This window comes from Suncus etruscus, chromosome 11, assembly GCF_024139225.1.
Source record: "Suncus etruscus isolate mSunEtr1 chromosome 11, mSunEtr1.pri.cur, whole genome shotgun sequence".
NCBI classification, from domain to species: domain Eukaryota; kingdom Metazoa; phylum Chordata; class Mammalia; order Eulipotyphla; family Soricidae; genus Suncus; species Suncus etruscus.
This window is the reverse complement of record NC_064858.1, coordinates 47,990,128-48,062,216: the sequence shown is the minus strand read 5'-3', so window position 1 is coordinate 48,062,216 and position 72,089 is coordinate 47,990,128. Positions and strand designations below refer to the sequence as shown.

The 72,089-nt window shown below is 42.4% G+C and overlaps 1 protein-coding gene across 3 annotated transcripts; it reads right to left on the bottom strand.

Moving 5' to 3' along the window:
- Nucleotides 1–29,971: 29,971 nt before the first annotated feature.
- MRPL42 (mitochondrial ribosomal protein L42) lies at nucleotides 29,972–70,949 on the bottom strand. Of its 3 annotated transcripts, none has more exons than XM_049782854.1 (6): nucleotides 70,829–70,949; nucleotides 68,173–68,268; nucleotides 54,888–54,954; nucleotides 47,487–47,571; nucleotides 36,625–36,788; nucleotides 29,972–30,139 (listed from the first exon to the last, which is right to left on the bottom strand). In XM_049782854.1, the coding sequence occupies exons 2-6, from the start codon at nucleotides 68,240–68,242 to the stop codon at nucleotides 30,094–30,096; spliced, it is 432 nt and encodes a 143-aa protein (XP_049638811.1). In that variant the 5' UTR covers nucleotides 68,243–68,268; nucleotides 70,829–70,949; the 3' UTR covers nucleotides 29,972–30,093. The 3 variants fall into 3 exon arrangements, with proteins under 3 accessions (XP_049638811.1, XP_049638812.1, XP_049638810.1); XM_049782855.1 differs by having other exon boundaries at nucleotides 68,173–68,271; nucleotides 70,829–70,857; XM_049782853.1 differs by lacking the exon at nucleotides 70,829–70,949 and adding an exon at nucleotides 69,701–69,891.
- Nucleotides 70,950–72,089: the final 1,140 nt, after the last annotated feature.

Sequence of the window (72,089 nt, the reverse complement as noted above, 5' to 3'; positions counted from 1 at the left end):
TTTTTGGTGAGAAAAATAGTGTCATAGCTGACACTTAATAATTAAGAAGAATAAACTACCACGCCAGGGAGATAGCACAGGGTGTGCCAAATACTGCCAGGTGTGGCTCAGAAACCACATAAGCAAAGAATAAACCAACCTCGGTTGATCCCTGGCACCACATCAGAATCTTCTGAGCACCTCCAGGAATGATCCCTGAGCACAGAGCCAAGAGTAAGCCTGGAAACTATATACCTCCAAACTAAAATATCAACAGACACAGGCAACAATATAAATGTACACAAAGTTTAATGTTTATAAAATATGTAATGTTTGTGATCTCCTTGTAGACCACCAAAGTGTCCAAGACACCGCCCCCCACCATTGTCCTTAAGTTACTTCTAGTAACAATATGAATTATCTCAAAAGAAATAGCCTAGGTTTGAAAAAAAAACAGACACAGAAAGTCAACTACTGTAGGATTGAGTCCACAATCATGACATTCTCGGAAGCATTATACTTTGTCAGGTAGTGAGGCTGAAGGAGAGGTTAACTACAGAGGGCCATTGTTACCCATTGTTACCTCTCCGACAAAGCCAAATACTAATCTTACCTAGATGGTGAGACCCTCCCACAGATGGGAGGGGCCTGTGGTTGGTAATTAAGAGTGGCCTAGGAGGAGGGGTTGAGAGGGAGACACAGCAAGGAAGGAGATCAGAGACATAGGTTGGATGCAGAGAGGCTGCTTAGCTTAGAGGTCATATAAAGAATATGTACATGGCAGTTAGGACCTTCGAATAAAGCGGGATGTCTCCTGAAACTTCATCTGACTGCTGTGGATCATTTCTTTGCCATCATCCTGTACCTACAGACCCGCCAGGCCATAGTGGCTGCAGGTCCTGGGCCAGGCTGAGAAAGGCCTCACCATCCATCTATCCATTAACGACTAGGACTCATTATTTAAAAATTAATACAACAGACCATAAAGGCTCTTTTGAGTTCTATCAGAATATCGTAAATCTTTTGCTTTGTTTTATTTTGTTTTGTGGCCATACTTAGCAGAACTCAGAATTTACTCCTGGCAGGCTCAGGGGACCATATGAAATGCTGGGGATCAACCCAGGTCAGCCACATAAAAGACAAAAGCCCTACCCACTATGTAATTGCTTTGGCCTCAGAATATTGTATATCTTGATTGAGGCAATGAGTGACAGTTCACACTTAACAAAATTTAATAAACTATATACTTTTAAGGGGTATCTTATTTCATGTCAACTATTCTCTTCCAATCTAAATCTATAAAACTAGGAAAAACTTCATTGAAGGTGACAAGGAAGAAGCAAAGCTAAGATCTTCCACTATTCATGCTAAGAAATGTCTGAACAAGGGGGACCCCGTCACCTAAGAACCTTCTTTCCTTCCTGGAATGTACCAGACTGCCCCTGAGATCCTGGCTCTATCCCACACACACCACTGCATGTGATGCTCCATAGCACCACCAGGACTGAATTCAGAGCACAGAGTCAGGTATGCTGCAAAAAAGTAAACCAAAACCAATCACTCTATTATGTGGAATAAGAGTGAAGCTAAGACCCTCTGTACCTAAAATTTCCCTGACCATGCTTCTCACACTCTCAAAGTCTTTTATACACACACACACACACACACACACACACACACACACACACACACACACACACACACACACACACCTTGCTGTTCCATCTTGGGGTTTGTCCCAAGCCTTCTCTGAACTGGGCCACTATTTGATGCTCCAGTAGCTTTAGGTTCCTTTAAGGCCAATTCTTGCCCCTGTGGAATTAAGAACAAGTATTTCATACTTTGAAACATGTTCATAATTCGGTAGGGCTATTGGATGATGAACTAATTCTCTAATTCCCATTCTTCATCCCCACCCCAACCCAAAATTTGCCCACAATCTAAAAAAAAAGAAAAATCCCCTTCACCCAAAGCAAAGGTCAAAGAATTTTAAGAAACTGCTCATAGGGCCGAAGAGATAGCATGGAGGTAGGGCATTTGCCTTGCTTGCAGAAGGACGGTGGTTCGAATCCCGGCATCCCATATGGTCCCCCAAGCCTGCCAGGAGCGATTTCTGAGCATAGAGCCAGGAGTAATCCCTGAAAGGGGGTTGTGGAAATAAACCCTGGCTAGAGCCTAGGAAGTCTGTTCACGGCCTCCAGCATTTTTGTTGTTTCCAACTCCTTGATGGGATCAAGTTAAACAAGCTCTAAGAGTAAATAAATATAGCAAATATAAAACAAATATTTTTTTCCAACTGGATTGGCTCATTCCTTGAATGAGTTCACAGGAGAGAGGGCCAGAATATTTTGACCAGATCAGTCATTGCCATTAAATGATTTGCTTGTGTACTGATGGGCTGTCATAGTTCTTGTTATCTACCAAAGTGGGGGTTCGTGGTATTATTGAGAGGACTGTTTTGAGCAGATGAATCTCGGTAACCAATATTCTTACCAGGTCAGAAAGTGTTAAAAACAACAGTGGCCAGCAAGTTTGACCCAACAAAAATCAGTTGCTTTTGTCCAAGAGCAGTACAAATTTAATCCTACGGAATTTGTCAGGGGAGGAGGATTACCACAAAAGCAGAGACTCTTTACTCAGATCCCTTTGAGAAATTTTCTTTAGTCATAGTGGGGCACTGTGTCCACTTTATTTTCCTAAATTTTATGTGGCCTCATGGTTTACTTTCCCAACATGAAGAAAGATCACCCACTCCATGATCACGCGCAAACCAGGGATCCTCCTAATTGCAAAAGGCTTCATGATTGTTCACTCACAACACCACTGAAGCCAGCGTAGTGCATATACATGGTCTGAATCAGAATGACAGTCACGCTGAGGCTGGAGCACAGTGGTAGGGCATTTGCCTAGCACAAATCCAATTCGAGTTCGATCCCTGGTATCCCATAGGATCCCCTGAGCCAGCCTGCAGTAAGCTGCTGAATGTGGCTCAAAAAATAAAAAACAAACAAAATTAACAGTCACCCTATCCTAGAACATGGATGATAGTGGACCCTGATTGGAAGGCTCCAGCCTCATTCAAGAATTTTATTGACACCAATCAACAAATGCCCTGTCACAAACAACCCCCTGACCCCACAATTTATGCATGAGACAACAAGAGCTTTCTGATACCACCTAACTTGCAGAAGCACAGAAGTCCTGAATGACAGGACCTCTTCAATCACACCCTCTGGCTCCAGTCCAAGATAACTAAGCCACACCTCCTCCCCTGAAACGCTTGAGTGGTCAGCAGCTAACTTCTGGTTCCTTATGGCCAGTGTATCAGATCAGCACCCAGACTGCCCATGCTCCAGCCTGGGAAGGCAAGTTTGTGTGGGTCCCAGAAACATGGGTCTTAAAGTCCAGGTCAGCCACCCTGTGGTCACTCACTGCTCCTTGTCCAGCCTCCTCACTGCTGCTTTCCCCCCTCACCTGTGGCTAGCGTCCATTGCGGTTAATGACCAGTTGCTGATCACTGGCTTATGGCATTATTTGTCTTCCTGCGATATCTTCAGCCTCACTTCACACCTTGCTTGCCCACTGCTCAACTGCTGGTGCTCTGCAAACATCGTTCCCGCCATTTTTAAGCATGTTTGAAATTCAGTCAATGTGGCCTACCCAGTGATCTGCCTTTCCAGCCTATGAAGCCCACCCTGAGCCAGTCCTATGCACTGACTGGTGATACCTGTGTAAATGAGAGTTCAATATTCATCCCTAATATCCCCACCTGCTCACTTCCGCCCTACCAAAAATCTTCATTGTGCCAGAGATTGTTTGCTCTTTAATGTTGGATATGAAGACATCCAAGAAAGAATAAGATTAACTAGTGAGTTGATAGTTCGGGGGAGAGAATCAGAAAAAGGTGATCTAAGGGCTTTCTAATTACTGGTAATTTCTAATTACTGGGATGCTGGCATCCTCAGGGAACACCCTGGCAGTAGGGGTCCTGGTATTCACTCTTTTGTCTTGACACCTTTCCCAAAGAAGGCAATTTAGAGAGATTTTACCTTTGCTTCCTATTCCATACACACCCATTTTTGACATGTAAAGACCCACACAGGCTTGATTAGCATTAGATAGATTTTTGCCTGGTATTTGCCCTTCTTCCCATGTTGTTCGGCCCTGTACAATAAATGTTGTATGTAGAGGATAGTCAGGGCTCTCGGTCCATGAGGCTATGAGCCCTCATGACCTCATGCTTTTCTCTCCTATGTCTGTCTTGTTTTCTTATTCTTCATGGCGTTCTAGTTCAACCTGTTCACCTAGGACTGATGATCCCTGGCATTTCTTTTTTTTTTTTTTTTTTTGGTTTTTGGGCCACACCCTGTGACGCTCAGGGGTTACTCCTGGCTATGCGCTCAGAAGTTGCTCCTGGCTTCTTGGGGGACCATATGGGACGCCGGGGGATCGAACCGCGGTCCGTCCTAGGCTAGCGCAGGCAAGGCAGGCACCTTACCTCCAGCGCCACCGCCCGGCCCCAGATCCCTGGCATTTCTAGCTGTGTTCTGCAGTGAACAATTATCTCACTTGCTTGTTTCTCTCTATGCATCTTTCCTTAAGTTTTCCACTATGGAGAAGTCATGCCCAGCAGGCATGTGTTCAGGGTCACTCCTGGTGGGACTATATGGGATGCTGGGGATCGAATCTGGGTTGGCAGCGTACAAAGCAAATGTCTTACCTGCTGTACTAATGCTCTGGCAGGATACTGTAATCGTATTAAACATGTATTTTTCTCTTGTTCTCTCCCCTTAGGTCTTTCTAAGCAAGTTTCACTCAGTTTCTCTTGTATTCTCCCCTTAGGTTTCTCTGAGAGAGAAAGAGAGAGAGAGAGAGACAGAGACAGAGACAGAGAGACAGAGATAGAGGAGAGACAGAGACAGAGGAGAGACAGACAGAGAGGAGAGACAGAGACAGAGAGAGAGGAGAGACAGAGACAGACAGAGACAGAGACAGACTGGGTCTCCGGGTGCCCACCTGCAGGCTCTCCTCCTTGGCCCCTACCTCTAACTGCCCAGCTTCTCCTTTTAAGCTTGGGCAATTGGCCATTATAGGGTGGCATGTCCCAGTCCAATTGCCATTATGGGAGGACATCATCACCCCTTAAGATGCATTAACATGGTCTGGAGTGATAACACAGCAGTAGGGCATTTGCCTTGCAACAGCCAACACAGAATGGACTTCAGTTAGATTCCTAGCATCCCATATGGTCCCCAGAGCCTGCCAGGAGCAATTTCTGAGTATAGAGCCAGGAGTAACCCTTGAAATCACTGGCTGTGATCCACCCCCCTCCAAAAAAAAAGATGTATTAACAGTATTCCCCTTAAACTATATTAACAGGCCAGAGTGATAGCACAGGGTACAGGGCATTTTCCTTGCAGGTGGCCAACCCAGTTTCTACCCCCAACATCCCATAGAGTCCCTAGAACCACATCAGGAGTGATTCATAAGTGCAGAGCCAGAGTAACCCCTAAGCACTACTGGTCATGGCCCAAATACCAGAAATAAATTACTTGGTTTCACACACAAAAAAACAGTAACGCTTAACCTCTATTATGCTAGAACCACCCATCAACACTGATTAGTAGTTGGCTAAATACTATAATATTGTTAATCCTCCTGAAACACCATCAGTTACCACCCTTCATTGCACTGAGAGGTTAAGTAACTAGCTGATGGGCCAAGGCCCTAGGGTTCAAGTATGAGAAATACATCTTCTGGAGTCTTATTATAGTTTTGGGCTTTTCTGCTCTAACTCCCTAGTTCTGCCAGCATTGACCTGAGGGGCCCATGGTACATGTTAAAGAATGTCCTATGCTCCCAGGAAAACCATTCAGGAAGCTAAAAACGAGTGATCCCACAGTCTCTGTTTTCCCCTTCTCATTTGCCTGCCTGGCACTGGCCCCAGACTTTGCTAAGGGTTGAGGAATGTTAGATTATACCTTGTTCTTTTGTTTTGGTTTGGTTTGGTTTGGTTTGGTTTTTGGGCCACACCCAGTGACACTCAGGGGTTACTCCTGTCTATGTGCTCAGAAATCGCTCCTGGCTTGGAGGATCATATGAGACACTGGGGGATGGAAACTTCATAGGTTAGCGCATGCAAGGCAAACCCCTACCGCTTGAGCCACTGCTCCAGCCCTGATTATACCTTGTTTTACCCAAAATAAAGATCATCCCTGGTTTCTTTATATCCTTTTATTTATAACTTGATTTCACCCAAAACAGATAATCTTATATGTAAACCTGGGTGGGACAAGTTCAGGATAGCCTAAGCTATCTGCCCTTACCTGGGATGGTCCCTGTACTCAATAAAATGACTGTTCTGGTAGGAAGCTTGCTCTCCATACAAGTAGAAGATTGCCAGACTATACATGTTTCACCCTCAGCCTGGTTTGCATTATTTCACGTGCAACAAGTCTGATTCAGACTTGTTAAGCCTAGAGTGGAAACACAGCGCGTAGAGTGATTTTACAGGGGAATATGTTCATTTTCTGGCTTTGTGGTACTAAGTCACCTGAACCAGTGACGACAAACATCACACATTTATTATCTTATACTTCCAGAGGCCAGAGGCCAGCACACACCTTCTTGGGCCTGCAGATGCCATCAGCAAGGTTGTTCCTTCAAGGGCAGAATCTGTGCCTTTGCCTTCACAGAAGCTTTTCTGCTTCTGTTCCTTGGCTTGTGGCCTCTTTCACCTTCAGAACTGGCAAGGTCAGGCCAGTTACTGTCAGGCTGCCTATGTTTCATTAGCTCTCCTTTCAAGCACCTTGGGACTCTGTGGATCAGAGTCAGCACTGGTGGGTAGCCAGGATCACAGTTTGGAACAAGGCTGGAGTGTCACTGAGCCTACCCAAGGGATCCTCTTTCCAGTTTTAGATCTGGGCTCTGGTTCTGGTAAGAACTTGTCTGCCTTGCACATGCTAGCCTAGGATGGACCGCGGTTCGATCCCCCGAGTCTCATTTGGCCCCCCAAGCTAGGAGCGATTTCTGAGTGCATAGCCAGGAGTAACCCCTGAGTGTCACTGGGTGTGGCCCAAACACACACACACACACACACACACACACACAAATTTAGCTCTGGCTCAGCGATGGAGTCTAGGCATCTTTTTATATAGGGACCACATTCAACAATGCTCAGGGGTCCCCAGGGGGCACACACAGGCGTACTCAGGGTGGTGACAAAGCCACACAGGAAGTGCTGGCAGGGGGTGGGTGCAGGCATTCTAGGGATTGAATTTGGGACCTTGCACATTTTAGGTGTATGCTCTGCCACTGAAGTCATCTCCCTGGCCCAAGATTGAAACTTTCCCCAAAACTTTTGGGGAAAGGTATAGTCTACTCCCTCCCTGATGGCCCAATCCCAGCCTCCCTGCCTCAGGATGGGTTAGGAATAAGAAGCCTCCTTCCTAAGCAACAGTCAGTCTTCCCTGGGGAGTGGAGCAATAGTACAATGAGTAAGGGACTTGCATTGTATGCAGCTAAACTGGGTTCAATCGTCAGCATTCCATATGGTCCCAGAGCACTGCCTGGGGGGATTCCTGAGAGTAGAGCCAAGAGAACACCTGAGCACCCCTAGATGTGGCCACCAAACAAACCACAAAACAAAACAGAACAAAACCTGGGAAAGTGGGCCAGAGAGCTAGAACAGTAGGGAGAGCACTTGTCTTGCATGCCACCAAATGGATTTGATCTACAGTACCCCCTATGGTTCACAGGAATAATCTTTGAGCCAGGAGCAAGCCCTAAGCACTGCCAGGTGTGGCCCAAAAATTTTAAAAAATCCTTTTCTTGTCTGACCACTACATACCACAAGTAACACAAGTATCCTTTGTCCTTTCCCTGAACAGATGCCCCCAGACCTCCTGAATACCACTAGGGAAGTCAATAAAATTAAATGTTTATAATTTTTTTTCTCAAAAGAAAGTTCAGGATGAAGAGGAAACTCCAAGCACTCCCCAGAACTTTCCTTTCTCTGGACAGTGTAACGGGTGGTAGAGATGACCTGCATCAGGCTGGTACCCTGGCTCCACTTTCTAGCTGTGTGACCTTGGGTGCATTGCTTTACCTCTCTGAGATTCTGTTTCCACAACAGGAAATTGGCAAGCTCATAGTAACTTTATTCATAGGTTAGAGGAGAATTGCTCATATTAAGACAGAGTAGTCTTTATAAATGAAATGAAAGATTGCAAAGGGGTTAGATTTCTCTGCCACACCAGATTTTACTCCAATTTCAATCTCCACACACATTCCTTCTCTTCCTTGACTACAGCAATGATGTGACCAGGGTCCTTTGTTGCATAGATCAAACACTTTATTGCCACTGCTGGTGGCACTTGGCACTTGCTGCACTTGGCAAGTGGGAAAGAAGGGCTGGAGCTGGACTCATGGCTTCATACCTGCTTCACATCTGCCTCACACCTGTTTCACTCCTGCTTCACACCTGCAGTACAGACCACTGTGTTCCCCTCAGCACCCACAACTTCTGTTTTTGTTTATTTTGTTTGGGGTGCCCAGGGCTTACTCCTGGTTCTACACTTAGGAATCACTCCTTGGGGAGACTCAGGGAAACATGGGATGACAGGAATCAAACCTGGGCTGCCTGTAGGCAAGGCAAGCACCATACCTACATGTCCTCCTATCTCTCTTGTCCTCTATGCCACATTAATTATTTCACTAGCAGAAATGCTCTATATTTAAAAAAAGAAAAAAGGGGGGCTTTGGGGGGTCACACCCAGCAGCGCTCAGGGGTTACTCCTGTCTCTATGCTCAGAAATCGCTCCTGGCAAACTCAGGGGACCATATAGGATGCCAGAATTTGAACCACCATCCTTCTGCATGCAAGGCAAATGCCCTATCTCCATGCTATCTCTCCAGCCCCTAAAAAATAAGTTTTGAAAAATGTTATTACTAAACAATATTTTGTAATAATAAGATCCTGGAATTAATTTATCATTCTCTTTTCAACAAATGTGTTTAGACCACCCCCAATATTTCACTCTTGTGATTAAGTAGCAACTATAATTGACCTTCCTAGCAACTGACTCTTGTCATCTATATCTGTGATTCTTCAAGACTTAGGAGCAGAATACTAGTAGAATTCCCAAATCAAGGAGTATGAACACAGACTATTTGTCTATCTAAAATGAACACTAATATCTTAATAGATATTCTAGCAGATTTCCTAGTGTATGTTATTACTTTTAACTGCTAATTCCTCAAGTAAGGAATCATTCCTAGTAAAACAGAAGAGAGAGAATGCATTTTATTTTTCCTACATTTGCTATTAAAATAATTTTATTTCCTAATGATATCAATCTAATGGTGATCAAAGTAATATTGTTTTCCTTGAGTCTTTATAGGCCTTCCTGTACTGTACTCTCCTTAGGATCATGCTTCTCATCGTTGGAGGGCCAAGGGGGTTCTCCAGCAGTGCTCAATCCAGGTGCTTGAGGGATCAACAGGGCCTGAAAAATTCAAGGATGTCATGCAGGCTGAGGATTGAACCAAAGGCCTTGCACATATAATAAGACTGACTTCTGTGCTCTATCATTTGAGCTACATCAGGGACCCAACATTTCTCACAAAAGTAATCACTGAGAGAAGAGTTTCCACACTCTCATCTGCTCATGATTATTACTCCAGGCAGACAAGAAATCAACTAAGAAGGAATCATCTGCCAAGATATGGAAATTATAGCTATCATCCTCAGCTCTGTAATTATGGGGGTGTTCTTGGGAATGGGTAAGGCATGGAGGATGTGTGGCCACATACATGGAAGAGCCTCACTCCCAAGAGCACCCTCGTGAGTGGGAGAGCCTTCCTAGCTCCTCACACCTTAGCTCTGTACAGCAATGGGTAAAAATGCTCCAGGAAGGGGTTTTTCAATATAAAAGCAGATTTCCTTGCAGCCAGGGATGTGGCACTATGGTAAAGTGCCTATCTTGCATGCATAAGATCTGGGTTCAAAAATAAAAAGATCCTTTAAGAGTGAGTTTCACAGTGAAAATTTTTGTTTTTGTTTTTTTGGGGCCACGCCAGTGATGCTCAGGGGTTACTCCTGGCTATGCACTCAGAAATCACTCCTGGCTTGGGGGACCATATGGGACACCGGGAGATCGAACCTCGGTCTATCCTAGGTCAGCTGCATGAAAGGCAAATGCCTTACCACTGCGCCACCGCTCCGGCCTCCACAGTGAAAATGTTTTTAGCTTTTTGGGCCATACCCAGTGATGCTCACTGACTACCCTGGCTATCTGCTCAGAAATCGCTCCTGGCTTGGGGGACCATATGGGACACCACGGGATTGAACCACGGTCTGTCCTAGCTTAGCCACATGCAAGGCAAATGCCCTACCACTTGCACCACCACTCCGGCCTCAACACAGTGAAAATTTTTAAATAAATTCCTATTAAAAAAAGATCTGGAGCCAGACTGATGGCACAGCAGTAGGGCGTTTGCCTTGTACTCTGCCCACCAGGACGGACCTGGGTGTGAATCTCATATGATCCCCCAAGCCTACCAGGAGCAATTTCTGAATGCAGAGCCAGAAATAATCCCTGAGCACCATCGGGTGTGGTCCAAAAATCAAATAAATAAATAAAAATAAAATAAAAAAATATCTGGGTTTAAATTTCAGCACTCAAAAAACAATGAAAAGAACAAATTTGGGGGAGCCAAGAGATAGCATGGAGGTAAGGCGTTTGCCTTTCATGCAGAAGGTCATTGGTTCAAATCCTGGTATCCCATATGGTCCCCTGAGCCTGCCAGAAGCAATTTCTGAGCGTGGAGCCAGGAGTAGCCCTTGAGCACTGCTGGGTGTGACCCCCTCCCCCCAAAAAAAACAAATTTCATCACATGCATTTTATCCTTTATTCCTTTCTTTTTCCCCCTTCATTGCATGATTTTCTCCTAGGAAATCTATCTGGCTTCCTAAGAAAACCTGTGCCTGCTGGACAATTCCCTAGAACACAGTGCCCAGGAAGAAAAATTAGGGGTAACAATCTGGGAGCAAGTTTCCTTAGACCCAATTCAAGGTGAATTCTTTACTGAGTTGCCTGACTCTTGTATTTGAATCAAAAGCACCTTTTGAGGGAATTTGGTCTATATAAAGCTCTGTTTAGGACAAGAGCCATAAAGATCAAAATCTCAGCTTTTCTGTTTCTTAGAAGTCAGACAGCCTGAATCTAAGTGACTGCCTGATATTTTTGGTGGGGCCTTGGAGAAACTTAAGACAAGGGCAAGGAATTTATTTTTTACTGAATCAAATGAATTTTTATCAGAGTTGAAAACAGAATCTGTACCGGGGTAATGGAATAGTGACCGCTTTAGTTCACCCAATAAAGCAATGGATATGCTAGAAATGAAAGTGGCACTGGGTGAATAAAACACATGAGCTCAGTGTGAAGCCAACTGTCAATGAATAATCTCATCCATAAATGTGACAGCAGCCTCAGCCCAGGCAGCCCCATTTCCATCACTATCAACTTCATTTCTCTATCACTGATGAGGAAAATAAATTCCAGCTGAAGAAGCCATTACCTGAGTAATGGCTTGCTTGCATACAGGCTTAATCCCCACTTCTGAGAGGGTTTTCTCTCTGGGGAACCCTGGTTTCAGGGTCAAGACACTTCAGAAGTGTCTTGGTGATTTGGTTCCACTGGCAAAATAAATATTTTAAAATAAATAAAAATTTAAAAAATGGGACTATAGCAAAGTATTCAAATTTCGCATGGCTAACATTAAAAGATGCCCCACTAGATAGAAGAAAATATCTGCACGCCTCACATCAGAAAAAAAAAAAAAAACGCCCAAGGTATATAGCACCCACCTAGCTCTATCACAACTACAAAAATCATTAAAATCATCAAAACAAGACTGGAGCGATAGCACAGCAGTAGGGCGTTTGTCTTGCATGCAGCTGACCCCCAACCCAGGAGGGACTTGGTTTGATTCCCAGCATCCCATATGGTCCCCCAGCCTGCGGGGGTGATTTCTGAGTGCAGATTCAGGAGTAACCCCTGCACACTGCTGAGTGTGGTCCAACAATCAATCAATAGAGTTTAAAAAAAAAAAACAAAAAACAAAAAAAAACAAAACATGGGGAAAGGAGATGAACAGACCAAGGAAATGTTGGGTGCTTTGTAGGCACACAATAATGTTCTCTATCACTTACTATCAGGGAAAGGCAAATCAAATCAAAGTGGGGAACCTCATGGGGGAAAAGACAGGAGAGAGAGAAAGAGAGAATAAAAGAGAAAGGAAGGAAGGGCAGTTGGAAGGAAGGAAAGAAGGAAGGAAGGAAGGAAGGAAGGAAGGAAGGAAGGAAGGAAGGAAGGAAGGAAGGAAGGAAGGAAGGAAGGAAGGAAGGAAGGAAGGAAGGAGGGAGGGAGGGAGGGAGGGAGGGAGGGAGGGAAGGAAGGAAGGAAGGAAGGAAGGAAGGAAGGAAGGAAGGAAGGAAGGAAGGAAGGAAGGAAGGAAGGAAGGAAGGAAGGAAGGAAGGAAGGAAGGAAGGAGGGAAGGAAGGAAGAAATAAGGAAGGAAGGGAAGGAGGGAGAAAGGAAGGAAGGAAGGAAGGAGGGAGGGAGGGAAGGAAGAAAGAAATAAGGAAGGAAGGGAAGGAGGGAGAAAGGAAGGAAGGAAGGAAGGAAGGAAGGAAGGAAGGAAGGAAGGAAGGAAGGAAGGAAGGAAGGAAGGAAGGAAGGAAGGAAGGAAGGAGTAGATAAGAATTCAAGGGATAGAAGAATTGCTGTTTGTTTGGTTTGGTTTGGAAGCTACACCCTGCTTTGTTCAGGGGATCATGAAATGCTGGAGATCAAATCCACCCCAGTCTTAGTTCCTCTATTTTATGTGAATTTCCCAGAAATTAGGGCATCTCTAAGCACCAAAGCAATTCAGTCCTTCACCTAAATTTAATATAGCAGTTTTCAAACCTCCCCTAGAAACTGTGTAAGGATTGCAAGAACGTTTTGCTAGAGGAAAAGTTAGTAGATGGGGAAAGAGACTAAGTAACAACAAAGGAGTCAGACTGAATGAACCCAACTTCTGCTCCACTCTCTCTTCCAGTGCAAGAATAAAGAGTTGTGTTCGTTTTAGATATTTCAAAGCCATCAAATGCTGTCTTTGGTTCTCTTCTTCCATAAAAATCTACAATATTCTTCTGAAATTAAGAAACCTTGTAGACAGGGTCTGATTGACACAACAGGAAGGCAAAAATAAACTTTGACCCATTGCTGGATGGATGATATTGAGTTAAGATGGACCCAGTGCTACATCACTGAAAGAGGAAAAGGATAAACAAAAAAACAGTGAAGAGGCTATTTGCTGGGCTTCTCTGTCCCCAGTACGAAAGGCCCAGCATGGTCAAATCCTCTTCCTTCATAGCGCATCCATCAGCAGAAAGGATGGAAGACTCCTGCTGCATATATTTATATTTTTGGCTAAAATGAACCAAAACCATTCCAGTTTTCCCTTTTTTTCCTTTTCTTTATTTATTTAAAGAAAATGCATCACATAGTTGACATAGTTAATCATAATACATTTGTTTCCAGATAAGTGAAAGCAATTATTAAAAAAAAAAATGAACAGAAAAAAAGATAAGCAGAAAGGCACCAAAAAAAGACCTTGGGGTGTGCAAAAGAGTACGGAGCCTGTAGTTGTTCCCATGGCAGTATGCTTCAAGGGTGGAGAAGCCATGTATCTGTTAGGCCAAGGGAATTCCCGTTCTAATTTCCCCAATGTTTACTGTGCCTATGCAAAAAAAGAAATAAAAAAAAAAGAAAAAAGAAAAAAAAAAGGAAAAGAAACACAACCCCTTTTTAAAAAGTTGCTGGTCTGTTTTATTTTTTTTTTCTGTTTTTGCTTTCATTTTTGTTTTTTGCTTTTGTTTTTTTTATTTTTGTTTGTAGCTGATGGTTTTGGTTTTTGGTTTACTCTTTGTTATTTTCTTAATTCTTTTTGTACTTTTTTTGTTACTCCCTTATTGGTTTTTTGTTTTGTTTCATTTTTGTCTTTCTCGTTTTGTTTTATTACTTTTTTTCTTCTTTCATTCTTTCCCCTCTCTTCTTCCAAAGGGATACTTACAGCACCTAGATGGACTCCTCCCATCTCCCTTCTTATATCTCCAATAGAGCCACATTACTGGAATCACCTTGATCAGCATCATAATTGGAGGGAGAAAAATGGATGGTACCAAGACCAGACAGTCGTATGTCCATTTGGTGGAAATAAAAAAATGATCAGACTTGAACACAAAATCCAAAGTCAACAACAACAGAAATGATACCCAATCTACATTAAGTTGTACATAGGGGTAACAGTTGCACTAGCATTATGAAGCGTAGAAGAGGGGGATTCTGAATTTTCATTTGTTCTCAGCTGTGCTTTAAAAAACAAAAAAGGTTAGATGCATTTATTCAGGCTGTCTTCATATTCAGGTGTACTTCATCAGACCATGATAACATTAATTAAAAGACTTTTAGTGGTAGAATGGAATAGGAGTCATCCAAAATGGGTTTAAGCAAAAATTTACTGTGGGGTTCTAAAGGGCAAAACCAGGGACCAGAGCAGTGGCACAAATGGTAAGGTCTTGCCTGTGCTAGCCTAGGATGAATTGTGGTTCAATTCCCCAGCATCCCATATGGTCCCCCAAGCCAGGAGCAATTTCTGAGGGCATAGCCAGGCGTAACTCCAGAGCATCACCAGTTGCGGCTCCAAAACAACAACAACAACAAGGGCAAAACAGAACTGGGTCTGAAATACAGTCCAGTGAGTAAAGTGCTTACTTTGCATGGGAATAACTCCAGCTTGATTTCTGGCAACACATATGGTCCCCTGAGCACCTCCAGGAGTGACCCCTGACCACCAAATGGGAGTACCCCCCCCAAAAAAAAAGCACAATAGGACTTAATTTTATCTCTTAACATTGTCTTTGGGGTCAGTTCCATCTTCCAACTTATCCCCTCATCATTACCAAGTAAGATCCTCATGGACCTTTCAGTTCAGATCCATTTGGGAAGAGAAAAAAGATCTGCCTAGAGCCCTAGTGTTTTTAAATGCTCTCTTATTTTTCTGATTTAGGGCCCATGTTTGTCCTGGAACACTGTTCCTATAGGCTTGGGTCTGGGTGAGACCCTAATCTTGATGTGGGGATTGAGCAGAATACCACAGAGATCTCAAAGCCAGAGCAGGGAAAGGTAAACCCCAAAGGAAAATGGGCACTCGATTCTACAAGGAATGATTAGGCAAAGAAAAACTATCAGAGACAAGGACTGCCACCACCCTGAGTGTAGTGGAGCAGGACAAACATGGAACCAAACCCAAATTCCTTTAAAACAACAACAACCCCTTAATGGGCCTGGGGATGGAGCTGGGTGTAGAGAGCATGTGTAACACCCTGGGTTCAATATCCAACAACACAAGGCAAAAACAACACTTTGACCACACTTTGATCTGCCTGGAAAGCTGTCCTTGAACTCAAATGTCAGGAGAAGAACAAAGATTGTCATTTTTAACTTCGTCTGAAGAGCCAGAAAAGCTAACATAGTAAACAAGAATGGATAAGACTGTTAAAACAACTATCCATAGGAGTGAGTGTGTGTGCACTCGAGTACTTGGGGAATTGTTTGCAGCAGAAGGAAGGTATAAACAAAGACAGATTCTCTCACAAATGATTTACTTTGTGTTGACTTAAAAAAAAAAAAAAAGAGAAGTGCTTGATAAAGTGCCAAGATCATGCAGTAAGTAGAGTGGTATGATGGGAAGGTGAGGATTGAAAACTAATCAGAATTGAATAGAAGATGAACAAGATTGTTGAGAAAGATCAGGACCAGGACAACTCAACAGGCTGCAGAGCAAGCTTCACTCACAGGAACCCTAGATGTCATCCTGCAATGCCTCAAACTCTGCTGGAAATCCTCTTCAAGCACCCAGTTGAGAGTAACCCTCAGCACTGTCAGTGTGCCCTCCCCCTAGAAGGAAAGAGGTTTTTTAGGGAAGTACCTGAATAGATGTTCTAATGGGCAGCATAAATAGAAATGGTCATTTAGGACAGATGCTTCTAATAAGATAGAAAATGCAAGAACAGTTTATGATCACTTTGTTCTTACTATTTAGAGAGCTCATCAAAACAAATTATCAGATATCATATGGGGGAGAAAGGGACCACACCTAAAAAGTGCTCAGGGATCACTCCTGGCTGGGCTAGGTGGATTGTAGATGGTGCTGGAGAATGAACCCAGGTCATCTGCCTGTAAAGCAAGCACCTTCCCCATTGTACTAGCTCTTCAGTCCTGAAATTAACTTTTGATAACAAATTCATTTGGCAGTCTGAACTTGACCCAGGCTGACTGGGGCAGATAGCACAGGGGGTGAAAGTGCTAGCTTTGCACACAGCCTAGTGGAGTTTGATCTCTTAGAAGCACATATAGTTCCCCTGAGCACTGCCAGGAGTGAGCCCTGAGCACTCTCAAGAGTGAGCCTTGAGCAGAAGCTGTGAGTAAAATTGCTCCTCTTCTGGAGGAAAGTGACTGGGAAACAGGTCGAATCCCCTTAAGATAAAAAGTCTGTTGTAAGGTTCCATGATATGGTTTGGTGCGGGCACCTGTGGATCTCTTCTGCTGTAAAATAAAAATCCACTAGTGAGATCACCTCAGGCACTGTATTTCTAAACCCTATACAGCCAGGATAGTGGCAAAGAAATAATACATCGGGCCAGAAAGATAGCACAGTGGGTGTTTGCCTTGCACATGGCCAACCCAGGATAGATGATGGTTCAATTCCCGGCATCCCATATGGTCCCCCAAGCCTGCCAGGAGTGATTTCTGAGTGCAGAACCAGGAGTAACCCCTGAGCACTGTCGGGTGTGACCCAGAAAACAACAAAACAAACAAAAATGAAATAATTCACCAAGCCAGTCACCAAGGATGACCAATGTCTGTAGACTTTTGCTTCATGCTTTCTGCCAGAACCCCCAAGTCAGAACTCCTCTTTCTTCTTTTAAACCAATTCCCAGTCCCAGGAGGGAGGAAAGTTGAGAGATAAAAGTAAGTATCCAGTGGGCTTTTACATAGCAAAGGAAAAATTTTAAGGAAGGCAGAAGTTGGGGGAACACCTTTGGGGTTGATATCTGGGTGTCATCTTCAATACACTAGAAATCAGAGCTCCCATAACTCCTGCAGCTTTGCCCTTTATCTGTTTCTCTTCCTCTTGCACCTATGCCATAAACAAACCAAATGTTCACTTCCCCCCACCCCGATCTCATGGAGGAAACCCCTTTGCACAGTTCTAGATCTTTACACCCCCAAAGAGGACTTTCACTGGTCTGAGTGCTCTTTTGGGATCCAAAGCACCAGATTTGGACCAACCACACTGACATCCCTAGTTCAGTTGAATGTGACTGGGCACTGGGACTTCTCTGAAATGTCGGAGGTAGAAAAATGGGCATTGTCAGAAGAAAGATGAGTTAACAAAGCCAGAAATTGTGGCATTGAACTCAGAGTTCTCGTCTTAATACAGAAGCTGGGGTGAGAGTGAGCTTGGCAGGTCAGAGCACTGTCTTTGCATGCAGGAAGCTCAGCACCACGTAGTTTCCCAAGCACCAGGAGGGACCCCTGAACACAGAGCCCTTAGGACCAGCCCTTAAATTCTGCTAGGTGTTTGACATAAAGACCTGGCACAGGCCTCAGAAGAATGGGCATTCTCCATTCACCCCTCATCTAGGGAAGACATCTACGAAACATCAAGGTTGTCTATAACATCACCTGGAGGCAATCCTCTACCAGGGAAGACCCTACAGCTGCTCTGATATCGACCTACTCAAAAGAGACTTCCCTTAACACTGAGAAGACTTAACAACCACAATGATCTGCATACTGGACAGGGCTTTCTGTATTGCCCCTTAATTGTGAGGTGAAACTAGAGGATACTCCATACCAGCCTGATTTCAATGTAGGATGTGCAGATTCCAGGATCTTTAATACAGAAACCTGATGCCAACAATAGAGACTGCATGAAAAATAAAACTGTATTGGCACTACAGACAATGACTTAGATTGAATAAACTAGTTTGCCTGGAGCCTAGAGTTGGTCTTATGCCAGGAAACTTCAGGCGTAGGGTCTTTTTGTATTTAGGCCAAGGCTTTTCCTTTCTATGTCCCCCATATTTTGGTGGGCCTATCCAAACAATATTTGCCACTCTAACACCATTTTTACTGTGCTCTTTTGACTAACCCTTTAAAAAAAAAAACCTCTTAAACTTTTGATGTTAACTTAAACTAATATGCATGTGCATGAAAATCTAAAAAAATACTAAGCCTTCAATGTTTAAGAGTCACATGAATCTCATGGCTTTAGGTTGCTTTGTATACTGCTAAGAAATGTTATAACGTACTACAATCTGGGGACTTATGGACAAAGTAATTGTACATGGGTTCTGCCTTACTTTTCTTAATGTTCTTTGACTGTAAGTTCAATATTTAGGCGTCATCAAGGGGATTTCTTCTGAGAACTCTGTTTATGGGCAATTGTCCTTTCACTGTAACTTTACCTTGTCCTCTTTGCATCATTGTTCTCATAATTAAAAATAAAAAATTAATTTAAAAAAATCCTGCTGGGTGTAACCCCAAAACTAGTAATAAAAATAATAATGAGGGTGATGCTGTTGAAGATTCAAGTCAACAGACACTGTTATTGGTTTAATAAACAGCTATAAGACTGGAGCGATAGCACAATTGCCTTGTATTCAGGGAAACCAGGTGCTATCTGGCATCCCATATGGTCCTCTGAGCCTGCCAGAGCCAGGATTAACCTGAGCATCATCAGGTTTGCCCCCAAACCAAACAAATTCTGGGATTAGGGGCCGGGAAGGTGGCGCTAGAGGTAAAGTGTCTGCCTTGCAAGCGCTAGCCAAGGAAGGACCGCGGTTCGATCCCCCTGGTGTCCCATATGGTCCCCCCAAGTTAGAAGCGATTTCTGAGCACATAGCCACGAGTAACCCCTGAGCGTCAAATGGGTGTGCCCCCCCAAAGAAAACAAAAGAAATTCTGGGATTATTATTTTAGCACTGAAACGCTTTGATCAGCCCCACCCCCTCCAGGAATACATCCTTGGTGAGCCTAACTGAGTTTACTGAGCACAACACAGAAACCATGGGGTTCAGAACCTTCTGTGAAGGGCCAGAGCGATAGTACAGCAGGTAGAGCATTTGCGGCTGACCCAGGTCTGTCCCAGGTTTTATCCCCAGCATCCCATGTGGTTCCCTGAGCCTGCCAGGAGCTATTTCTGAGCACAGAGCCAGGTGTAATCCCTGAGCACCGCCAGGTGTGCCCCCACAAAAAAAAAAAAAAGAAAGAAAGAAAGAAAGAAAAGAAAAAGAAAAAAACCCTTCTGTTGTTAAGGGTCTGAGAAAACCCAACGCCTCAAATAAAGATCATGAATCTTCAGAGAATGCAATCAGCAAATCAAATTTACTGATTCCAGCTAGTGGGGGCACGGCTCTGCCATACAGACTGAAACCCGAAACCCTGGGCAATTTAGGGAAGTGTCTTTTATAGGTTTAAGAAACCTTAGGAGGAGGGTCTATATGGAAAGTAGGACTTGTAGCACCAATCCCTAGTCCAGGTTCAAACACAATGTCCAATCAGATGGTGAGCTTGTGCTTTTTTAAATAAGGCAAGAACCTTAGGAGGGATGAGCAGAAGTCCATTCTTATGCCCAAATATGTCGAGTTCTTCTTAGAGAGGCATTGGCTAATGGTTACCAGGGCAGCAGACCATTGATGTCTCAAAGTGAAATTCCAGAGGAAGGGGATCAACAAGTTGGGGGTGGAGAAAGGCTTAACAGGCATCTATATCTGATCATCTATCTAAGCCATTATAATAATATAATATCTATTTTCATAAATGTTCCCTTAACACTGTGAGAGGATGTGATATCTGTGGAGTGACTGGTCAGAGCTAGAAGAAGGCAGGGCCTGGGATCCGAAAGAAGGAGCAGCTAATGGCTAGTACCTCAATATCATTCAATTACAGGAAAAACAATCTAGAGAGGGCCAGATATAGCACAGCAGGGAGGGCACTTGCCTTGCATGTGGTTGACTTGGTTTGATCTCCAGCACCCTATATTGTCCCTCAAATACATCATGTGTGAACCATGAGCACAGAGCCAGGAGTAAGTCTTGAGCACTGCTAGGTACAAAAAGAAAACAATCCAGAAAAGGATAATTCTCTTGGTGTAAGAAAATTGCTGTCCCTGGTCTTAGAATGGGTGGGGAGGGGAGTTGGAATTTCATGAAGGTCACAGTCAGCCTGTCCTTGTCTCTGCCTAGACTAAATTTCAAAAAGGACTTGGTTTCTCTTCCTTTACTAGGATCCTAGAAACTTGCATCAAGTTGGTCTTTTTTGTGGGGGAAGGAGAAAGTCACACCCAGCAGCACTCAGGGGTTACTCCTGGAAGGCTCGGGGGACCATATGGGATGCAGGATTTGAACCACGGTCCATCCCATATTGACTGTGTGCAAGGCAAACACCCTACCACTGTGCTATTGCTCCAGGCACTCAGGTTGGTCTTTGAGACTCTTACACACTACAGGAAATAAGAGATAAGAACCCAGCACTCAAAGTCAGATCAACTTCTGTATGTCAGGAACTGATGTCTGCTCTTTCTCATTCATACTCTCTGTTATTCTATATTATTCAACTACCAAGTCCGAATGATCTTGCTTCCTACTTGCCTCTAGACTCAGTCTCCTTTGCAGCTATTCTCTGTTTCTAATGTAGGCCTGTCTCCTTTGTCACCTGAATTTCTACATCAGTTACCAGTTTTTCAAATATTTCATCTTCCAGTCCATCAACTACCCTCTAGCCAAGAAGTTTCTAAATCTATCAGGCCTGTTTTGATCCTCTTTAGTTAGACATGACCTGACTAAGTTTAAATAGTAAGATTTGAAATTTTTTAGCTAAAAAGTTAGCAAATGACTCATATTTCTTTTTACCCTATAAGGAAATGTAAGAAGAATGTCTTCACCTAAGGTGTAGCTGCATTTGAAGACTAATTCAATATTCTTAGTATCTGCTCAGAAACTCTGACTCACTGCACACCAGCATAGGGGCAGAATTGCTTGAAAACTTCTAATGTGTTGTTAGCCCCCTCAGCAGCAGAACATTGTCCAGAACAAGAAAATGATGTTCGGTTCAGTTCTGGGTAATGCACTTGAAGCAAGACATAATTAAAGGAATAAGTCCACAAGTGGGAAAGCAGACCATGGGTGGTCTGGGAATCATGTCCTATGAATGATGAAAGAAAGCAGAGCTTAAAGAAAACTAAAGAGTGGCTATGATAGGTTTTCACATATTCAAAAACGTAATAAATATAAGAGGAAGTCATTCCTTTTAGAGCATTCCAGAGACAGGACCAAGTGTAAGTACATCAAGTTGCAGAAAGGCGTAATTACTATCTCGCCACTTACTATCAGAAAACACTGTCTAATGGTCAGAAATGCTCACATTGGAGTTTCCTTCCTAAAAAGGTGGTGAACTCATTAGTTATGAGAACAATTCAAGCCAAGCCTTCTGCAAAGTACTCTATGAGCAGAAATTGTCATCTGTAATGAAGCAGGTATTTAATCCACCCTGGCCCAATATTAGCATAAATGATAATAAAATTAAATGAGTAGACATAGAAAGTAAAACCATGTTAAAAAAATAAGTTCGGGGCCCAGAGAGATAGCACAGCGGCGTTTGCCTTGCAAGCAGCCGATCCAGGACCAAAGGTGGTTGGTTCGAATCCCGGTGTCCCATATGGTCCCCCGTGCTTGCCAGGAGCTATTTCTGAGCAGACAGCCAGGAGTAACCCCTGAGCATCGCCGGGTGTGACCCAAAAACCAAAAATAAAAAATAAAAATAAATAAGTTTGGGGGCCAGAGCAACATTACAGTGGGACAGGCATATAAGAAGTAAATTGCCAGTCACAGGTATGAAAAAAATGCTTACAATTACAAAGCACAGCTTAACAATAAAACAAATACCGTATTTTCCGGTGTATAAGACAACTGGCGTATAAGACAACCCCCTAATTTTGCAGTTAAAACATAGGCTTAGGCCTATATTCGCTGTATCAGACAGAATGTTCCTGTGCTGCAACTGTATGTACCACAGTGAGCCAATCACAACAAGCAAAGGTTCAAAGGTTATACTGTAATAGACTTCCTCTCTGACTCTGGCCAATCTGAGCAGGCTTTTTACAGTGTAGATTCGGGTCCAGAACATTGTCTAATTTGCATGCATAAGAAGCCTGCTTGGATTGGCTGAGTTAGAGAGGCAGTCCGAGCAGCCTTGCAGTGATTGGTCCCTTATCATAGGCACCTTTTCTGGCAATTCCCTGGCGGCGTCAGTTAATCTTCCCCACTACATGAACCAAACAACACCCCATCCTCAGACCCTAGCACTGAACCACCAACACAGTTAGCTGGGTTTTGCCAGAAGTACCCCCAGATCGCCTGAGTACTGTTTGGGAACCCCCAAGAAAGAGATTTGAAACTCTGCGGCCTGATTTTTTGTTTGTTTTGGCATATTGAAACATTTTTCGGGATAGGCGTATAAGACGACCCCCGATTTTCGGTATACTTTTTTTTTTGTTTCAAACGTCGTCTTATACGCCGGAAAATACGGTATATCAGGCTAGGGTGATAAACAGTAAGAATCCTGAGTTACAAAGGAGGTTAATTTTAACATCTCAAAAGCAGTTTCTGGCAAGCTAGCTTCAGATGTAAAATAAGGGGTTAGTGAGAAGTAGAATTCTGTAGGAATTCTGTCAAGTTCCTATTTTAAGGGTATAGGTTTCCACTGTTTTAGAGGTCGAAATGATGGAGAGAGCTAAATCAACAAAGATGCAATTCTCAATTTCTGGGAAAAGTCAATAGTCCAAAATCTGCATCCTGGCCAAACCCTTGATTCCCAGAAGCAAGGGCAAGAGCAATTTGAAGAGAGAGAGAGAACAAAATATTGTTTTTAATTTGGTGCTGAAATTTATCCAGGTAAAGGGACTTTAATCAAAGCTATATTTTGCCTGTGAATACACAACAAAAGGGAGAACTAATTTTAGATCAAATAAATGTGAAGAAAATATAATGTCAGTATCACCAACATGAATCTCAAAAATATCTCTATGGAATTTCATCAACTCTCCATGCAGGGGTGAGACTTCCACAGCGGGCCTTTTGGTTAAAATCCCTTGGGGATAATTTGAAGCAGTTATCCATCTTAAGAATATGACATCCGGGGCCGGGAAGGTGGCGCTAGAGGTAAGGTGTCTGCCTTACAAGCACTAGCCAAGGAACGGACCGCGGTTCGATCCCCCGGCGTCCCATATGGTCCCCCCAAGCCAGGGGCAATTTCTGAGCACATAGCCAGGAGTAACCCCTGAGCGTCAAACGGGTGTGGCCCAAAAACCAAAAACCAAAAACCAAAAAAAAAAAAAAGAATATGACATCCGGGCCCAGAGAGATAGCACAGCGGTGTTTGCCTTGCAATCAGCCGATCCAGGACCAAAGGTGGTTGGTTCAAATCCCAATGTCCCATATGGTCCCCCGTGCCTGCAAGGAGCTATTTCTGAGCAGACAGCCAGGAGTAACCCCTGAGCAATGCCGGGTGTGCCCCCCCCCCAAAAAGAATATGACATCCTAGCAGGCTTTCTGTCCATCCCCCCTCATAGAAATATAGAAATTCCTACTGATGGTGCGACAATATTCAAGTTGACTTATTTGTGGAAATTAGAAAAAAATATATATATACATCTAGGATGGGGGTGTGTCTCAGTGCCTGAGCACCTGCAGTGCATGTGTAAAACCCTACACTCTATCCCCATCAACACAAACAGAAAGAGAATGAAAATCATAACATTTAATTGAGATGTAGAGTCATCTGAATTGAAGGCACATGATATTTTCTTGGAAAACTGTTTAAAATCTAATTGAAGTTGTTCCTCAGGACATGTGGAAACCATACTTTTTACTTTGCACATCAATATCATTTTAACTTTACTGTTACCTAAGCCATTGGTCCTCAAACTATGGCCCGCAGGCCACATATTGTATTTGTATCTGTTTTGTTTCTTCATTGCAAAATAAGATATATGCAGTGTGCATAAGAATTCGTTCATAAGTTTTGTTTTTACTATAGTCAGACCCTCCAATGGTCTGAGGGACAGTGAACTGGCCCCCTGTTTAAAAAGTTTAGGACCTGGGCCCGGAGAGATAGCACAGCAGTGTTTGCCTTGCAAGCAGCCAATCCAGGACCAAAGGTGGTTGGTTCGAATCCCGGTGTCCCATATGGTCCCCCGTGCCTGCCAGGAGCTATTTCTGAGCAGACAGCCAGGAGTAACCCCTGAGCACTGCTGGGTGTGACCCAAAAACCAAAAAAAAAAAAAAAAAAAAAAAAAAAAGTTTAGGACCTAAGTTCTGCTACAAACAGGCATGCACTAGGTCATGTGACACACTTTAATAAACTAAGAAAACTAGAGGATTTCTACTCAGAAAAAACATATTGACACAGGCCAAAAATCCTACAAAATCTCAGTAATTTCTTAAATGTCCTCAACCCCAAATCATAAATCCTTATAAAAATCCTCTGTGTGGGAATCAGAAAAATAGCTCAATAGGTTGGACTTGGTTTTTGCATGCAGGAGGCCTTGATTAAATTTCTAACACCTGATGATTTCGAGCATTGCCAGGTGAACGCTAAGCAGAGTCAGGAGTGCTTCCAGGTGTGGTTCCAAGACTTACCCCCTAAAAAAGGTGTAGAGGGAGAGAGTCAGAGAGAGAGGGAGATAGAGAGAATTATATTAACTCCAATTGAAACATAAAGTGAAGAAAGAATAAGTGAAGAAAAGAGAAACATTTTCCTTATTCTTAATTGACATAACAATTTGATCAAAATATAATAATGATAGGGCGAGAGAGAGAGAGAGAGAGAGAGAGAGAGAGAGAGAGAGAGTTCAATGGGCTGAGCACATGCTTTGAATGCAGGGCTCAATGCTTAAGACCCAATGCCAGAAGAAACCCCTCAGCACAAAGTCAGGAATAGCCTCTGATGGTATCTCCAAGTTTGAATCCTGCCCCCCAAAACCAAAACCAAATGATAATAATAAGCAATAAGCAATAATGTACTAGGTTATATAGATTTAAGCTGTATAAGAGAAATGAACAATAGCAATGAACAAAGAAAGGGATTAAGATGCAGTATCGTTTAAAACTAGACCTGGGCCGGAGAGATAGCACAGCAGTAGGGCATCTACCTTGCACGCAGCCGATCCAGGATAGATGGTGGTTCAAATCCTGGCATCCCATATGGTCCTCTGTGCCTGCAGGAGCAATTTCTGAGCACAGAGCCAGGAGTAATCCCTGAGCGCTGCCAAGTGTGACCCAAAAGTCAAATAAATAAATAAATAAATAAATAAAACTAGACTTGGTTTAGTTGCAAATGCGTATAGCAAATTGTAAGAGAAAACAGTTTTAAAAAATGTCTATTTGGGGGCCATACTTGGTAATGCTCCACGGCTACTCTTAGCATTGCTTTTGGCCATGCTCAGGGGACCAGGCAGTGTTAGGGAAAGAACCAGGGCTTCTATACACAGCTTATGCACTTTGCTCTTTAAGCTTTCTCCCCAGCATCTATAGACATGCTAAGAAAAAGAGAATCCTATCGATGATCAACCAAAATCATATAATGACAGAAAAAGAATTGAAGACAAGGGCCAGAGTAATAGCACAGTAGGGAGGGCATTTGCCTTGCATGTTGCCGACCTCAATTTGAACCCCATCAATCTATATTATCCTCTGAGCCTGCCAGGAGTGATTCCTGAGTGCAGAACCAGGAGTATTCCCCGAGTACCATCAGGTATGGTGCAAATTAAAGACAAAATTAGAAACAAAGATCAAGGTAGAATACTAATCAATGTAGTCAGCAGTAATCCAATTGTATCAGTAACTTCAACTGTTGTGGTCCAAACCCCTGTCATTTAACCCATGGTCCATGGACCAGTGCCATGGACATTTCCTGGCAGTCCACTTTAATCAGACATCGGCTTAAACAAGTAGGTGTGAAAAAGGTAAAGAATGCTGATTTAAGTGTACCAATTAAAAAGATATTGTGAGGAGCAAATCTTTTCCCCCCAAAACACAGGGCCAGGGAGGAACAATTCCCACCTATAATACTAGGAAAAGAGGAAAGGACTTGTCTCCTTTTCTGTGAAAATGGTTTGTAAAAAGTTGTTGTTGTTTGCATAGAGCAGATTCTCCAGAAAATGTTTCAGATTTCCACAAAGATTTAATTAAAAAATATCGTGAGAATATTAATAAAAAACACTTTTAAACACAGCAACATATGGTTCAATGCTGATTCTGTGAACAACAGGCTATATCTAGTAGGGCTTCCCAATAGGCACTACCACAATAGCCTAAGTAACACAACAGTTAAGTCTATTATTACACTCGGCCACACTCACAGGCTACATCGATGAAACTATCTAAGGATGCACTTCTCAGAACACACCCCTATAGTTACATTATGCATGATTGCCAATGAATAGACACAAAGAAGAGAACAGAGAGCCTAAGAGACCATGTAAATATAATCAAATGAACGTTGACAAAGGAGTAAAGACAATATGACAGAGTCAAGAGAACCTTTTCAAGGAAAGGTACTGAAACATGAGCAGATTCTCCAACCCCACCCTCCAAAATCTCCATGCAAAGGAGATGAGGGCAGGGAGAACCTGGGTTCAGACAAACCTGGGTTCCACAAAAAAACTCAATCAAAATGGATTCAAGACCTAATTGCAAAGTGAAAAACTAAAACATCTTAGAAGATAACATAAAAGAAAGTCCAGATGACCTCAGGTTTAGTAATGACCTTCCAGAAACAAGTACAATCGGTCAATCCATAAGAAATATCGGTGATAAAATGTTTTCCATTAAAATGAATACTTCCTGCTCCGTGAAAAGGCAAGACATGGGTATGGAGAAATTGTTTGCGAGGGAAATCCTGATATACAAGATATCCAAAGACCTTTTAAAACAACAATAAGAAAACAGAACCTGATTAAAATGTGCTGGGCAGGGCCAGAGAGATAGCGAGATAGCACAGCTGTAGGATGTTTGACTTGCATGCAACCAACCTGTGTTCCATTCTCGGCTTCCCATATGGTCCCCAGAGCCTGCCAGGAGCGATTTCTGAGCACAGAGCCCCCTGAGCGCTGCCGGATGTAGTCCATAAACATAAACATAATAATAAATGTACTGGGTAAATACAGGGGCAGAATATGTCAGGGCAAGGAGTGTGCTTTTCGTGTGGCCAATATGGGTTTGGTGCTCGGAACCCCGTTTCTGGAGCCCCACGAGGGGTGAATTCCTGAGTTCAGAGCTAGGAAAAGCCCTAAGCACAGTCTTGTGTGCCCCCCCACCCCCACCAAACAACAAAACGTTGCAACGAACCACAAAATCAGTACCTCTGGGTGAGCGCTGTAAAGTCAATCCCTATGTGAGAGTGCCCTCTGGTGGTTACAACGAGGATACTTTTTTTTTTTTATCAGCGTTAATTCACCTCTCAGGAAACAGGAATTGAATAGCGAGCGCTTTTTTTGTTTGTTTTGTTTTGTTTTGTTTTGAGGCCACACCCGGTGACGCTCGGGGGTTACTCCGGGCTATGCGCTTAGAAATCGCTCCTGGCGTGGGGGACCAAATGGGACACCGGGGGATCAAACCGTGGCCCATCCTAGGCTAGCGTCAGATACCTTACGCTCAGTGCCACCACTCCGGCCCCTGCTACATGTTTTTTACTCTTACTTTGAACTTAAAAAAAAAAACAACTAATATACTAAAAACTTCAAGGATTTCCTTTTGGTAACAGAGGTAAGCATTATTTTTTTCTTCATTATTCCTAACATTTTACTAGACATCTAAACCTGCAACCAGAGTGTTTCTACTGGAAGATCTGAATTAAGACTTTGAATGTAAAACCACTTTCACATCAATTTTTAAAATATCACTGGGTCAGGAGCTGGTGCAATAGTACAGTAGGGCAGCATGGTAAGGTGTTTGCCTTGCACAACACTAGGGGATTGATCTAGGTTCAATCCCCGAGCTCTGTCAGGAATGATCTCTGAGCAAAGAAGCAGGAGTAAGCCCGGAGCACTGCCAGGTATTGTCCCCCTCCCCAAATAAAAACCAACAAACAAAAACAAAAATTACAGGGTCAGGAAAGATAGCTCAGGAATTATGGTACATGGCTGCATGCAGTCAGCCTAAATTGATCCCCAGCGCCATGTAGCCACTCAAGCATGACCTTGGAAGGCTCCAAGCCCTGTAGGAATAACCCAGGTGGTTCCTACATCCTAGAAGCATTGCAACCCAACAGAGCCTGAAACTGCTAGCACAGTTCTCAGAGACTTGCTAAGAGAGGGCCTCAGGCCTCAGAGCACCTCTGTGGAGGTCAACAAATTCAAAACAAGGGGCTGGAGAGAGAGCATGGAGGTAGGGCATTTGCCTTGCGTGCAGAAGGACGGTGGTTCGCATCCTGGTGGTTCGCATCCCGGCATCCCATATGGTCCCCTGAGCCTGCCAGGAGTGATTTCTGAGCATAGAGTCAGGAGTAACCTCTGAGTACTGCCAGGTGTGACCCAAAAACCAAAAAAAAAAAAAAGAAAAGAAAAGAAAAGAAATTCAAAACAAATAAAGTAACTATATATACTATATTGTTTGCTTTTATATCAATCACAAGTAACTTCCATCTTCTAAGTAGAAACATTAGGCTAAACAGCAGAATCTATTGGTACAATTAATAGCAGAAGACTCTAGTAACATTCTCCTAGCACTAGTAGAGGGAAAATGTTTCAGATCAGAGTTGCATGTGTTCTAAAGTTAGCACATTTCAGGCAGGCAGGGGGATCTTAGAATAAATTACTGTATATGCTACAAAATATTCTCATTGGGTGAAATGAAACATACTTTGATCCTGTGCGGCATAGCCTGATGGTCTGGCTCTTGTTCCACCACTTGGTGGGGTTGAGAAGAATCAGGCCACTTAGTCACATTTGTAAAATGGGATGATGTGCCTTCTCAAAGAATCAGTGTCAATGGGGGCCGGGCGGTGGCGCTAAAGGTAAGGTGCGCCTGCCTTGCCTGCGCTAGCCTTGGACGGACCGCAGTTCGATCCCCCGGTGTCCCATATGGTCCCCCAAGCCAGGAGCAACTTCTGAGCGCATAGCCAGGAGTAACCCCTGAGCCTTACCGGGTGTGGCCCAAAAACCAAAAAAAAAAAAAAAAGAATCAGTGTCAAATTTTGAGATCACATATGTGAGTGAACCCCTGGTTAAAATAGATTAAACTGGTGATAATACAGTGAGTAGGGTATTTGCCTTGTATGTGGATAACCCCTGGCATCCCATATGCTTCCCCCCACCCCTGCACCACAGGATTGATCCTTGTGCACAGAACCAGGAGTAAACCCTGAGCACTGCCAGGTGGGTCCCAAAACAAAAATAAAACAAAACCAGATTAAATATAACAACTGTTTTTATGAAACATATTCAAGGTTAATAAATTACTACTAAAAATATTTGGATAACATAAAAGCAATCATTCTAGACTCGCAAAAACAAACTTTTAATACCAGCCTCCAATGGAAAAGAAGATGGTAAAGCTTTCTCTAAATAAGCATGTTCAAATTCAGAATTAGTTGTTTTTTTTTTTTCCTTTTTTTGTTTTTGGGCCGCACATGGCGATGTTCAGGGGTTACTCTTGGCTCTGTGCTCAGAAATCACTCCTGGCAGACTCAGGAGACCATATGGGATACCGGGGATGGAACCTGGGTCCATACCAGGTCAGCCCCATGCAAGGCAAATACCCTCCCGCTGTGCTATCACTCTGGCTCCCTAAGAATTACTTTCTATAAAGAAACACACATTCTTATATGAAAACACTTTATTATATTTTTAATGTATAACATAGAAGTGATATATCAGATTGTGTTTTCTCAAATGGCCAATTAAACAGTAACATTTCCCTGATTCCCAAGAAACTCAATCTCATCTGTCCTTTGGAGGATCCAGCTTCCTGCGACGTCTATGATACCTTGAAAAAAAGAAAACATCTAAGATTAGTATATTTTTAATTTAGAAAACATTTTATACTATTGCCATTTGTTATATATGGTGGAAAAGCATGGCAAAACAATCATTCATAATAACAATTCATTTTGTGGACTAATTTTGCTTTAAAAGTTTGAAAAGTGAAAATTGGGTTGAAGAAATAGTAGAAGACATAAGCACTTGCCTTGCACACAAACAACCCAGTTCAATCCCTGTTCCAGATGTAATCCCTGAGCACAGAGCCAGCCCTGAGCAACACCAAGTGTAGCCCAAAACCAAAAATAAAATGACTTATTTTTATAATATAACTGCTTTATGTAGAACATGTAACAATATGTTGGTTTTTTAATCCTGAGATTAAAAAAATGAAAACATTAAAAGAAACGAGATATATCAACTATAGATATATTTAAATTTTTTTAATTTTGGGGCAGGGGGTTTGGGCCACACCCGGTGACGCTCAGGGATTACTCCTGGCTATGCGCTCAGAAATCTCTCCTGGCTTGGGGGACCATATGGGAAGCCGGGGATCAAACCACGGTCCATCCTAGGCTAGCAGTTGCAAGGCAGATGCCTTACATTAGCACCACCGCTCTGGCCCCCTAAAATTTTAATTATTTTAAATAATTTTTATTGAGACCAATGTGAATTACAAATCTTTCACAATTGTATTTCAGGTACATAGTAACAGTGAATTAGGGCCATTTCCACCACCAGTTTGACCTCTCTCCACCATAGTTCCCAGCTTGTTGTAGTTTGAGTCTCTTGATTCTATTGTTGTTGACTTTAGTTTAGGTTTTTAGGTCTGACCATTTTAAAAAATTTAATTTTTATGGTCGAATTAATAAGAACAACAACAAAACTCACACACAATCATCAAGAACTCTAATATTGCAAAAATGATATGCTCCAGAAAGAATTATAATGGAAAGAAGGTGCCATTTACTTTTTTTTGGAGGGGGTATTTGGACCACATCTGCAGTACTCAGAACTTACTTCTGGTTCACTTCTGGACAGGTTAAGTGTTCAATATGCGAAGCAAATACCTAGACCTCTGTGCTAACTCTCTGATTCCTACTTCTGACTCTTTAAAGTCCATGAAGAATAATAAAGAAAAAGAAGAGCTTGAATACAGCTGCAAGGAATAAGAGCAATGACCAGTCCTATCTCCCAATGTCTCAGTGCAAAGAGAGCCAGAATCCTTTTTTAAGATTTCTGACTGTGTTTGTCTCTGTGTGGGGGGTGGGAGATGAGGGTGGGGAAGTGTCTGAAATAAATGGATTTACATAAGGGAATCTTTTTGTTTGTTTGTTTTTGTTTTGGGGTCCATAGGGAATCTATTAGAGATAAGAAGGAAGCCTCAAATGTAAAGCCTCTTGGAATGTTTTCTCACAATACTATCATCAAACAGTAAATAACAATTATACATGATGTGTTTTAAAAACAGCCTTTGCATAATTGAATATAAAAGTAATCTCTCAGGCAATGACAGAAGGGTGTCAACTGAAAATTGAATTTAGCCCCAAATCCAACATCTGTGGTTTCTTCATTACCATCTCCCAAGAAGAAATTAAAGCCTTTGGGTTGAAGATATAGTACAAAAAAGGAGATATTTGCCTATTATCTGGCCAACCCCAACACCACAAATGCTCCCCCAAGCATCACCAGGGGTCACTCCTGAGTCAGGGACAGCTCCTGAGCACCATTTGGTATGGCCCAAAGCCCTACATCCCTCCCCTACTCCCCTACACACACACACACATCAAAGCCCTACATCCCCACCACCCCACCACCCCACCACACACACACACACACACACACACACACACACACACACACACACACACACACACACACACACACACCCCTCTCTCTCTCAAATAGTTGTAACTCCCAGACTTGGTATAAAGCCCAAATCTGGTACACACACACACACACACACACACACACACCCCTCTCTCTCTCAAATAGTTGTAACTCCCAGACTTGGTATAAAGCCCAAATCTGGTACTCTGAACTGCATTCCTAAATTAAACAGGAATATTAGGATCAGAAAAAGGCAAAATTCAAATCATAAACTGATATTTTTTTTTGTGAATCTATTTAAATCTTTCTTTGTATTTGTAGTACTGAGGATGGAACCCAAGGCCTATGCTTTACCACTGACCCACACCCACATCCCCTAGCACAGGGGTGGCAAACAAGTTCGACACAAAGAGCCAAAATTTTAAACTGTGAGAGTCAGAGAGCCACACCACGCAGTGACCTGCCAAAACAGACAAACACTCACACAAAAGCATATAATTTTAACAGTAGTATATTAAACACATATTGTATTTTGCCATTTTGAGTGAGGGTAAAAATCCTGTTCGCTACCCCTGCCCTAGCAGTAACATCTTTAACTATGTTTCCAGATAGACAGTCTGCGTTTACTACATAGTTTCCCTGAAAATAAGACCTACTTACAGGTTTCCTTCTGGGTGAATTGTGAATTATAAAGCATCCCTCAAAAATAAGGCCCCCCTAGGCTCTGTCTCTGAGTGAAATTTAATTTACCGTAAACTGGTTGCTAGGGCTGCCCCAACTGGCATCTGTAGGATGCAGTTTTTGACAACTACCGTACTACCGAACCATATACAGGTAATAAATTTCCTTAATTTTCATTTAACAATAAATATGTACAATACTCTTCTTCATGAAAAAAACAAGACATCCCCTGAAAATAAGACCTAAGGCATCTTTGGGAGCAAAAGTTAATATAAGACACTGTCTTATTTTCAGGGAAACAGGACAGCTGATACCTACTTCCAATTTGAGCTCTGTACATTCTATTACTTAAGCTCCCATCCACCCACTGGGGGTGCGGCTGCTCAATTAAGAGGCAGGGAGGGTCACAGCCGAGCAGGTGCGGCTCAATCATAAAAGCCTCAGCTGACCCGATTAAAGAATCTGATAATGGGTACCAAAAAAAAAAAAGAATCTGATAATACAGTACAGGGTATCTGAATTCACCAAGGACCTACTGGAGAAATGAATAAGTGGGGCCAGGAGATAGCAGAGTTAGGGCACATAACTGTGATCAAATCCTGGTACTGCAGAGTCATGTGTAGCCCTTGGCGACTCCTGAGCACCATCAGGATGGCCCTGCTAAAACAGCTGTACCTTGGACCCTACACTGGACCCCCAGGAAAACTGAGAGTTGCTGGAAGGGGACCCCCATGCCCTGATGCACACCTGGGAGCCTCCTACCACCCCCAGAAGAAACCAAGTGAATCTATATAACTTCCTAAGTGAATTCTGGGATGAAAATCTCTCTGGCCCGGGCCGGAGAGATAGCATGGAGGTAAGGCGTTTGCCTTTCATGCAGAAGGTCATCAGTTCGAATCCCGGTGTCCCATATGGTCCCCCGTGCCTGCCAGGAGCAATTTCTGAGCATGGAGCCAGGAATAACCCCTGAGCACTGCCGGGTGTGACCCAAAAACCACAAAAAAAAAAAAAAAAAAAAAAGAAAATCTCTCTGGCCCAACCCCAGGGCTCTGCACAAAGTTGTACTCTTAGAAAAGCTTTACTCGGGGCCGGGAAGGTGTCGCCAGAGGTAAGGTGTCTGCCTTGCAAGCGCTAGCATAGGATGGATCGCGGTTCGATCCCCCGGTGTCCCATATGATCCCCCCAAGCCAGGGACGATTTCTGAGCACATAGCCAGGAGTAACCCCTGAGCGTCAAACGGGTGTGGCCAAAAAAAAAAAAAAAAAGCTTTACTTAAGACTGGAAACTAACACATGGAAATAACTTATATTAACTGAAAATCTAAGTAAATAATTCCATCCAATTAAAATTGCCGAATAGTCCTAATTAAACAAGATACACCAAGATATTAATATTCAGAAAACCAATTCGAACTAATAAAATTAAGTAAGTAAATAAGATTACACCAGAACAGGAGCAACAGTATAGTAGGTAGGTTAGCCATTGCACTAGGCTGAGCTAAGTATGATCCCTGGAGTCGTGTACACACAACAAACCCAACTTCTTTTCCTTGGGGCGGGGGTGGGTGTGGGAGGGGATGCAAACCCAAGGATTCTCAAGGGTTACTCCTGAATCTGCATGCAAAAATTACTCCTGGCGGCTCGGGGGGAATATATGGGGTACCAGGGACTGAACCCGGGTTGGCCGCTGGTAAAGCAAGTGTCCTCCTCGGCCTAGTTCTTTTTTTTTTTTTTTTTTTTTTTTTTTTGGTTTTTGGGTCACACCTGGCAGTGCTCAGGGGTTATTCCTGGCTCCAGGCTCAGAAATTGCTCCTGGCAGGCACAGGGGACCATATGGGGCGCTGGGATTCGAACCGATGACCTCCTGCATGAAAGGCAAACGCCTTACCTCCATGCTATCTCTCCGGCCCCCAAGGCCTAGTTCTTGATCTACATAGCTGCAGTTAGCCCTAGGGCTGTCTCCAGATCTTGGCCAATGTAAACAGCCCCACAATAAAGATATGCACTCATCATTTTCAAATCACTGTTTTTGTACTCTTGAGATAGTTATCTAGGAGTGGAAATGCTGGATAATAGGGGAATTCTATTTTTAATTCTTTGAGAAATATCACAGTCTTCCATAAAAGTTGAGCCAGTTTACATTTCTAAAACAACGAACCAGGGTTTCCTTTTCCCCACCCCAAAACTAGCACTCTTTTCTGGCCTTTCTGATATAAGCCATTCTCACAGATACTAGGCGATATTTCATTGCTGTTTTGATCTTCAACTTCTGGATTACCAGAAATGGTTTTTCATGTGCCGATTGGCCATTTGTATGCCTTCTTTGGAGAAGTGTTCATTCAGATCTTTTTCTTATTTTTTTGGCTTATTTTGGTTTGGGGGCCACATCAGTGGTACTTAGAAGTTAGTACCATCTCAGGAGATCAAACCTGGGCCCCCTTCAAGCAAAACATATGCGATAATCCTTTTTGAGCTATCATTTTCTTTTTGTTTTGGTTTGGTTTTGGTTTTTGGGTCACATCTGGCAGTGCTCAGGGGTTACTCCTGGCTGTGCTCAGAAATCAAAGATGGCAGGCTCCGGGACCATATGGGATGCCAGGTATTGAACCGGGTCTGTCCTGAGTCAGCTGTGTGCAAGGCAAAAGCTCTACTGCTGTGCTATCTATCTCTCAGGCCCAGCCTTTGAGCTATCTTTCTAGCCATCTTCCCCATTTTTTAATGGGGTTCTTTTTATTGCTGAATATTTTGAGCTTCTTCTTTATTTATCTTAGATATCTACTAATCTTATTTTTGAAGTGGGGCGGGTAGTTGTGGCCACATCTGGCTCTATTCTTAGGGGCCACTCCCAGCTTTGTGTTCAGGGGTCACTTCTCAGCTCTCTGATCAGAAGACACTATGTGGTGGCAAGATTAGAACCAGGGTTACGTACACAGCTACATGGTAGGCAAGTGTACCTTCCTTAACTTTTGTACTACCTCTCTGGCCCAAGAGAAGGACCCTTATTTTTGTTGTTGTTGTTGTTGTTGTTGTTGTTGGTTATTTTTTGTGGGGGAGAGCATAGCATATGGTCCCCCAAACCTGACAGGAGCAATTTCTGAGCAGAGCCAGGAATAACTCCTGAGTGCTGCCAGGTGTGGCCCAAAATCAAAACAAAGAAAATAAAAAGAGCTTGATTTTTCACAGATTTTGTTATCTGCAGATATGTACTAAAGCTAATTCCAGAGAATAAGAAATGTCCAGCACAGTGGTAGGGCATTTGCTTTGCATGCGGCTGATCCAGGACGGACCTGGGTTCGATCCCCAGGGTCCCATATTGTCCCCCGAGCCAAGAGCAATTTTTTTTTTTTTTTTGGTTTTGAGGTCACACCCGGCAGCACTCAAGGGCTCCTACTGGCTCTATGCTCAGAAGCTCCTGGCAGGCTCTGGGGACCATATGGGATGGCGGGATTCGAACCACCTTCCTTCTGCATGCAAGGCAAACGCCCTACCTTCATGCTATGTCTCTGGCCCATAGGAGCAATTTCTGAATGCAGCCAGGAGTAACCCCTGAGCATCACTGGGTGTAGGCACCCCCACCCCCATAAAAAAAGGAATGACTTTTTTTTTTAGGAATTGGGGTAGAGAATAGCTCAGTAGGATGAGTGCAATCTCTGCATGCAAGAAATGCTGGTTCTAGGGCCAGAACGATGTTAGTGCAGCAGGGAGGGCACTAGTTTTGCATGCAGTGACCAGGGTTCAATTCCAGCATCCCATGAGCACCCCAGGAGTGATTCCTCAGTGCAGAGCCAGAAGTAACCTAAAGTAACCTGAGCAATGCAGAATGTGGCTCAAAAACAAAGAAAAAGAAAAATACAATTCAGTATTTTCTTATAATGGTGCTAATGTTCCCATGTCAAATGTAACATCAGGAGTTTATCCATGCAGAGAAGTTATGTGTTCCTTTAGAGGGCCTTCTGAGAGAAGAAAAGAAAATTGAACTTACTGTCCACGAGGGTACCAACGGTGCTTGGTAGTAAAGAACATTTTGCTCAGCTGTTCTATCATGGGTCCTTGCTCAGAACATACATTTTTCTCTTGTAATCTGGTCTTTAGCACTTGATCATATGTTTCTTCATTATTCTGCACAGGATCTGGTCGAGGAATAGGCTACAAAATAATTTGCAACAAAGAGCATCAATCTATTTGTAAATATCAAATTTATTTGGTATCAAACTAAAATGTAATAAAAGTTAACCAATATTTGTTTATAATAAAATAAATACCACCTTCAGTAATTCAGTAGAGTGCCCCATGGTAGGCAGTAAATAATCAATACTTCACTTAGTTGTATAAGTCACTAAAGAATTGAGTTTTGTATTTTTTTGATTTTGGATCACACCTAGCGATGTGTAACTTCTGCACTCAGAAGTTGCTCCTGCAGGCTCGGAGGGGACCATATGGGATGCCGGGAATAGAATCAGAGTCTATCTGGGGGGGTTGGCCGCATGCAAGGCAAACACCCTACACCACTGTGTTATCGCTCCAGCTCCAGTTATTAATATACTTAAAGCCTCATAGAAAATATGAATCGTTTTAAGGAAAAAGTGTTGGGGTATTGGTGGAGGTAAAAGGGTGCCTTGGGGGCTGGAACTCATGGAATAGTACCATGAACAGGGTGCTTACCTTCCACATGGCCAACCCTATTTGCATCCCCGGCATCCATATGTTCTCCGGTGCCCACCTGGAGTGTTAAGCCCACCTGAGCTTAATAGGAGTGATCCTCAAACACAGAGCAAGAATAGCCATAAACAGAGCCATGTGTAGCCCAACTGCCAAACAGGGTGTGGTGGTGGTGGTTAGAAATATAAAGGAATGTTAAAAGACCACCTGTTACCACATGTCCCTAAACAGCACTAAGAGTGACCCAAGAGCCACATTCCAGGATTAGCTTCTGAGCACTACCAGGTAAGAAGCAAAAAAAAAAAAAAAAAAAAAAAAACAACCCTGAATAGGGGCTGGGGTGAGAGTAGAACAGGTAAGGCATTTACTTTATTTGCCTAGCACATGGCCAAACCAGGTTTAATTCCTGGTACCTGACATGGCCCCTAAGCCCCACCAGGAATGATCCCTGAGTAGAGTCAAGAGTCAGCCCTGAATATGTATAAACTGAAACTATATATCTGCGGGTTATCACAGACCTTGAAAAGTACTGATAAATATAAAAACATATTTCTTCTCTCCCGTAGGCTACTTATACTAAAGACTAAATTTTTTAGTATTAAAAGTCATGTTCAGGCTGGAGCAATAGGACAGCAGGCAGGATGTTTGACTTGAATGAGGATAAACTGGATTTTACCCTCACCATCCTATATGGTCCCCCAAGCATCAAGAGGAAATCCTCAAGTGCAAAGTGAGGAGTAAGCCCTGAACAGTGCTGAGTGGGGGCCTTCCCACAAAAAAAAAAAAAAAAAGTTTTTAATAAGATAAAAGTGTCATTTTCAAGTGTTACTAAGTATTCACTGTCTCTCTTCCTATCCAAAGTAGGTTCAATTCTAATACTCCTGAAATTTTCTGTTTTACATGATTATAAACATTTTCCCATGTAAACAGATTTTTAAAAATTGGAACTCAGATTCTTTTTATCTACAGCAAAAGACTCTGGAAGACTGAGAATAGTTTTTAGAAAACGATTGAGCTCCTTGATCAAACTTCAAAGAAAGCTTATTTCAGCAAAAATAAAAAAGTAAAGATGAATGTCAACCTTATGAAACAGTCATAAATGTCATCCTGAATTTCAGGAGTGTTTGAGCCACTTTGAAGAATGTCATAGGCATCTTTAGAGGGATTGCATTAAATCTGTAGAATATCTGTAGAATATTGCCATTTTAATGATATTAATCCTGCCAGTCCATGGGCAGGGTATGTGTCTCCATTTCCTTGTGTCCTCTCTTATTTCTTGAAGCAAGATTTTGTAGTTTTCTTTGTATAGGTCCTTTACCTCTTTAGTTGACTCCAAGATATTTGAGTTTATGTGGCACTAATGAGGATGAGATTTTTGAATGTTCATTTCTTCTCGATCATTATTGGTGTATAAGAAGGCCATTGACTTTTGCGTGTTAATTTTGTAGCCTGCCACTTTGCTATATGAATGGATTGTTTCTAGCTTTTTGGCAGTCTTTAGGATTTTCTAAATATAGTATCATGTCATCTACAAACAGTAAGAGCTTGACTTCTTCCTTTACTATCTGGTTGCCCATGACATCTTATTTTTGCCTAACAATAAAGCAAGTACTTCCAGTATTAGTTTGAACGGGAGTGGTTGAGAGAGGGTAGCCTTATCTTGTACCAGATTTTAGAAAAAAGGCTTTTAGTTTATTTCCATTGAGATCTTTGCCATTGGCTTGTGGTAGATGGCCTTGATATATTGAGAAAAGTTCCTTACATTCCCATCTTGATGAGAGTTTTTATCAAGAATGAGTGTGGACCTTATCAAATGCTTTATCTGCATCTATTGATATATGATTTTTTTCTTTTTGTTGATATGGTGTATTATGCTAATTGATTTACGGATGTTAAACCATTCTTGCATTCTTGGGATGAAACCTACTTGGTCATGGTGAATGACCTTCTTAATGAGGTGTTGGATCCTATTTGTCAGAATTTTGTTGAAGACCTCTGTGTTCAGCAAGGATATTGGTCTGTAATTTTCTTTGTTAGCAGCATCTGGCTGTTTTTGGTATCAAGGTGATATTAGCTTCATAAAAACTATTTAGAAGTGTTCCTGTTTCTTCAAATTTATGAAAAAGCCTGAAAAGGATTGGTAGTAGTTCCTCTTGAAAAGTTTGAAAGAACTCAGAAGTGGACCCATCTGGGCCTGGGCCTTTGTTTTTGGGAAGACTTTTGATTACCATTTTAATTTCCTCAATAGTGATGGAGCTGTTTAGATGTGCTACGTCATTCTTATTCAACCATGGAAGGTTATAAGAGTTCAAGATTTTTTTTCTTATTGCTTTATTTAAAAACCATAATACAGGTTGTTCACAATACAGTCAGGAGTATTTTTTTACAGTTGCAAAGTATGCATGATTGAATTTCAGTTATACAATGCACAACACCATTCACCAGTGTATGTTTTCTGCCACCACTTTCCCTAATTTCCTCCTGCCCTGCTGCATCTGAGTGAGATATTTTCTTTTCTCTCTGTATAAGTATATATACACATATATGTGTATGTACATATATTTTTTTTCTTTTCCTTTTTTTTTTATAAGAGTTCAAGATTTTATCCATTTCTTCCAGGTTCTCATGTTTTGTGGCATAGAGTTTCTCAAAGTAGTCTCTGATTACCCTTTGAATCTTTGCAATATCTGTACTGATATCACTCTTTTCATTTCTAATCCAGTTTATCAAGTTTCTCTCTCTCCCTTTCTTTGTGAGTTTTGCCACTGGTTTATCAATCTTGTTTATTTTTTCAAAGACCCAACTTTTGCTTTCGTTGACCTTTTGGACTGTTTTCGGATTTCCACTTCATTGATTTCTGCTCTAAGCTTTATTTCCTTCTGCCTACCTACTTTTGGTTCCTTTGGTTGATCATTTTCTAATTTTATAAGGTGTGCCATTAAGCTACTCATGTAGATCCCTTCTTCTTTCCTGATGTGTGTTCGCAAAGTTATTAATTTTCCTCTCAGTATCGCTTTTGCTGTCCCATAAATTCTGATAATTTGTGTCTTCATTGTCATTTGTTTCCAGGAATGTTTTGATTTCCTCTCTTACCCACTGGTTGTTCAGCAGTAAGCTATTTATTTTCCAGGTGTTAAAAGTTTTCTTCTGAGACTGAAGCGATAGCACAGCAGTAGGGTGTTTGCCTTTCACACAGCTGATCCAGGACAGACTAAGGTTTGATCCCAGCATCCCATATGGTCCCCCAAGCCAGGAGCTATTTTGAGCCCATAGCCTGGTCCCCTGAGCATCGCCAGGTGTGGCCCAAACCCCTCCCCCCCAATTTTTTCTTCTGTGTCCCTTTGTTATTCACGTCTAATTTCAGTACCTGTGATCAGCGAAGGTAGACTACATGACTTCTATCCTTTTGATTTTATGGAGGTACATTTTATGGGCCAGCATGTGGTCTATCCTAGAGAATAAACCATGTGCATTGGAATAGAATATGTATACAAGTTTCTGGGGATGGAGTGCCCTATATATATATATACTAGTCCACTTTCTTCCATTTCTCATTTCAGAGCTAGTATATTTTTGGGTTTCAGTCTGGTTGACCTATCAAGGGCAGTGTTGAGGTCTCCCACAATTATTGTGTTGCTATTGATATCTTCTTTCAGATTTGTCAACATTTGTTTTTTTGTTTTGTTTTGTTTTTTTAGTTTTTGAGTCACACCCAGCAGTGCTCAGGGGTTACTCCTGGCTGTCTGCTCAGAAATAGCTTCTGGCAGGCACGGGGGACCATATGGGACACCGGGATTCGAACCAACTACCTTTGGTCCTGGATCGGCTGCTTGCAAGGCAAACGCCGCTGTGCTATCTTTCCGGGCCCAAGATTTGTCAACATTTGTATTAAATATTTTGCTGAACCCTCATTGGATGCATATGTTTAGGAGTGTTATTTCTTTCTGTTGTACATATCCCTTGATTAGTACAAAATATTCATCTTTGTCCCTTTAAGTTTTCTGTGTTTAAAGTTTGAGTCATCTGATATTAATATGTCCACTACAGCTTTTTTAAGGATGCTGTTTGCTTGGATGATTTTCCTTCAGTCTTTGATTTTGAATCTATGTTTGTTCTGACTATTCAGGTGTGTTTCTTGTAGGCAGCAGAAGGTTGGATTCATATTTTGATCCATTTAGCCACTTTGTGTCTCTTAACTGGTGCATTTAGTTCATTTCCATTGAGAGAGATAATTGTCATAGGATTTAGTGCCATCTTTGTATAGAAGTTTGGTCTGTTGATCATTCTTATCTTGAAGTACACCTTTCAGGGTTTTTTTTATAAGGCTGATTTTGAGTCTGAAAAGTCTCTGAGCTTATTTATCTGTGAAGCTATGTATACTTCCTTCAAGCCTGAAAGTCAGTCTAGCTGGGTGCAGTATTCTAGGCAAAGCATTCATTTCAATGAGTTTTGTCACTATGTTCCACCACTGTCTTCTGGCCTTGAGGATTTCTTGTGACAGGTCTGCTGTAAATCTTAAGGATGTTCCTTTGAATGTAATTTCCCTTTTTGATCTTGCTGCTTTCAGTATTCTATCCCTATCTGTGGGATTTGTCATTATGACTAGAATGTGTCTTGGCATGCTTTTCTTTGGATCTCTTTTAGCTGGTACTCTTCAGGCATGCAGGATTTGATTGCATGCAGTCTTGAACTGGAATTTTCTCTGCAATGATATCCTTGACTGATGATTCTTTTTTTTTTTTTTTTTTTTTTTTTTTTTTGGTTTTTGGGCCACACCCAGTGGTGCTCAGGGGTTACTCCTGGCTGTCTGCTCAGAAATCGCTCTTGGCAGGCTCGGGGGACCATATGGGACACCGGGATTCGAACCAACCTACTTTGGTCCTGGATCGGCTGCTTGCAAGGCAAATGCCGCTGTGCTATATCTCCGGGCCCTGACTGATGATTCTTCCTGGGGATTTTCTTCCTTAGTCTCTGGGACTCCAATGCCAATGATTCTTATGTTGTTTCTTTTTTTTTTTTTATTTGTTTGGGTTTTTTGATTTTGGTTTTCTGGGCTACACCCATTTGATGCTCAGGGATTACTCCTGGCTAAGCACTCAGAAATTGCCCCTGGCTTGGGGGACCATATGGGATGCCGGGGGATCAAACCGCGTTCCTTCCTTGGCTAGCGCTTGCAAGGCAGGCACCTTACCTCTAGAGCCACCTCTCTGGCCCCATGTTGTTTCTGTTGAGTTAACAGACTTCTATTTTCATGTTCACATTCTTTGAGTAATTTTTCCATTGTCTGATCATTTACTTTAAGGCTTTTTTCAATTCTCTTCTGCTGTATGGAATTGTTATGCATCTCATATTCCAGCTCACTGATTCTATCCTCAACTGCTGTTACCCTGTTGGAGAGGCTTTCCATTGAGGGTTTCATTTCGTCTACTGAGTTTTTCAGACCTGTTATTTCAGTTTGAACTTCTCTGATTACTATCTTCATATCCTCTTGATTTTTTTGTTTGTTTTTTTTGGCTCACACCCAGTGGCACTCAGGGGTTACTCCTGGCTCTGCACTCAGAAATCGCTCCTGGCAGGCTTGGTGGACTATATGGGATGCTGTATTCGAACTTCTGCCCGTCCTGGGTCAGCTGTGTGCAAGGCAAACACCATAGCACTGTGCTATTTCTCTGGCCTTTCTCTTGATTCTTATTTGTGTTCTGTTCAACTCGATATATGCTTTCTTTGAGTTCTATGAATATCCTCCATATTTCTTCTCTAAACTCTATATCTGATAGACTAAATAGGTGGTAGGCAGTTTTTGGGTCATCAGAATTGCCATCTTCATTCTCTATGCCTGGTGTTAGTCTACGTTGTTCCCCCCATCATCATGCATGTAGTGTGGTTTTTTTCTAAGTGTTGTGGTGATGTTCATTGGCTAGAAGATGTGCACAGCTGCAAAGGGAAGTGGAACAGCCATGTTCCACTGGTTCCACTCTTTATGGGCAGGACTGCTCACCTCCGAAAAAGAAGAGCCCTCAGCAAACAATGGTGAAGAGGATCAAAATCCCAGGCCATAGAACAGCAGAGAGAAGGCCTAAGACATCTGCCGTGTTTCAGGTCAAACAGCAGAAACCAGCTAACATTGTGTTTTTAAATTCATATATAAACTGCCAAAAACTAAAGCTCTTTGGGGGAAATATAGAGAAGTGTTATATATATATATATTATTTACATATATAATATATATGTAAGCAGATATCATTTTTTTAATCAAAGTCCATTAGAGCTACAGTTCAACATATAGAGAAAAATTAAGTTAAATGTTACTTGACGTCTGAGGATGTTTATTTAGTGTTACTTCATGAGAGAGATAAACCTGGTCACAATAAACAAACAAAAAGAGGAATTTCCTAGACTTGAAAACTATAGGCGCAGAGATTCAAGAAGCTTGAACCAGCCCTACTGAAAACAGAGTCAATTCTGTTTTCAGGTAAACGCCAAGATTTTGTATTTAAAATGACTAACTCCAAAGAGAGAGATAAAATGACAGTAGCAAGATAAAAAAAAAAAATAAAGAACTTACATGAACTTAGATATAAAGGAAATCCTATTATATTCAGAGAAGATCTACTCAAATGAGACTCTACAAGGCAAAAGAAAATGGAGGGATATGGTACAAAAGCTCAATGAAATGAACACCTCATCAAGAACACTCTGTAGCTAGATGATCATTCAGACTTGAAGCAACTGTCAGAGCTCAAGAGACAGGCAACAGCTTAGGGAATTCATAGTCTTGAAGAAATGCTACTGAGGGAAGTTAAAGAAGACAACAGGAAGTCCAGCCACAAGGACACTATTTGAGGAGTGGGTGCTCCCAAGCAGTGCTCAAGAGGCCCAGGGACCCCTCCCAGAGAATCTCATCAGGCTATGGTGCATCTCTGGAGCTACCTCTGACTAATCCTAGCACTGTGAGGTGAGGGTTGGTTGCCCAGGTACCCCCTGCAACTGTGCATTGACTCTGACTTGCTTGGTTGATAAGTCAGAATCTGTCAGGAAAGGGGGACTTGGTATGGATACAGTCATAGGCATCTGCAAGATAACTACCCTGCCTAGAGTCAAAGGCTATGAGAGAGAGAAAAGGTCTGCAGGGGACCCAAAGATGGTGCCTGGGCCCAGGCATGTCAGATCTAGGAGAAGGAACTTTCTAGAAATCACAATTATGAGTGACTAACTGATGACCATGAGTTCCGCCACTCAAAGCAGTGGAAGTTCTGAGCTGGATGGGGTAAGTAAGAATTGGACTCTGGTTGTGAAGAGCCTCATGTGGCTGAATTTGAAAGCTGAGAAATAAACATGCAGCAAGAGAGGTCTGGGTTTAAATACTAAAATCAGAAATCAAACACTGAAAGGAGCTCTTTGGCACAGTTTGGTTTGTTTGGAACCACTGCAAGGGCCAGAGTGATAGCAGAGTGGCAGGGTGTTTGCCTTGCACGCGGCTGACCCGGGACAGACCCGAGTTCTATTCCAGGCATCACATGTGGTCCCCCAAGCCTGCCAGGAGCAATTTCTGAGCGCAGAGCCAGGAGTAACCCCTGAGCACTGTCGGATGTGGCCCAAAACAAAAGAAAAAGAAGAAACCACTGCAAGGACAGCAGAAGTGCCTATGACTCTCCGCTGCTCTCCAGAAAGTGGAGAGTGTTCCCTATGCTTACAATGCAGAAAGCAGTCTTAGCACAGAGCCTCGAGCTAAAGGCTGAGCAGAAGGGGGTGGGGGGATCGGGGTGTCAACAAAGCCCTGACACCTTCATTCACTTACTACCCAAGCCAATCAAGTTTTCACAAATTAATTTCTCCTTCGCCCACACAGCATATCAAACTCCTTTCTTTGGTGAATCTGTGAATCTCATAATTTTATTTATGGGGCTACTGCACACAGAGAATTATATTTGTTCTTCTCTTGTTAGGCTGTCTTATGTCTTCAATTAGTCCAGCCAAAGAATTTCATAAAAGAACTATTTTCTTTTCAGCATGTAACCAGAAATAACTGCAGTTTAACAATGGAAGTAAACACAACAGCTGGAGGGAGGAGATGCCAGAAGACAATGACTTACATCGATTTTCTACACACTGCTCCAAAAAAGGCAATGAGAGGCAAACAGCAATAGCATGTGCTATTAGGGGGCCAGGCTACACACAAAGCAAATGAACAAGGCAAGAAGATGGGGGGGGAGGGGGTTGTGTGTCAAAAAGGAAATAAAAAGCAGCAAATAGCAATAATCTACTGTGTTAATCAGCCAGGTCTCAGGCACAAATAATGATTTTATTATTTTGTTTGGGTGCTATGTCCGTCTGTGCTCAGGGCTTACTCCTGAGCCTGAGGATCACTCCATATGGGCTCAGGGAACTATATGAGGTGCTGCAGATCAAACCTGAGTCAGCTGCAAGCAAGGCAAGCACATTATCTGCTGTACTTGCTCTCTAGACCTTTAATAACAATTTTAAAAATAGGAGTCACTGCATCGTGAGATGAATTGAATAATTAACTATTTTCTCCTCAAAAAGCAAATCAAACATTCCAAATATAGAAGAGCTTAAAGGAGCAGAAAGAACTATTTCAAATATAAAATAATAGAGACTTTATTATATCAAGTTAATTATATCAAGTTTATTAAAACAAAAACGGGTCAGGACGATAGCTCAAGTGTGAGCTCCTGGCTAGCATGTGCAAGGCCATGAATCCAGCCTCTGGCACCATGATAAGCACTGGTGGATATGTCCCTGAGCACCACTGAGCCTATCTGGGCCCTTTGACCTGAAAAGTGGCCCTGGTGTCCTTTGATTGGGTAAATGAGGCATATTTAATAAAAATAGAAAATCAGGGACCAGAGCAATAGTATAGCAGAGGAGTATATGTCTTGCACATGGCCAACCCAGGTTTGATCTCTAGCACCTTAAATGATCCCCACAAGCCCACCAGGACTGATCTTTGAGGGAGGATCAGTAAATAAGAACCACAAGTAAGCCCTCAGCACCAGCAGATATGGCTCTCAAAAAAAGGGGAAAAAGGGGCCGGGCGGTGGCGCTCGAGGTAAGGTGCCTGCCTTACCTGCGCTAGCCTAGGAGACGGACCGCGGTTCGATCCCCCGGCGTCCCATATGGTCCCCCAAGCCAGGAGCGACTTCTGAGCGCATAGCCAGGAGTAACCCCTGAGCGTCACCGGGTGTGGCCCAAAAACCAAAAAAAAAAAAAAAAAAAAAGGGGAAAAAGAAAAATTAAATCATAGAGCCAGAGCAATAACATAGCAGGTAGGGCATTAGATCCCTGAAATCCCATATGGTCACCTGAGCACCACTAGGAATGACCCCTGAGCACGGAGCCAAAAGTAACCCCTGAGCACCACTGGATGTGACCCCCCCCCAAATAAAAACAGGATACTGGGTCTCCAGCATTATGGCCAGGACTATTTCATCCCTGGGGGAACAACACTACAATTAAAAAACAGTGCATGAGTACTGCTGTCAGGACTCTTGCAGGCATGTATGTGCACTGCAGCATGGGCACCACACCAGAATGTACATGGTCACAGCTAAGACTGACACCTTCATCAGACATGTGTGCAAGCACTGCAGCTATACAGGTGTTCGGGGGTCAGAGACATAGTACAAAGATAGTAGAGAGCTTGCCTTGCACATGGCTTACGTGGTTCAAACCCCAGCACCCCGGGTGGCCCCCCTAAACCACTAGAAGTGATCCTTGAGCACAGTCAGGAATAAGAAAGTCCTGAGAACTGCTGAATATGGTTCCAAAACCAGGGAAAAAAAACAACAAAACCCCAAAAATATCCACAAAGATATTAAACACCACGGCCAAATGTGTAATCACACTAGATGTGGGACCACCCCCAGTGAGTGCCACAACCAAGCACATGAGCAACTCCTTGTCATCCCAACACAACAACAGAAGCAAACCTCATCTCACTACCAAAGTGTCCAAAGCCCCCACCTTTCCCCCTTTGTTACCTCCAGTCTACCTAAAAAAATTTGTAAATAAAGTAATTTTTAATTAAAAATAACTTTTAAAAACAGTCAAATAAATAGGCGAAAGAGATAAAAAAGAAAAAGAAACCAAACTCTTTGAATATCATACAGAAGCATGAAAATTCTACCCACAAATGAAAAATTACAAGAAGTTTCTCAAACATACTTTTGTGTGCTCATACGGAATGTCCACAGAAGGGTGGTAGCAAACGATTGTCCTTCCATCAGACGTTAAAGCAAGCTCAACTTTGCTATAAAAAAAAAATTAGAAAAGAATATTTTACATTTAGAATTAGTGTGTGTTCAGAGCAGAACAATTATTCTTTTTTTTTTTGGGGGGGGGGGCCACACCCGGCTGTGCTCAGGGGTTACTCCTGGCTGTCTGCTCAGAAACAGCTCCTGGCAGGCACGGGGGACCATATGGGACGCCGGGATTCGAACCAACCACCTTAGGTCCTGGATCAGCTGCTTGCAAGGCAAACACCGCTGTACTATCTCTCCGGCCCCAGAAAAATTATTCTATTTTTTTTCTTTATTGTGACTGAAGTTCATTATACAGAATTATTTATTATACAGAATTATTATTAGTGGCAAAGAATGAAAGGCATTCCCACCACCAATTTTGTCCTCTCTCCACTCCTGTTCCCAGCATGTTCTCTCACATATCCCGCCTTTACCCCCCAGAATCCTAGTGCAACTGGTCTTACAGCTTGTTATAGGTTGGGTATCTATTCTGTTTGGTGTTCCAGTCTGGTCATTTTTTATATACACTACATGTTCGTATGACTGGTCCTGGTATCATTCTTTTCCCCCCTCAATTTATGAGGCTGAATGATTCAAGTTCTGCTATTCTGTTGGAGATAAAAAGGTTAAGGAAAAGATAAGAAAAAAATTGGTATCAACTACTAAAAAAGAAAAAAAATCACTGAATAATATCCACAAAAGTGAAAAAGAAAGAAAAAAGTGGAAGAAAAAGAGAAGGAAAATAATATCAAGAAACAAATAAAAAATAAAACAAAACAAAACCAGAAAAAGTGCTGCAGTGGCAGGGTTTGGTGTTAGGCACAGTAAGTATTGGGGAAGGAAGGAAATTCCCGTGGCCTAAGAGATTCAGGGTTTCTCCATTCTTGAAGCATATTGTCATGGGAACAACCACTGGCTCCATACCTTCTCATTGCCATATCCCAGGGTTTTTCTTTTGTTTTGTTTTGTTTTTTGTGGTGTCAGGAACCTTTCTTGTGGATGAGAAAATCAGGCCACTGTAGCAAGCAATCTTGGTATTTGTGCAGGTCCTAGGACAAGACCTAGGATATAGTCTTTTTAAGGTTCTAGAGGTACTGTTCCAACATTGTTGGTGTGTTCAGTTTTCTTTCTTTTTTTTTTTTTTTTTTTTTTTTTGGTTTTTGGGCCACACCCGACGGTGCTCAGGGGTTACTCCTGGCTGTCTGCTCAGAAATAGCTCCTGGCAGGCACGGGGGACCATATGGGGCACCGGGATTCGAACCAACCACCTTAGGTCCTGGATCGGCTGATTGCAAGGCAAATGCCGCTGTGCTATCTCTCCGGGCCCCATGTGTTCAGTTTTCTGTATCATGTGCTCCATGTGTTTGCTCGTTCCCTAAGCCAAAGTCTAGGAAATTATGGTTCCAAAGGTTCTGTTCAGTCTCTGTTGTCAGAATTGGGCCTCTGTACTAAGAAATCTTGATTTTTGTAAGAGACCTGGGCTATAGCCTAGGGTAGGGTTTTCCTTAATGGTCTCAAGGTAAGTTCTGCCCAGTCATGGTTGTCAAAGTCAGTTTTCTGTAGTTAGCGCTCTTATTTTTCATAGCCAGAACAATTATTCTTAAGAGTTGAAATTAGAGCTGGAGCAATAGCCTTGCATGAAGTTGACCCAGGTTTAATACCTGAAATCCCATATGGTCCTCCTAACCTGCCAGGTGTGGCCCCAAAACAAAACCAAACAAAACAAGAGTTGAAATTAATCACAAATCCCTGAAAAAAGATAACCTAGAAAATTTACTGATTAAATTATAGAGGAAAACTCAAGAGGACCCCACAAAACAAGCCAGCCAAAGTACAATAGCAATTCCTTAATGTATCACCCCCTCTTTTTCTTTTTCTTTTTTTGTTTTTGGGTCATACCCAGTAGTGCCCAGGGGCTACTCCTGGCTCTACACTCAGAAATCACCCCTGGCAGGCTTGGGTCACCCCCTCTTTCACTGAACTTCTTCAAATCATTTTATTTTAAACTGTCCAAATCTCTGGAAAAATTTTCATGCCTGTTAATCACTATTACTAGAATTTCTTTTCCTTATTTAAAAACTGTCTTCAAGGCTCAAAGAAGGGTTGGAAAGATGGCTAAAGAAGTAGGAGCACTTAAGGGGAGTGTCCAGTCTGTAGCATCACCACTTGGGCTCTTCAGCACCACTGGAGTAATGATGGAAGGGGCCCAAGCACAAGACAGTCAGGCTGTACCAAGTACTGCAGCCCAGGTGTAACTCCTATAAACTTAAGAAAAACATTACTTGGTTGAATCATTAAGCATACAATCTTCAGGATAAAGAATCCCTTGAATAGGGCCAAGGAACTAGCTCAAAGGCTAGAGTAATTTAGTCACAGAGTTCTGTCCCAGAGTAGTGACAACAGTATCCTCAGAGTGCCTCACTGGGAGGTGGCAGTGAGCATTGCCAGGTGTAACCCCAAAACAATTAAACAATTAAACAATTAAACACTTCTATGGATGTCGGAACATTGTATGACTAAAACTCAATCATGAACAACTTTGCAACTGTGTGTGGTGATTCAACTTAAAACATTTTTTTGCTGTTTTTGGCCACACCCAGTGATGCCCAGGGGTTACTCCTGATTTCTGCAGAAATCGCTCCTGGCAGGCTCAGGGGACCATGGCAGAGATCGAATCCGAGTTTGATGCAGGTCCATAGCATGCAAGGCAAACGCCCTACTGCTGTGCTATCACTCCAGTCACATCACTTAAAAAATTATTAATTAAAGGCTGGTCTGAGTGCAGTGGCATTTACAATTAATTACTGATTTATTTGTCCCTTCTCCACTCCCACTGCTTCACTTGACTAGCCTAGAAAATAAATTATTAATTGAAAAAAAAAAACAAAAACAGGCCAGAGCGGTAGTGCAGTGGTAGGGTGTTTACCTTGCATACGGCTGACCTAGGATGGACTACAATTGGATCTCCCCGGATATGGTCCCCCAAGCCAGGAGCAATTTCTGAGCGCAGAACTAGGAGTAACCCCCAAGCGTCACTGGGTGTGGGCTCCCCACAAAAAAACAAAATAAACAAAACCTGGGGCCAGAATGATAGCACAATGGGTAAGGTGTCTGCACACGGCCAACTAGGGTTCAATCTCCAGCATCCTATATGGTCTCTCTGAGCACAGCCAGGTGTGGCCCCAAAACATAACAAAGCTAAATTTCACTAAACTAAATATTTCTTCCAGGCACCAATAATTCAATCTATATTTTCAAAGACCTTAGTAATTGTACTCATATTGAAGGGGGCGGTGCTCAGGGGTTACTCCACGTTCTACACTCAGAAATCACTACTGGCAGGCATGGGGGACTATCAGGGATGCCGGGATTGGAACCACAGTCAGTCCTGGGTTGGGTGCATGCAAGGCAAACGCCCTACTGCTGTTCTATCTCTCTGGCCCCATCATATTTATTCTAAAATCTATGGCTATCTGCTTTTACTGAACTCACAGGCTCTCTAGATGCCTATTAATTGAAGTTCCTAGGAGCTCAATAGCAAGTGGATTTGAATCAAACTAGCAATTAGGACTAGAGAGATAGTACAGCAGTTACAGCGCTTAATTTGCATACAGTTGACCCAGGTTCAAGTCACAGCCAAGATAACCCTTGAACAAGAGTTAAGAGGAAGCCCTAAGCATTGTCATTTGCACCCTCAAAACCTAACAAAAGAGCCAAAGATGGGCCCGGAGAGATAGCACAGCGAGTTTGCCTTGCAAGCAGCCAATCCAGGACCAAAGGTGGTTGGTTCGAATCCCGGTGTCCCACATGGTCGTTGTCCCCCGTTTCTCCTCCCCCCCTCCCCCCTCCCCCCCCCCCCCCCCCCGTGCCTGCCAGGAGCTATTTCTGAGCAGACGGCCAGGAGTAACCCCTGAGCAATGCCGGGTGTGGCCCAAAAACCAAAAAAAAAAAAAAAAAAAGAGCCAAAGCGGGGTAGCACATTTGTCTTGCATGCAGTCAATCCAGATTTGCTCTCCAGCATCTCATATGGTTCCCTGAGCACAGAGCCAGGAGTAACCCCTGAGTACACCTAGATGTGGCCTAAAAAGTAAACAAACAAAAAGGACCCGCAACAAATAAATAATATTTAAAAATAAGAATCAAACTAAAAAGTATAATGAAGCAATCCTAGGATAAGGCTCTTTGACCAAGATTTTGACATTGAAAACCAATTGCATGACAAGATAAATATTTCACTTTTTTGGGGGCCACACCCAGTGACTCTCAGGGGTTACTTCTGGCTATATGCTCAGAAATCCCTCCTGGTTTGGGGGACCACATGGGACACCAGAAAATTGAACCGCAGTCTGTCCTAAGTTAGCACGTGCAAGACAAAAGCCCTACTGCTGCACTACTGCTCCGGCCCCATCTCTTGAATATTTTTAGGAAGGAGCCACACTCAGCAGTTTTCAAGTATGATGCCTGGCCCTGTACTCAACAGTCACTCGTGGTGATGCTTAGATCATGTAGTGTGCTAGGGATGGAACCTAGACCTCTTGAATGAAAGCATGCACCCCAGTCACTAAGCTAGCTCTTTGGTTCCTGGAGTGATAGCCAATGAAGGATGGATTTTCTAGAACAGAGAACAGTTATGAGATAAAATTTTAATAGATTTAACTAGGTTCAAGATGTTATGGATCTGGAGCAAAAGTACAGTGAATAGGGCTTTTGCCTTGCACACAGCTGAGCCAGGTTAATACTTGACATCCCATATGATTTTCTTTCTTTTCTTTTTTTTTGGTTTTTGGGCCACACCCAGTAATGCTCAGAAGTCGTTCCTGGCTTGGGGGACCATGCGGGACGCTGGGGGATAGAACCGGGGTCCGTCCTAGGCTAGTGCTGGCAAGGCAGACACCTTACCTCTAGCACCACCACACTGGTCCCCCCATATGATTTTCTAAGCCTGCTAGGAGAAATTCCTGAGTCAGGAGTTAACTCCTAAGCACTGCCAGTTATAGCCACAATAAATACATAAATAAATAAATAAATAAATAAATAAATAAATAAATAAATAAATAAATAAATAAATAAATAAATAAATAAAAGGGTTACCTGTTTCCTACTCTAGTTTCACTACTATTTTAGTACTTACTAAATGTACAATTCAATCTCAAATTAAGAAGTGTCAAGAGGGAGCCAGAGAGCAATAGTACAGTGGGTAGGGTGTTTGTGTTGCATATAGCCAACGCAGGTTTGATCCCTGGTATCCTATATGGTTCTCTGAGCCCGCCAGGAATGATTCCTGAGTGCAAAGCCAGGAGTTAACCCTGAGCATCACCAGGTATGGCACCAAAATTAAAATAAGAAAATAGTATCAAGAGGGCACAACTCCTCTACTAAGCTCCAAAAAAAAAAAAAAAAAAAAAAATTGAGGCCTACAAGAGGGCACAACTCCTCTACTAAGCTCCAAAAAAAAAAAAAAAAATAGAGGCCTACAACTCTTCTCTGACTTCTCTTCTCAGACTGGTCCAGGCTGAGAACTCTGGGGCCTTTTTGGACTGGAATCGGGCAGATTCCATTTCTGCCTGAAAGCACAGCAGCCCAGTCACACTCGACACCCTCAGACAGAAACGTACAGCTCCACAACTCAACCTTATCAAACTGCCAAGCTGCCAAATTTGTTCCAGATCTATATAACATGGACCACATAGCCATGAGATACCTCAATATTTCACAGTATCAGCTCACTATGATCACAACCAATCTGACTGGAAAGTTGCAAAGAAGACTATCAAGCTCATTTATAACCATGGTGCTTAAATAAAGATATTATTAGGGAAAAAGACTATCAAGCTCAGTGAGACTAAACAGTTAACACAGTTAGCACCAACCACAGCCTGAATCTTAATGATTCAGAATCACTAAAGGGGGCCGGAGAGATAGCATGGAGGTAAGGCGTTTGCCTTTCATGCAGAAGGAAGGTGGTTTGAATCCCAGCATCCCATATGGTCCCCGAGCCTGCCAGGAGTGATTTCTGAGCATAGAGCCAGGAGTAACCCGAGTGCTGCTGGGGGTGACCCAAAAACCAAAAAAAAAAAAAAAAAGAATCACTAAGAACTTAATGATTCTAAGTAACAACAAATTAATCCTCTGTGATCTAAGTTTGATAATTCCATTTGCCTTTGTAATAAAACAATATAAAGCAAATTTGTACCTGTAAGAGGGCAGGCTAGGATGGTGGGTGGGAACTTTGGAACATTGATAAACACTGGTGGTGGGATTGGTGTTAGAACATTTAATGCCTGAAACAACTGTAATATGAACAACTTGGTAAATCATGATGTTATAAAAAATATTTTACAAGAGGATGTCAGTCATGGATCCTTGAATTTCTGAAGCATGAAGCCACATATAAAGTTACATGACCCTCCAAATTTTTTAATACTGACACGCCACTAGAAATGCACCAAATTAATTGTCAAAGTAGACGATACTTCAGCCAACAAACAAAACTAATAACATAGCATGATAAACAAAATTTTACTGCTGAAGCTTTATTTTATTTTAATAATTCCATTAACACTTAACTTTAAACAAGCAATATAAAATAAATTCTTTTGTGCCTGCCAAGGGAGGGAGCTTGGAGGTGGGTAGGTATCCAGGGACAATGGTGAAAGGAATGTTACACTGGTGGTGGGATTAGTATTAAAATGTGGAATGCCAGAAACAAATGTATTATGAGGGGCCAGAGAGATAGCACAGCGGTGTTTGCCTTGCAAGCAGCCAATGCAGGACCTAAGGTGGTTGGTTCGAATTCCGTGTCCCATATGGTCCCCCGTGCCTGCCAGGAGCTATTTCTGAGCAGATAGCCAGGAGTAACCCCTAAGCATGGCTGGGTGTGGCCAAAACCAACCAACCAAACAAACAAACAAACAAAAAATAAATGTATTATGAACAACTATGTAAACAATGGTGTTTAAATAAAGTAATAAAGAATTACTAGTATCAAGAGGAAAGAAAATATCATTTATTAAAAATTTCAATTTAAAACAAGACTTAAGAAAATGTTCATACAGCAGTGAGACTATGATAAAGATAACTTACTCATAATCCTAGTTCTTCAGTGACTAAAATTCAAATTAAATATTCACTAAAACACAATAATAATTTTTATTTAAAACATTTTAAGCTCAGACAGATAATGGGCAAATTAGAGGATTAAAAAATAGTTCTAAAACAAAATTAAATTAGTAAGAAAAAAATGAACAGAGAACACTGAAAAATTAAATCCTTTTAGATGTAGCTAACAAAATATTATTTTTTCCAATTGAATTTTAATACATACCAATTATAGTCATCTGGAAGAGAAGAAAACGTAGATTTGCGAAGACAAACACAATACAAAGCTCCAGCTGAAAAAAAAAATCACTAAATTTAGTTACTAAATCACGAAGAAGTAAACTGTAAAGTAAAAAATCACAAACAAGTAAACTGGATTTAGTTACTTTGATCAAATCTTTTCACATAAATGTTAAGTTTCATTCAACTAGTATTTTCTCTGCTTATTATGTAACAGGGCTGTACTGGGGAAAGAGGGGGGAGCATTCAAATAGGATCCACTTCCTGAGTTCAGAAAAAGTGTAAGGCTGGTCTAGACAAGTAAATGAACGATTTCAACATAAAAGGTACTCTATTACAATGGCAAACACTGGGAGGGAACGGCATACAGATTGACTATGAAAAACACTGTGCAGGGCCAGAGAGATAGCACAGAGGCAGGGTGCTTGCATTGCACACAGCTGACCTGGGACAGACCTGGGTTCAGTTCCTGAGCATCCCATATTTTCCCCAGAGCCTGCCAGGAGCAATTTGAGAGCAGAGTCAGAAGTAACCCCTGAGTGTCGCCGGGTGTGGCCCAAAAAACAAAACAAAACAAAACAAAAACACAGCACAGCAGATTCAAGAATGCCTCGCCCAGGAAGTTGGGTCTAAAATGTATTCTCTGGGGCCACTGTGATTGAACAGGACAGCCAGCCATTACCTTAAATGTCACTGACCTCTGGCCTATTCCTGTTCTTTTTTTTTCATTCGTTTGTTTTTATGTTTTGTTTTGTTTTGTTTTTCATTTGTTTTGGGGCCACACCTGGCTGTGTACTTAGGAATTACTACCAAGGCTCTCACACAAAGCCACACACCAAGCAAACACACTTTCCACTATGCTATTGCTCCAGCCCACTGACCTCTATTCTATTCCCAGCACTCGACATGATCCCCTGAAATGATCCCTGAGCAGAGCCAGGTGCAAGCCATGAGCACCCCAAGGTGTGGTCCAAAAACAATAACAAAATATGTGTCTTGGGCTGGAGGACTAGTATAGCTGGTAAGGCAGGTAGGGAGCTTGCCTTGCAAAAGGACAACCTGGGTTTGTTCCCTAACTCTATATATAGTCCACAAGCTAAGCCCTGAGCTCTGCTGGGTATAGCCCAATCCCCACCCCCCCACCCCCAAAAAAGTGTTCTCTGAAGGCTTAAGGAGGCATTGGTAGAAAATGGATAATATATGTTCCTTGCAGAAGAATTAATAAGGTCCAGTTGATGAGAGAACATGAACTACTTGTCTGTGTAAAAACTGCATCATGGTTGCACTGCACAGTTCATAAAAGGGAGTATTAAGTAATAAAATGCAAAATAATTTTTCCAAGTATTTCTTGATCAAAATGCTCCCATTTAGGGGCCGGAGCAGTGGCACAAGCAGTAAGGTGCTTGCTTTGCACGTGCTAACCTAGGAGGGACCACAGTCGGTGTCCCATATGGTCTCCCAAGCCAGGAGGGATTTCTGAGCGCATAGCCAGGAGTAAGCCCTGAGCATCACCAGGTGTGGCCCCAAAAAGCAAAAGAAAAAAAAAGCTCCCAATTAAAGCAATTTTCTTTTTCAGTGTACCTTCAAATTCAAGCAATAATTCCTTGATTTATATTTTTAAAGGTTTGTGAAAGAACTTCATATGTTCAGAGTATTCTTTAAAAAAGTGCCAATATAAAACAGTAGTTAAAAGCAAGTTCTAGATACATATTGGTCAAAACCAATGGTCAATTTCTCTCAACCGAGTGTCCTACTCCTCAGACCAGAATTCCATTCCCATCTGTTGTGAGAGCACAAGCCTTCAAAGTCAAAGTTACTCTCCCATGAAATCCTTCCACTCTGCCCCACTCCACCACCCAAACCACAGAGAAAAACTGTCTATCTCATAGGTTCCACAACCAACACTTCATCTAACTCTATTCACCTTCTTTGTAGTCCTACTCTTTTTATACATCAGTTTTTAATGTGTAATAAAGATATATCTGCCCACTTTATGTGCATTTCCATTCCCCAAAGATAGCACATACATTTCAGTCCAAAATAAATTCTTGCCACAAAGTATAAAAAGAATTTGGACAAAATTCACTATGATTACAAAAATTTATTCAGCAGTGGTCAGCCCCCCCCCCCCAACTCTACTGATGAAACAAAACAATAACTAAGAGGTAGAAATTTAACCTCATCTCTCAAGAATTTTGCATGTGAGCTAACATTAGAGAAGACAACAAATAAGACAAACCAGAGGATAAGGATAAGGTCAAAACAGGTACACATATTACATTTTATTATCTGCCATTGTTGAGGCCATTTTTGTTATACAAGGATTAACAAGATAAGGAATTTGTATTCTCTGAACATGGGCCAACTGGGTGACAAAGATGTTCACTGCAAAAAAAAAAAAGTTGGGAGCAGAAGCTGGAGAGACATAAAGGTTTGTATTTGGTGCTTCTTGAGGTATCACTGATTTACAACACTGTAAGCACTATAAGAATTTCCCTTAGTACAACTGGTACAACAATTGCATGGCAGATCATAACTAGACCTTTGATGGTGGGGTATGAGGTAGAATTAAGTCTTATCAACCAGAGATTAGCTCAGTGGAAAAGCACCTGATTCCCATATATGAGTCCTTGTATTTAATACCCCCCAGCAACAAAAACAAACAAAAGCAATTAAGGTTTTTTTTGGTTGGTTGGTTTTTGGTTTTTGGGTCACACCCGGCAGCACTCAGGGATTACTCCTGGCTCTGCTCAGAAATCGCTCCTGGCAGGATTGGAGACCATATTGGATGCCAGGATTTGAACCACCGTCCTTCTGCATGCAAGGCAAATGCCTTACCTCCATGCTATCTCTTCAGCCCCACAATTAAGTATTCTTAAATAGGCAGGAAAGAAAATTCAAGGCAATTTTAGTTCAACCAAAAGATTGTATATTTTTACTCTGCTCTTATAAAAATCACATTCTATCTCAAAGTGTAGGTCTGACTTATTTCACATATATTAAATTCCTTCAGGCCAAGAACCAGACCTTGTTCATTTCAGGCCAGGTAGATTAGCATAGTGGGCAAGGTCATACATTGTCTTGCATGAGAACAATCTGGGTTTGAACTCCGGCATCCTATATGCTACTCTGAGCAGCACTGGGAATGATACCTGTATACAGAGTCAGGAGTAAGCCCCGAGCACAGCCTGGTGTTATTACCCATCTCACACACCCCCAAATGAGCCCCCAAATGAAAAGATTCACTGAGGTGACAATTTTCCAAGAAAAATTCTACATGAAATCAGACACACTAAATAGATACATGCAAGCATACCTTACTCTTTTGTGCCTTGTATTTTATTGTACTTCTCAAGAGAAACTGTTTATCACAAACTGAAGATGTGTGGCAATCTGGCCCAAGCACATCCATCTACATATTCACAAGTATGTGTTCATTTTGTGTTTGTTACATTGTGTAATTCTTTTTTTTTTTTTTTTAACTTTTGGGCCACACCCGGTGACACGCAGGGGTTACTCCTGGCTATATGCTCAGCACTCACTTCTGGGTGGGAGGACCATATGGGACACAGGGGGATCAAACCACGGTCCATCCTAGGTCAGCCGCATGCAAGGCAAATGCCCTACCACGGCACCACCGCTCTGGCCCCACATTTTGTAGTTCTCATGAATTGTCAACCTTTTCTTTATTAGTACCTTAATGGTGCTCTGTGATTTGGTGATCATTGTAATTAATTGTGTGGAGACCCACAAACTACAACCATGAAACCTGAGTGATAAATGTGTTCTTGAAGGATCTCTCTCCTTCCTGGGAGCCGGGAGTCTAGCAGCATGGGGTTCGGCAGGCCTCCGCCATGCCGGAGGCCTTCTTAACCAGGCCTAGGGGGGATGCGGGACTTGGGTAACCCCAGCACCCCTCTACCGCCTTGCTCCAGATCTCCAGGGCTTCCCTGGGCCACATGCCTGGGCAAGCCGGTGAGTTGGGCCCCTTGGCGGAGCTTGAAGGTACCCTAGGCTTTCCCCCATTATCCATTCGGCTCCTTAGGGAGGATCTGGGTGGGGCTCTGAACTTCTGGCCTCCCAGCTTCTTGAAGTCACTGGTAATCTCTTTCCAGTCTATATTTTCAATATCCTAGCCCCCGCGCACAAGATACATTAATAGTACTCACTATCATTGAATTATGTTTTTATGTATGCAGAATGTCCATTTTGTACTCTGCCCTTTTGCACACCCCTACAAAAGATCATTTTTCTCTTTAACTTCCTTAATCCCTATCATCATTACTCCTCATTTACCCTTTCTAACTTAAGTACTGTAGAGTCCTAAGTCACAGACCAAAGTGGTGCCCTGGAGTTAACAACCACCCGACTATTCCAAAAGGCATAAAAAGGACACGTATGTCTTTTTAACATTTTATGAGTGTTTTCTTTGACGGCTATAACTTTTGCTGAATATTTTCTTATACAGTGATGATTCCCCCCCCTTTTTATCTTCTCTTTGTGAACTGCTCAATATGGAATTTGGTGTGAAAGAATCCCTCAGTTTAATGCTTATGTTTGAACCAAGTCATGGGTATTTTTGGACGTGTTCTTACGCCCCCATATACTCTGATAATGCCACGTGGCTTTATTCCTTGTTTGCTTAGGCACACTAAAATGGGAAAATACTATACATACCAATTAGTTCTTATCTAATTGTGATGGGAACACACAAATCTTTTTATTTTTAATTTTTTTATTTTGAATTATGAGAACGAAAGATGCAAAGAAAGAGGACAAGGTAAAGTTACAGTGGAAGGACAATCAGCCATAACATAATTCTCAGAAGAAGTTCCCTTGCTGATATCTTGACTTTGAACTTTCAGCCAAAGAACATTAAGATAAATAAAACAGAATCCATGTACAATTACTTTGTCCCTCAAGTCCCCAGATTGTAGCACATTATAATATTTCTTAACAGCACACAAGGCAATATAAAGCCATAAAACTTATGTAACTCCTTAAACATTAGAGGCATAGTATTTTTTACATTTCCATGTACATGAATATTAGCTTAAGTTAACCTCAAATTTTAAGTGGGTGCATTTTAAGGATTAGAGTCAAAGGAGCACAGTAAAAACGGTGTTAGAGTGGCAATTGCTGTTTGCATAGGCCCACCAAAATATGAGAGGCATGGAAAGGAATAACCTTGGCCTAAATACAAAGAGATCCTACCCCTGAAGTTTCCTGGCATAAGACCAACTCTAGGCTTCAAGCAAGTTATCGTCCGATCCAAGACATTGTCTGTAGTGCCAACACACTTTTCACACAGTCTCTGTTGTTGGTATCATGTTACTGTATTAAAGATTCTGGAATCTGCATATCCTAAATTGAAGTCATGATGTGGAGTGTCTTCTCGTTTCACCTCACCATGAAAGGGCAATGCAGGAAGCCCTGTCCTGTAAGCAGGTCGTTGTTAAGTCTTCTCATTGTTAAGGGAAGTCTCTTTTCAGCAGGACGATGTCTGAGCAGTGGTAGGGTCTTTCGTGGTAGAGGATTGCTTCCAGGTGATGTTATAGACAAACCTCACATTTAAGGGGCAATACAGCAAGCCCTGTCCAGTTAGCATGTCATTGTTTTTGTTAAGTCTTTTTAGTGTTAAGGGAGGTGTTTTTTTAGTAGATCGATGTCAGAGCAGCTGTAGGGTCTTCCCTGGTAGAGGAATGCCTCCAGGTGATGGAACACACAAATCTTGTAGTGCAATGGGACCTTACACCCTGAACATTGACATAAAGACCTGGCACAAGCCTCAGAAGAATGGGCATTCTCCATTCACCCCTGATCTAGAGAAGACATCTATAAAACATCCAAGGTTGTCTATAACATCACCTGGAGGCAATCCTCTACCAGGGAAGACCCTACAGCTGCTCTGACATCGATCTACTCAAAAGAGACTTCCCTTAACACTGAGAAGACTTAACAAGAACAATGACCTGCTTACTGGACAGGGCTTTCTGTATTGCCCCTTAATTGTGAGGTGAAACTAGAGAATACTCCACACCAGCCTGACTTCAATGTAGGATGTGCAGATTCCAGGATCTTTAATACAGAAACCTGAAGCCAACAATAGGACTGCGTGAAAAATAAAACTGTATTGGCACTACAGACAATGACTTGGATTGAATAAACTAGTTTGCCTGGAGCCTAGAGTTGGTCTTATGCAAGGAAACTTCAAGGGTAGTGGTCTCCTTGTATTTAGACCAAGTCTATTCCTTTTTATGACCCCCATATTTTGGTGGGCCTATGCAAACAATATTTGCCACTCTAACACCATTTTTACTGTGCCCTTTTGACTAACCCTTAAAAAAACCTCTTAAACTTTTGATGTTAACTTAAACTAATATGTATGTGCATGAATATATAAAAATACTATGCCTTCAAAGTTAAGGAGTCACATAAATCTCATGGCTTTAGGTTGCTTTGTGTACTGCTAAGAAATGTTATAATGTACTACAATCTGGGGACTTGTGGACAAAGTAATTGTACATGGGTTCTGCCTTATTTTTCTTAATGTTTTTTGACTGTAAGTTCAATATTTAGGCGTCAGCAAGGGGATTTCTTCTGAGAACTCTGTTTATGGGCAATTGTTCTTTCACTGTAACTTTACCTTGTCCTCTTTGCATCATTGTTCTCATAATTAAAATAAAAAATTAAAAAAAAAAATGAGTGTGTTCTCACTATTCCACGAGCTCTCTCCTGCTCTTCAGGCCTCCTTAAATACAATACTGAAAAAATAGGACAATTAATAGACTTGAAATGGCCTCTACATGTTCAAGTGAGAAAAGAGTCATTTTAAATCAAAAGCTAAAACTGATTAGGATTAGTGAAGAATTCATGTCAAGACAAAATAGGTCAAAAACAAAGCCCAGGTCAGAAAGTACAGTAGGTAAAGCATTTATTGCCTTGAACACACCCACTGGGTTCCATCTCCAGCACCACATATGGTAACCCCAAGTCATCAGGAGTAATCCTTCAGCACAGAGCAGGGACTAAATCCTGAGCAATGTGGGATGTGGCCTCAAAACCAAAAGAGGCTAAAGTGACAGTACAGAGGGTAGGGTGCTTTCCTTGCACTCAGCCAACCCAGATTCAATCTTTTTCATCCTATATGATCCCCTGAGAAGTGATCCCAAAATAAAAACAAACAAGACATCCTGTACCCAACACTTAGCCAACTTTTGAACACCAAGAAAAGTTTTGGAAGAAAATTAGAAGTTCCAGTAAACACAATAATAATGAAATGAAACAGGGGCCAGAGTGATAATACAGTGGGTAGGGTACTGGCTTGCAAATGGTCAACCTGAGTTCAATCCCCAGCACACCATAAGGTCAGTGCACTGAGCCTAATAGGTTTCCAAGACTTGGATACTGTCAACTGTGGATCAAAAGATAAAACAGGGGGCCGGAGAGACAGCACAGCGGTGTTTGCCTTGCAAGCAGCTGACCTAGAACCTAAGGTGGTTGGTTCAAATCCCTGTGTCCCATATGGTCCCCCGTGCCTGCCAGGAGCTATTTCTGAGAAGATAGCCAGGAATAACCCATGAGCACTGCTGGGTGTGCCCCCCCAAAAAATAAATAAATAAATTAAATAAAATAAAAGATAAAACAGAAACAAAAAAAGTGAATGTTCTTGTTAGGGACTAATGTACCTGATGCCTTTAAGTTGAAACCAATGCTCAATGACCATTCTGAAACTTCAGAGGAAGCACAGAGGATAAAGGCACTTTGGAAGTACAAAGGGTAAAGTATACTGCATATTACCTTAAATCAATTCTATCCAACACCTATGGTCTATCAAGCAGGTTAGGAGTGACCCCTGAGGGGCCGGAGAGATAGCATGGAGGTAAGATATTTGCCTTGCATGCAGGATGGTGGTTCGAATTCCGGCATCCCATATGGTCCCCTGAGCCTGCTAGGAGCAATTTCTGAGCATAGAGCCAGGAGTAACCCCTGAGCACTGCTGGGTGTGACCCAAAAACCAAAAAAAAAAAAAAAAAAAAGGAGTGACCCCTAAGCACAGAGCTAGAAGTAAGTCCTGGATGTGTCCCAAAACAACAAAAAACTCTTTTTTTTTTTTAATGGTTTTTGGGGTCACACCAGCTTTTGCTCAGGGGTTACTCCTGGCTTTTACATCTTATTAAAAATAAAACCTATATTTCATCGAACTATAGCAATTCCTCCAATGGATCTGGGCAAAGTCAACTAAAAAGCCTCTCAGAATTATTCGCCATTCTAGATGTCATTAAGCACACTGGTGCATGAGACGTCAGAGAAGATCAAAGTAACACTGACAGGAGTCTGGAAGAAGTTAATAATAATCCTCATGGATTACTTTCAGGAGTCCAAGACTCCAGTAGAAAAAATAACTGTAAGGTAATAGAAATATTACATTTATTTACCTTGAATGCAGTCACCCCCCAGTTCAATTCCCAGTAGAGCAAGCTTTCCTGAGCACAGAGCCAGGCGTAATCTCAGCACCAATGGATGGGGCAAAAACAAAAACTGCACATGTAGTGAAAATTGTAAAATACTAGAAGCAAACTCCAAAGATGTACCTGGATTGCTGTAACCTCACAATAAAATTTGGGAGCTTTCAGGGTTCAGGCCACACTTAGTGATTTTTAGTGATTCTGTGTTCAGGGGGTCACTCCTGGTAGTACTCTGGAAATCATGTGATGCCAGGGTTGGCCGCCTGCAAGGGAAGTACCCCATACCTTATACTATCTTTCCAGCTACTCACAATGTCACTTTAATAGTTGAGGAATTTCCTTTTTTTTTTTTTTTTTTGGTCGTTTTGTTTGGGGGCCAAACCTTAAACCAGCAATGCTCAGGGGCTACTCTTGGTTCTATGCTAAATCATCACTCCTGGCAGAGCTCAAGAGACCAACCAGGTGCTGGGCATTAAACCTGGATTGGTCTTTTGAATACACAGGATACACTCAGTATGCTGATCCAGCCCCAGAATAGGCAAAGGAAAATGTTTTCTTAATATCTCATCAACCCCTAGAAAAGATGCTGGAAAACATTGCTGAAATGACAAAAAAGGATTTTAAAATTACAGAATTGTGGTTAAAACAGCACTAATGCCTGAGAATATTGGACTGTGATCTTGGAAGTTCCACTGGACAAAGTGCTGACAACATCTACACAGTATAGTCCAGAAAAATCGTGTTGTGATTGTTTTGGGGTCATACCAGTGGTATACCACTGTGCAGGGATCATTCCTTGCAGTAGATGCAGGGTGATGAACCTGAATCAGACAAAGGTCAGGCAAGTGCCTTACTTGATATCCTCTCTTTCCAGTCCCGAGGCATCTTTCTGGAAAGGAGGAGCCCATCAAAATGACAACTTCCCTAATTTTTTTTTTTTTTCATTTTAAAAACTACCACAACTATCCCAGCCATGTGTGGTCGGTGGGTCCCTGATGATCATTAGTATCAACACTTTTATTTATTTATTTATTTATTTATTTATTTATTTATTTATTTATTTATTTATTTATTTATTTTGGTTTTGTAGCCATACCCAGCAGTGCTCAGGGGTTACTCCTGGCTCTGCACTTAGAAATCGCTCCTAGCAGGCTTGAGGGACCTTATGGGATGCTGGGAATTGAACCTGGGTCTGTCCCAGGTTGGCAGCATGCAAGGCAAACAAATGCCCTACCACTGTGCTATCATTCCGGCCCCATCACAATTTTATTTCTTGAAGAAATAATGTACATCTAAAGACTGGTATTATGTAAACATTAATGTTTATGTGCATTAGGCAACAAAAATAAAATTTCATGTGACTTGCTATACTCAAATGGTCTAAAACAAAATCTACAATAGTTCCAAGTATGCTTACAATTAGTATTGACAATAGGGGTCACGTGTAAGGCTAATACCCTCTCCACTGTGCTAGGCTGCATGGAGCTCCATAACCACATAAAGACTATTACTACAGAATAGTTTTTCGGGGCCGGGTGGTGGCGCTAAAGGTAAGGTGCCTGCCTTGCCTGCGCTAGCCTTGGACGGACCGCGGTTCGATCCCCCGGTGTCCCATATGGTCCCCCAAGCCAGGAGCAACTTCTGAGCACATAGCCAGGAGTAACCCCTAAGCGTTACCGGGTGTGGCCCAAAAACCAAAAAAAAAAAAAAAAAGAATAGTTTTTCATTTCATTTTCAAAAACTTGATAGTCACTGAGCAGCAGAAAGTGCAGTGAGTTAAGCAGAACAGGGATCCCAGCTACCAAGTATGTACCCTGGGGCCAGAGTCTGAGGGCAGAGAACTGGAAAAAAATAAGACTGCAATTTCTTTTACATTCTGAATTTTGTTTATGGTTCAAGGCTCTTAGCAATGTCCCTTTCTACATACATACATACATACATACATACATACATATATAATGTGTGTATGTCCCTTTCTACATACTTTTGAGCATCTACTTTCACTCATATGACTGACCTAAAGTATCAAATTCTTTTTCCCATCACTCAAAAGCATTCAATGGATAGTAAACAGGGAACATGAAGGGAAGACTACATTCACGCAAAAACTTAATGTCACAAGTTAGCTGATATGGCCAAAGGAAAAAAAACAGCTATGCATGTCTACTTTACAAATGAGAGCTAGGAGTTGCCAAAGAGGGAAAGAAGAGTGAATCAAGGATGACTGACGTAAACTTTTGCGTGTGTGTGTTTTGTACCACACTGACACTCAGGGGTTACTCCTGGCTATGCGTTCAGAAATCGCTCCTGGCTTGGAGGACCATATGGGATGCCAGGGATCAAATCCAGGTCAGTCCTGGGCAGCCGCATGCAAGGCAAACATCCTACTGCTGTGCTATCACTCTAGCCCTGAAGTAACTTTTTAATAATCTACTTACACCTTATGTTTTAACTATCGATGTTCATTAATAGAACGTGAATAAAACACCATATGGTTTACATTTCTTTGGGGAGGAGGTATCACATGCAACAGTGCACAGGGATCATTTCTGGTGTGGCTCAGGGGAGCAAGATTCAATGCTGAACATGGAAGGCAGCCAGGCAGGCAACATGAAAGGCAAATGTCTCACTCATTGTACTATATCTTTCTTTAGGGAAAAAGGTAGACTTAGGAGTACGGAGAAAGCACAAAGTACTGCGAAGCATGCTCTGCCTGACAGAGGTCTGGATTCATCCCTTGTACCCCTGGAAATGACCCTCAAGCAATAAACCAAAACAAATTAAAATGTATGATTACAGGGGCTAGAGCGATAATGAATAGGATATTTGCCTTGCATGTGGTAGGCCTGGGATTGATGCACAGCATCCCATATGGCTCCCAAGCCTGCTAGGAGAAATCCCTGAGTATCATCACGTGTGGTTCCTAAACAAAGTAAAAAAAAAAAAAAAAAGTATAATTAAAGTTTAATAGGTAGTAGGTGAAGGAAATAGCTCAAAGAGCTAGAACACGTGTTTTGCATGCAAGTCCAGTTTAATCTCCAGCACAGCATGGTCCTCTAAGCATAGAGCTGGGAATATCCCTTTAGTATCACCAGGTGTGACTCATAATTAAAAAATGCAAACAGGAGCCGGAGAGATAGCATGGAGGTAAAGCATTTGCTTTGTATGCAGAAGGTCAGCGGTTTGAATCCCGGCATCCCATATGGTCCCCCGAGCCTGCCAGGAGCAATTTCTGAGCGTAGAGCCAGGAATAACCCCTGAGCACTGCCAGGTGTGACCCAAAAACCAAAACCAAAACCAAAACAAACAAACAAACAAAAAAAAAACCAAAGTAGGTACATGAGAAAAAAAGCACAAAGAGTATATATATAATATTAAAAATATGGGGCTGGGGCCCGGAGAGATAGCACAGCGATGTTTGCCTTGCAAGCAGCCGATCCAAGACCAAAGGTGGTTGGTTTGAATCCCGATGTCCCATATGGTCCCCTGTGCCTGCCAGGAGCTATTTCTGAGCAGACAGCCAGGAGTAACCCCTGAGCAACGCCGGGTGTGGCCCAAAAACTAAAAAAAAAAAAAAATATGGGGCTGGAGCGATAGGACTGTGAATAGGGTATTTGCCTTTGTCTATAATATAAGAGGCTGGAGCAATGTGGTAGCACATATGCCTTGTACATGGCCAACCTGGGTTTGATCCCCAGCATCCCATTGGTCCCTCAAGCACTACTAGGAGTAAACCCCTGAATACTGCAAGATATGGCTCAAAAAAAGTCTGTAAGATAAAGTTCTAGATTTTCTCTTTACTTACAAATTTTATGTAATTACTGGGCCAAACAGATGGTTTGTGTGTAAGGCTAACAGTTTAACGGGGCTAAATTTCCACCAACACATATTGTCCCCCACTATCTCTAGAAGAGCCTGCCAGGAATGACTCTTGAACACAGAGCCAGGAGCAAACCCTTAGCACAGCCAGGTTTGGCCCCAAAACAAAACAAAACAAAAATATTAATAAAAAAAATGGGCCCGGAGAGATAGCACAGCGGTGTTTGCCTTGCAAGCAGCCGATCCAGGACCAAAGGTGGTTGGTTCGAATCTCGGTGTCCCATATGGTCCCCCATGCCTGCCAGGAGCTATTTCTGAGCAGACAGCCAGGAGTAACCCCTGAGCAATGCTGGGTGTGGCCCAAAAAAACAAAAAAATAATAAAAAAATTAAAAATTAAAAAAAATAAAAAGTAGCATGTGAAAATATAATATACAAAATTCAAACTAGTAAAAGTTTCTTTTAATTCTTCATTCCTTGCCCAGTTTAATCTCACTTGTGGCTTACACAACCTTTTAGGTGCATTTACACATGTATGCAGACATACAAATATAATTATGTTTTGGGCTTTTTTTGGGGAGGGGGTATTGGGTCTCACTTGGCTCTGTGCTCAGAAATAGCTCCTGGCAGGCTTGGGGGACCATATGGGATGCCGGGATTCGAACCACTCTCTGTCTTGGGTGGCCTGCGTGCAAGGCAAAAGCCCTACTACTGTGCTATATCTCTGGCCCCCAGTCATGTTTTAAATACATAAGTGGAATCAGTATGTTTTATTATGTGTATTTTATTTATGTGTATTATTCTGTGACATACATTACACCCTTCAACATGCAGAGCTTTGCATGTATGATAGTCATATTAATGACGTATCATGATTAACCCAATTCCTTTTTGACAGACACTTAAGCTTTCTCCCCTTTCCATTACTTCAGACACTCTAGCTATTACTAGAAAATAGTAATAAACTTTTATTTCAAAAACTTACTTTGAATTGGAAGTAAATGTCTCAAGACAGTTCTGCCTGATGTTGCCCATTTTACTGCTGCTAGAGCCATGGTGAATCCAGAAACAACTTTTATCCCTGCTTAAGAGAGAAAAAAAAAAATCAGTGGCATATTTGGTACACTGAAATAACCATATATACAAACACATAACTCTGAAAAAAAAGAAAGATAAGAATCACCATCTAGGAGGCAGGAGTAATAATACAGTGGATAGGACATCTGCCCTGCACACAGCCCACTCAAGTTTGATCCCTGGCATCCCACATGGTCCCCGAAGCCTCCCAGGAGTGATTTCTGAGCACAGTGCCAGCAGTAACCCCAGGGCACTGCCTAATGTGGTCCCAAAACAAACAAACAAACAAAAAACAAACAAGAATCGCCATCTAAGGGGCCAGAAAGATAGCATGGAGGTAAGGCATTTGCTTTCCATGCAGAAGGACAGTGGTTCGAATCCCAGCATCCCATATGGTTCCCCGAGCCTGCCAGGAGCGATTTCTGAGCGTAAAGCCAGGAGTAACCCCTGAGCACTGCCGGGTGTACCCAAAAATACAAAAAAAAAAAAAAAAAAAATCGCAATCTAAAACTAGTCACTTAGTGCAAAACTACCAACTCTCCAATTCTGTGCAACATAAAACGAAAAAACATCACCACCAGCATCAGGTTCATAGTTCTCTTAGCAGCTTCTTTGTTTTTTGAAGTACCACCCAGGTACAAATTTACAGACACACACACACACTTTTTTTTTTTAACATACATTATTGAATTCTCACAAATGTGTATTCCCCTTAGGAAGATAGAGGCATTTACATACAGAATACAAAGCAACCCCTCCTCATGACACTACTGGGTCCATGTAAAACCTCCTAGGTAACTTACATAAGATGTTATTATAGTAATTCAGACCAGATACCCATAAGACGCTATTTTTATAATTAAGGCCAGATAAATAACCAGAGATATAGATAGGACCTCAGTTGGAATCCCATATCAAAAATAGTACCCCTGGGGCCGGAGAGATAGCATGGAGGTAAGGCGTTTACCTTTCATGCAGAAGGTCATCGGTTTGAATCCTGGCGTCCCATATGGTCTCCTGTGCCTGCCAGGAGCGATTTCTGAGCACGGAACCAGGAAAAACCCCTGAGCACTGCCGGGTGTGACCCAAAAACCACACACACATAAAAAATAGTACCCCCAAGCATGCGAGAAATAATTGCTGGCCAAACCCCACTTTCCCACCCACACTCCCAAGAAAACAACTATTATATTTTGATGAACTGTTTCTGGTTAGATGAAATATTAAAGAAGCCCCTATCTCTGGCATGTGAAATATGAGTTCTGAGAACACAAATGCTGTAAAATTCCAAATTACTGGAAAGGAGGGGTGATGGGGTGCATGGGAGAATGAAAAGATAAAACTGGTGATGGAATTATGTTAATGAGAAACCATTATTGATAGCATTGTACACTGAAAAAAATTAATAAAGAAAACGGACAGAAACTTCACTATACCTTTTATTTTCCAACGTACTTTCACTACCATTTCATTTTATTCTGAGAACGATTTTGTGAGGCATTTTTAGTTTGATTCATGAGACTAAAGTACGCAATTTAAAATTAAATTTCTGGGTCCAGAATAGACAGGGTGTGGCAGAGGGAGCTTGCCTTGCACAGGGCCAACCCGGATTCCATCTCAGGCAGCCAGACAGAGAGGATCCCCCATTTCCACCAGGTGTGATCCCTGAGCACAAAACAAAGATTAAGCCCTGAGCACCAGGTATGCCTCCCACCCCGCGCGCCCCAAAGGCTTGCTTCCAGTTCCTTTCTAGGAAACTTGGATCAAGTTTTGCAATAAGTGGCCCTCTGTGTCTTCCAATGGTAAAATAAGTAAACCATAGTTAAGTGTCCACGTCTGCTGGGAATGACCTTCAAGCAACTGTTGCAACCCCGATTTTTCACTGGATGCGAATTTATTTATTACTTTACTCCCAGGCCAAACGCCCACCCCTCTACCCCATCATTGTGATAGTGTATTTGGAACTCAAGCTGCGTGGTCTGGCTAGCTCAAGCAAGCAGCGGACTAGCCCCAACTGTGCTTTCTGCACTCTTAGCTGTGCTTTCCTGCGCGAAGGGAGGCGTTGCACGCGAAGAACCGACGCTCCTCAAGGTCGTAAGCAGCTACCAGGGCGCGCCGCAGCCCCGCTTGCTCACTACGAGCCTAGGAGTAAATACGGCTGAGCTTGGAGTGGAGGTGTGGGGGGACAGGCATGGGGCCTTCCATGAGCTGTATCAACAAAGCACGCCGCCTGGGGAGAAGCGTCTGCACACGAAGGCGGCCGAGAGGGAGCTCGAGCCCTGAGATAGGGGGCCGATCTATAAATCCAGCATCCATAGATGGTCCAGAAGCCACAAGCTCTGACAGCTAAAGGGACCAAGTGCCCGGGCGGGACCGGCCTTAGAAACACCCTCCACCCCGGCCCCACTGGAAGGGCACAGTCACCTGCTAGCCACATGCAAGCCCGGCCGAGTCTGGAACTACCAGAGGCTGGTGGGGGTGCCCTGACACCAGTCATATGAGACTTCGGGGCCTCGCCTACTTCTAGGAAGTGGCGGGCCAGAGGAAGAAATCGAAGCGGTTACCTTGACAGCTGCTCACAGCAAATCCGCCATCTTGCCTCCATCCGGGTCTACGAAACCCCGCCGACGCGCTTTTCTGGTTCGCAGGGACCTCTGGGAAATGTAGTCCTGGCAGGAAGGCGCCCAAGGCCTCCTGCGCCAGCTCTCCAAGACAAATTTGATCCGAGTTACTAAAGGAATAAAATGACTACCTCGCGAATAAAATTACAATCCCATGAACACATCCTTAGAAAGTCACACATGCTGGGCCCGAGGACAGTTACAGGGATTAAGGTTCAATCCTTGTTCAATCTGTTCAAACTGTTCAATCCTTGGCCTTCACCACCTACAGCACACAGCCAGGTGGTTCCCCACAACCTACAGCACACAGCCAGTCTTAAATTTGGGCAACACCCACATCCTGGACCCCAGCACAATCACCACCACCCCCAGGAGATATTAAAAAGAAGTAACAAGTACATTTATTTTAAGTTTTTAGTAATACTTAGAAGAACTCCGCATCTTTGGTGGATGAGTTCCAGATTCCTGGAGGAAGAGGCAGGACTCTGAAGTCCTCTAAATTAGGCATTTTAAATAGGGCAATGGGAAAGCTATGCAACCAGAAACCCTGCAGGTGTTCCTGGAACCATTCATTTATTAGGAAAGGAAGCAAATGTGCAGAACTTTGGCATGGAAAGGTTGAAAGAGGAGCATGGTTCAGGATTAGGGTGCAAATACACGCCTCAATATATTGGGTCCTCAAACTTTTTAAACAGGGGCCCAGTTCACTGTCCCTCAGACCATTGGAGGGTCTGACTATCGTAAAAACAAAACTTATGAACGAATTCTTATGCACACTGCATATATCTTATTTTGCAATGAAGAAACAAAACAGATACAAATACAATATGTGGCCCGCGGGCCATAGTTTGAGGACCACTGATAGAGGTTGTTGAATTTGAAATTCTTCTAAAATATTCAAATGGGGATATAAAATGAGACCAGAGGCTGAATAGATGTCTCTAAAGAGTAGAAGTTGGGCTACATATACATCCTGGGCCAGGGGAATGTTGATTCTACCAGAAAAAAGAAAATAGAAGGATAGCACCAGGATTAAGGTACTTGTTTTGCATGGGGTCAACACATGTTCAATCCCTGGCACTCTATGGTCCTTTAAGCACCACTAGGAGTAATCCCTGAACATAGCTAAGTGTGATTCCAAAACCACTCTTCAATACCCCCTTCCCAAATACCTTACAAAAAAAAATGTAGAAAAAATGATCAG

Bases quoted from the DNA above. Each gene is read 5' to 3' on its own strand.
- MRPL42 (XM_049782853.1), bottom strand. From the start codon at position 69,731: ATGGTAGTGAAAGTACGTTGGAAAATAAAAG. The intron at 68,269-69,700 runs GTATAGTGAAGT...TCTCTTAAGCAG, and splicing joins AGTACGTTGGAAAATAAAAG to GGATAAAAGTTGTTTCTGGA. The intron at 30,140-36,624 runs GTAAGTTCAATT...CTTTTTTTCAAG, and splicing joins CGTTGGTACCCTCGTGGACA to GTATCATAGACGTCGCAGGA.